Source organism: Podarcis erhardii, assembly GCF_964252035.2.
Source record: "Podarcis erhardii genome assembly, chromosome: 11".
NCBI classification, from domain to species: Eukaryota; Metazoa; Chordata; class Lepidosauria; order Squamata; family Lacertidae; genus Podarcis; species Podarcis erhardii.
This window is the reverse complement of record NC_138501.1, coordinates 38270019-38325162: the sequence shown is the minus strand read 5'-3', so window position 1 is coordinate 38325162 and position 55144 is coordinate 38270019. Positions and strand designations below refer to the sequence as shown.

Here is a 55144-nt window from a genome sequence, read left to right as displayed (position 1 = left end):
TTGTGCTGTTAGTCATCCAGTTTCATCTTAGTGTCGTATGTGTTGGTTTGGCACACTTACACTGCAAATAATGTTGTTATGTAACTCCATTTCCTGTATCATTTTCTCTTCTTTCATTTTTCAAGAACGCAGACAGTGCAGTGAAGAGAAAGGAAGCTTTAGGACCGAGTTCTTCTGCATCAAGCAATTACGGTGGCAGGAATGTTCAATCTATCAAGAATAACGTGCCACTTTTGTCACTATTAAGCTTGCTCATGTTTAGGTGTACGCCAGGTGGTGCACCATAAGATAGGTGGTGATTTAAAGTGTTTCAATTGATGCTCAGACCCTTAATGGTAGGAGTGGCTAATCTGTGACCTTGTAGACACTGTTGGACCATGACTCCCCTCTCCCCTGTCCATTTGTCATGCTGCCTGGGCCTGGGGAGCTATAGGTTCCTCCTAGATTTACACCTTCACCTTCCCTCCTCTCCTCCTACCCCAGTGAAGGATCCCGCTCCTGCAGGTGTGCTATGTCTGCACAAATGGGTGTCCAGATTATTTGGAGACCCTACACATCCACAGGTGCTCTCAAGCAGTTCCAGATTATTTGGAGACCCTACATATCCACAGGTGCTCTCAACCAGTTCCAGACATTTGCACTCAGTGTAGAGACCATGGGCATGGACATAGCCCCCTGACTCTTGCTCCCACTCATGATTGCCCTGGATGTGAGTAATGCATAAACAGGGTAATTGTTATGGCAGTGTAATTTGTGGGAATGGTGCAACGGTAACACAGCAGATTCAACAGTGCAAATATTTGGCATTCATTTCTATTGCAACCTGTTGGCTGGCTCTGATGTTACCTGTTGATCCACCAGTTCCCTGCAGCAGATGGGCAGATGATTTAATTTATGTTGGTTTTTTAAAAGTTACTGTCACCTTGGTGGAAGCTCAATAGTTTTAAAAGGAATTCTGAGCCTCACGCTGGTCTGAGCACCTGCTCAGAAGCAGACTGTGCTACGACACCAACTGGGAAATAGCGTCTGTGCAACAGCCTCGGTAAACATTGCTGCAACAGTGGGACCACAGACGTGTGACCCAGTCATTTTATGGAAGAATAATTCTATAAAATCACAGACATGTGCTTGTTGTTTTTTGTTTGTTTGTTTGTTTACTGAATTTGTCATCTGTTGCATTTTACCTTAGTTTATTTTCCTGTGCAGTTTGGTAATTTGGCTTGTAAAGCAGTACAGTCGTACCTTGGTTCTCGAAAGACTTGTGACTTGAACATTTTGGCTCCTGAACTAAAGTGAGTGTTCCGGTTTGTGAACTTTTTTTGGAAGCCGAATGTCCGACACAGCTTCTGTGGCTTCTGATTGAGTGCAGGAATCTCCTGCAGCCAATTGGAAGCCACACCTTGGTTCTTGAATGTTTTCGGAAGTTGGGTGGACTTCCAGAATGGATTCCATTTGATAACCAAGGTACGACTGTATGTTGTAATGGATAGAAGACTAAGACCAGGACCTGGAAGATCAGGGTTCAAATCCTCACTCAGTTGTGATACTCACTGGGTGGCCCTGGGCCAGTCAATGTTTCTCAGCCTAACCTACCTCACAGGGTTGTTGTGAGGATAAAAGGGGGAGACAAGGGCCATAGCTCAGTGGTAGGACATCTGCCTTGCATGCTGAAGGTCCGAAGTTTAATCCCGATATCTCCAGGTGGGGCTGGGGAGACTCCTGCATGAAACCCTAGAGAGCAGCGGCTAGTCAGGATAGACAATACTGAGCAAGATGGATCAATGACCCAGTATAAGGCAACTTCATATGCTCCAGGGAAAAGGTGGCATTCTTGTTGTTGTTGTTTAGTCGTGTCCGACTCTTCGTGACCCCATGGACCAGAGCACGCCAGGCACTTCTGTCTTCCACTGCCTCCCGCAGTTCAGTCATAGTTATGCTGGAAGCTTCGAGAACACTGTCCAACCATCTCATCCTCTGTCATCCGCTTCTCCTTGTGCCCTCCATCTTTCCCAACATCAGGGTCTTTTCCAGGGAGTCTTCTCTTCTCATGAGGTAGCCAAAGTATTGGAGCCTCAACTTCACAATCTGTCCTTCCAGTGAGCACTCAGGGCTGATTTCCTTCAGAATGGATAGGTTTGATCTTCTTGCAGTCCATGGGACTCTCAAGAGTCTCCTCCAGCACCGTAATTCAAAAGCATCAATTCTTCGGCGATCAGCCTTCTTTATGGTCCAGCTCTCACTTCCATACATCACTACTGGGAAAACCATAGCTTTTACTATACGGACCTTTGTTGGCAAGGTGATGTCTCTACTTTTTAAGATGCTTTTAAGATGGCATATAAATGTATTAAATAAATAAATCTGCAAATAAGTAAGTAAATTCTCCTCCCCCCTCCACCCTGAAAAGGCTGTTTCCTTCAACGCTTTACAAACGCTGAAGTAGGTTCACATAAATCAGTGTGCCAGCATTTTAAAAAAGAACAACTGGCAACCTTACTTACCAGAGTTCAGTGCATAGATCAGTTTTATCGTACGGTTGATGTAGGCCAGAGCAGATTGCCAAATACAGTGTATATGGCTGAATCAGTGGGCAATATAAATCTCACTTGTAACGTAATACAAATAGGCAGCGGAGTGGAGACTGATCGCCCTCCTGGGGGCAGAAACAATGCTGTTTCTGAAGCAGATGCTGTGGGAGAATTTCTCTTTGGAAATCCATGCCCAAAGGCTGCACCCTGCATGCCTCAGACTAAGATCCTCACTCTATCTAAACACATGTAAATGAAAGAGACCTGTTCTTTGGCAAGTTCCAAGTGTAGACACATTTGCTTGACTGCGGTGGGATTTGTGAAAGAAAGTCCGGCCACTTTGACATAATCCTTTAACGTGGAATTAAGAAAAATGTGCTGCCTCAAAGCTTTCGCAGCTCAGAGCTGTCACACAGTCCTAACACAGACCTAAGAATTTCCTCCCTCTGACCACATTACAAGGTAGGAATAATGAATAGATAATGGTATTGAATGTAGGCTATATTACATGAAATGGTTAAGATGCCCGGGGTTTGGGGTGACTTCTTGTTTACCTTGTGGCAATGGACATGTCAGGTTCTCAAATTTGTGGGCTTGTTACTGCTCAGCCAAAGCAGAGACCAACACAACTAGGGCTTAGCAGAATTGGGGTGGGGGGGTGATTACTTTTTTCAAGCATGTTTGGTGGGATTGAAAAGCACCCTCTCCTTTGAGGGCTCACACACAATAATCATTGTCACAATAATCATTGGATCTTAAATTAATATATATGTATATTAATTACATCACTCCCCAAGCAAAAGCATTTTCTTAAACTTGAAAAATCTGTTCACAAAGTTGTCTTTTTTATCATGTGACTGCCAGCTGGGTAGTATTGCATAGTATTGCATAGAAGATGCACATGTAGTAGCCTGGAGGAAGGGGGGAAATGCTGCCAAAGCAGGAACTGAGTGGGGAAACACTGATAGCATACAGAAACATCATTGCAATATAAGGGCTCCAAAAGAAGTATATCAACCCCCGCTCCCTGCACTTGGCTTAGATCAGAGAGACCCAGGTTCCAATCCCTTAATATAAGAAGAACCTGTTGGATCAGGCCAATCTATGGTCCAGCATCTGGTTCTCACAGTGGCCAAGCAGATAGGAAGCCTGAAAGCAGGAGCTACTCCTGCTGTTTCCAGCAAATGGTACTCAGAAAGACACTATCTCTGGCCAGGGAGGCAATAGATAGTCATTGCTGCACAGTGACCAAGCTTACTGGGTGATCTTGACCCAGCCACTATCTCTCAGCATAACATACCTTGTAGGGTATGTGCACCAAACTGTGCATCCTGATTTAGAATAAAGGTAAGATATATTAGTAGATTTCTTAAAATGAGTATTCAGGAGGTTTTTGTTGTGTGTGGACTTCTTTCTTTCTTTCTTTCTTTCTTTCTTTCTTTCTTTCTTTCTTTCTTTTTCTTTCTTTCTTTTTCTTTCTTTCTTAACACAACCTCCATGATGCGCATGGTATCTGATGCCAATTTTTACATTTGTGCCCAAGCAAAGTGAAACAAAAATCAGCAGAGGTCCAAAAGGGCATGCCAGAATGTTTATTTTAAATGTTCACTGCAAAGCCAAAAAACACATAAATTGTACCACTTTCTGAGCTCATAAGGAAAACATTGCAAACGTCAAATATCAACAGCAAGGGGGGGGGGACTTCATCTAGCTTCAGATTCAGCTTTGCTGAAGAAGTTAGAATATATTTGCTTCAAAATATGTTTTCATTGAATTTCTGCATAGCATTATAAAAACACACGCAGAAGTATTTAAGGTACAAGTTTCAAAAGTGAGGAAAGAGAGAAAACAAACAACATTTGTTCTTCGGTTACTTTTAATAGATATGCTGTGTTGATGAAAATTCTGTTTACCGGAAGGCAAACACAATATGTTTTAGCCAGTGCTGGATTTACGTATAAGCTAAACAAGCTATATCTTAGGGCCCCATTCTCTTGGGAGCCCCCAAAAAAATTAAAGGGGAAAAAACTGGATGTACATTTCCATAATATAAGATAAAAAACAAATAAAATAAAACCTACATACAGCAACAGTGTTTTGTGTTGCGTAGGCTCCTATGATGTAAGTAATGGGCCCCCAATCATTTTAAGTTAGAGCTTAATAATTATTTCACTGTTAATAAACCAGTGTGGTGTAGTGGTTAAGAGCGGTAGACTCGTAATCTGGTGAACCGGGTTCGCTTCCCCGCTCCTCCACATGCAGCTGCTGGGTGACCTTGGCTAGTCACACTTCTCTGAAGTCTCTCAGCCCCACTCACCTCACAGAGTGTTTGTTGTGGGGGAGGAAGGGAAAGGAGAATGTTAGCCGCTTTGAGACTCCTTAGGGTAGTGATAAAGCGGGATATCAAATCCAAACTCTTCTTCTTCTTAATTGTATTTCAGCTCAACAATTACTTTGATAAAATACATATTCTGTCATGTGCAAATAGCTTTTGATACCTATTAGGTCCATAAATTACCATATACCATATTCACCACAAAAAAAGCGACAGTTTGTTGTTGACAAAGGACAGCTGGACAAATAAAGGGCCCCATTATCTTCAGCATCTTAGGACCTCATCAAACCTAAACCCGGCCCTGGTTTTAGCCCATGTTAGAAGTGAAACATTAAAATGAGAGGGATAAATTTTCTGACCTTTAAGTGGTCTGCCAAGAACTTCCACAATCTTGAAGTGCTAGATGGCAGGTGGGAAACTGGGGAACCACTGTCCTACACCATGCTGGTTCATCTAAGAAAGGGAGCCCTCCAGCTCTTGCTGGATTACTACTCCCTGACCTTTGGGCCATGGTGGCTGGGGCTGCTAGGAGTTGCAGTCCAACAAGATCTGATGGACCACAGATTCCAGATCCCTCACTTAACAGGTTAATTTCTGCCTCCCCCCCCCCACCAATGGCAAAATGTGACATGGATTACACCTAAGGAGCCTTTCTGCACTCCTAAATATGGTAAATGGCAGCAGAGACATGGTCTCTAATGTGATAACTTATGCCCTAAAACTACTCATCCTAAAGTTCCCTTCCATTTTATTAATATCAGCGTTGGTGCATTTCACAGAGCATAAAAGCTCCTTCGTGCTATGTATGAGAAATGGGGGATAATAACAAAATGTCATCTTGCTTTTGAAGGGCCCATATATTTCTTTCAAACAGAATGAGAGACATAAGCTGCAACTGCAGATAATAAAAGTCTGACGCCCTTGGGTGTTTGCAGAAGAATTTATTATCAGAGGGAAATTGGTACCTTGTCAGCTGATGGTGATGGCAGCCAAGCTGTTGTGGAATGTGAGTTTGTTTGGAAGCAATCAAATTCCATCAGGATTTTCCCTCTTAACTAATTAAAGACTTTGTTTTGGTTCCTGTTAACTGTAAGAAGACTGATTTGATGACCCAGTTGCTCTTAAGGGTAGAAGAGAGATAGTTGGAGAACAGCCTTTATCAAAGATGTCGTGGCCTTGGAGAAACGTGCTAATAGGAAAGAACATTTGGCAAACCCTCACCATGATCAACTCCCACCTGGAAACCTACGTCCCCACTGTGGAAGAACATGTGGATCCAGAATTGGCCTCCACGGTCCCCTATAGACACACCGTTAAGACCGTGTTCATGGAAGACAATCTTACTCGACCATGAGTGATCACCAAAGAAGGTAATGAAACATGTGGCCCACTTTTACATGTCTATTAACTGAAGAGGGCTATAAACAGGTAACAGACCCCTGACAGTTAAGTCCAGTCGCGAACGACTCTGGGGTTGTGGCTCTCATCTCGCTTTACTGGCCGAGGGAGCCGGCGTTTGTCCGGTTTTTCTGGAGTCATGTGGCCAGAATGACTAAGCCGCTTCTGGTGAAACCAGAGCAGTGCACAGAAATGCCGTTTACCTTCCCGCCGAAGCGGTACCTATTTATCTACTTGCACTTTGATGTGCTTTCGAACTGATAGGTTGGCAGTCTGGGACTGAGCAACAGGAGCTCACCCCGTCGCGGGGATTCAAACTGCTGACCTTCTGATCGGCATGCCTTAGGCTCCGTGGTTTAGGTCACAGCACCAGCTGCGTCCCAGAAGAGGGCTATACCATATGTTAACCATGGGGTATGTGTGGAATAGATTCTACCACATATATCTAACCACAGAAATGGGTGACTGAGGTATCAGAGAGCAGGTAATCAACAACAGGTTTTGTTTTGTTTTTGTTTTAAAATCAAACTTTCCTCCCCACAGTCCCCTCCTCTCCAGAGTTTTCTCCCAAGCAATTGGTGACTGTGTCAGCACATCACCAATCTTTCCTCCTCCCTTTTTATGCCTCTTCTGGTTCTGAGAGGCAATGGGGGAATTGGAGCATGTCACAGCAGGAGGGGGAGACACCTGTGACTCTTCACTAGCCTGGCGCATCTCTGCCTCTAGGCCTTTCTCCTCCCACCCTTCTGCTTCTGCCTCTGATTCTGGACTACTCTCTGCCACAGACTCTCCCTGCACACTAAGCCCTGTTACTTCCTCAGCTTCTGATACCTTCTCCTCACAGTCTTCTCCTTCTGACCAGTCATTGTTGTCCCACCACCACTGCCTGGGTTCTGAACCTTCTTCCATTGGTGGTTCCCTAGCTGGTTCCTCCCACTATTCCTTTGTGTCCAACCAGTCCATGACACATGCACATGATTCCATCTTGAGCCAATGGGGGTTCTCATTTGTAAGGAAGGGTTGAGCATCTGACCACCAGACTCCATGCCAAGGGGGGACATCAGTGTTTTGGAGAGTGGCCTTTAGGAGTGATTCATATGGTATTCATATGCATTTGGTATCCATATAGAGAAGGGGAAAGCTGGGACAATTTCTGAGTCAGGAAAGGTACCACGTTGTCCTGTGAGCCTTGTTCAATTGAATTCCATTTATTCAACTGATGCGGCACTTAACAGTCCCAAAGCAATTTACAAGGACAACAGCATACAAAATATACCATCAAAATCCACTAAAAAGAAACAAATATACTAAAAGCATTCATCCACAAAAATCACCCAACAACAACATAGCTTCGAGTCTAAACAATGTGCAGGCCTGCCACAGAATGATGACTTTGCCCCACATCATTCTAATGTGCAGAATAACTTCAGTTCTTATGAAATTCCTGTTCTTTTAGCATCCTAAATACAGCCCAAACCCTCCAAACACTTTCTGTAAAAAAGAATTCCCACCTACTACATAAATGTGACGCATTTATGTAAATACCAAATACAAATGGCAAATAATGGGGCCATTGGGCCTAATTTAGCAATGTTTTGAAACCCTGCGGTGCTTTATCCTCAAGCAAAAATAATTTCTTATTATGTTCCTTGTACTGTTCCAATAACTGTCTCTGCTTGGAGAGTTGAAGCAGCAGGAATTAGACTTGCAGAATGTGAAGATTTACTGCCCCCAGGCGTCCATGCAGGGATTTATTAGATTAAAAGAGACAATTTCCTTTTTGGTTGCCCAAGGGGAAAACAAAATATCCCCATAAAAAACTGTTCCTTTGCCATCCTTTGCTTTTATTTGAGGCATCTAAATCTGTTTAACTTTGTTTTTAAATGAGTGGCACAGATGGCATAATTAAGAATCACGTTGCTACTCTGTTCTTTGACATTTAGAAAAGGCACCTTCTCCATTGTTTTGGCACTGGCAAATCTTCTGAATAGAGATCTTTATCCCAGCTGGTATAGACATATTACCAAGCCTTGTGGTCAGTGCGCACATAAAGCTGTTGTCTTGCTGCTTCATCCCACCCAAGAGGAAATTCCTTCTTTGCCAAATGATTAAACAACTTCATTGGAAGCAGCATTAACCATGGTTTAAATCATGTGGCCACCCAGATGGTGCTGGACTACTTGCCTATCATATTTGGCCATTGGCTATGCTTGCTGGGGCTGATGGGAGTTGGAGTTCAACAATGTTTGGAGCGCCAAGGGCCGAGGTTCTCCAAACCTGGTTTAAACAAACCAGGGTTTCCTTTTCACATAGTTGGAAATTCATTTCAAACCACGGCTTTCGTGGTTTCAAATCGTGGTTTCGTTCGTTTCAAATCAAGGCTTAATGTGGGGAGCTCTCCAGCTGATGGGTGCTGAATTTAAACCTGCTTTCTATAAGGAAATCATCTGCACAGCCAATCCAGCTGTTTCTCTGCCAGCCCCACACTTGATGTGGCATATGATGTCAAGTGTGGGGCAGGTGGGCCTGGTTTGGTGAAAAATGACCTTGGATGAAACAGAGAAGGAAAACATCGCCCTTGTTTCACCACATGCTTTTCTTCTCCACCCCCACTTTTGTGTTCCATTTCACCCACCCACCCCTTGCTTCACCACACCATTTCTTCTCCCCATTTCATGGCATCTTCCTTTCCTTGCCTCTATTAAACCACAAACACACAAGAGTCCTGTTCAGGTACCACACTGTGCATGCATCTGCCTTCTGATAGGCAGGCAGGCTCCCAGCTTTGCAAGAGAGCAGCTTCAGTCTCCAGCCATGGTGCAAAGGTGACAGAGAGCTCTGTCAGAAAGAGGAGTCTTGTTTGTGGGTTGGTGAAGAAGAGGAGCGAGATGAGCCCTCTCCCACCATCATAGTACCTCTTTTCCATTCAAAGGCACATTTCAGTCCTTCAAACATACTCAAAGAGGGTGCAAGGCAGAAGTGCAGAGCCTTGGTTGAGAGGCCTGGAGACTGCATTTGGTCCCTAAGAATGATATTCCCTATCCAAGCACAAACTACAATTCCCATGACTCCCAACAGAGGGACATCATTTTCTGGTTCACCTCAGGCAGCAAAATGCCTTGGGCCGGCCCTGCACTGAACCATCGTTCAGTGTTCAAGGGCATCCCAAGTACAGATGAATGTGATGTCTGGCCAGCTCAGATACTACTTTCTGTCGGGGGGGGGGGGGAGAGAGAACTTGCTTACTCTCTCACCCTTGTAATCCAGTCACCAAACACTAATAGGAATAGGGGATACAGACTGAAATGTCTCATGCAATCCTTCTAATAACACTTTTGAACCAACATTATGATACGCAGCAGAGGCCTTTTGAGGTATAAGTCACCGGAGCTCATTATAATCAATGAAAGTGGTATGTACCATGATAAGGTCACCAGAAGGCCTTTAATCATCGTCCAAATTCTTTTTCCTCGGGAACCAAACAATGACCCAAAGTCAATGAAGATGATCTAAGCAGGCAAGTAACTCCAGATTCCTTTCAATAAATCACCCTCCTGTAATTGCCAGTGAGAGTGACAAAATATTAATTGGCTTATCAGGGTGGGCAGACACAGAAGAGCCATCCAAAACATTTGCATGCAGGATTCTAGGCTGCTTTGCAAAGGGACATTGTTCAGAGCTTCTGGGCAAATGGGATAAGACAGCAGAAATTAAAGTGATTTCTTTAGTTAAGTCAGCTGAAAGAGGTGGCTTACAGGATGAGCATAAATTCCTATCCTGCCTTCAGGTCTGTCAGCTAAAATTAATGGCTCACTCGAAAATGACAAAGGCCTGTTGTGGGTTGCTTGCCATCAGACAGAAGAAAAGTCTTATAAGTTTACGGAGAATGTTTGTGTGTGCAGTGTATACTTCATAAATCTGTGGCTAGACTATTGAAAAGGACTGTGCAAAGGTTGATCATAGACACTCAGCAAAGACAAAGCAGGATTTGATTTTTTTAAAAAAGATAACAGAAAAGTTTTCATTTATGCAACCAAATTTTTGCCCTCTAAAACAGTCAGCATCTTTTAAACTCAAAAGAACTAGGTTCTCTTCAGTGCTGGTTGAAAACCCTTTAAAAGGTAAAGGGACCCCTGACCATTAGGTCCAGTCGTGACCGACTCTGGGGTTGCGGTGCTCATCTCGCTTTATTGGCTGAGAGAGCTGGTGTTTGTCTGCAGACAACTTTCGGGTCATGTGGCCAGCATTCTAAGCCGCTTCTGGCGAACCAGAGCAGCACACAAAAACACCGTTTACCTTCCCACCGGAGTGGTACCAATTTATCTCCTTGCACTTTGTTGTGCTTTCAAACTGCTAGGTTGGCAGGAGCAGGGACCGAGCAACGGGAGCTCACCCCATCACGGGGATTCGAACCACTGACCTTCTGATCAGCAAGTCCTAGGCTCTGTGGTTTAACCCACAGTGCCACCTGTGTCCCATTATATATATGCTAAATGCCTGGTGTGATGTCTACAGAAATCTGAATTGGTTTTCAGAGAGAAAATGCCCATCTATTTTTTTTGTAAAGGAAAATCCCCGCCCCCACCACCTCCATCAGCCTAAAACACTAATTAGCAGTAATATGTTAATAACAAGGCTGCAGTGCTCAGTAGATCAAGGCTATAGCTAGCACAATCACTTGGGAGCAGGGGTGACTTGGTGGAGCAACAAGAGATTTTGGGTGCTCCCTGAAAATGTTTGCTGCTATTTTTAACCAAGGCTGAAAGTTAAGTTGCAGTTGATCCCAACCTAATCTGCTGTGATCTTTGCCTAGGACAAGGGTGGGGAAGTTCAAGACTTCTGTGCCTGGCCATTGGGATTCTCCCCATACCACTCCTTTTCTCCCCAAACTATATCCCTCGCTGCCTTTGTGTCACATATTTCTTCGCTGTTTCGGGGATATATTCATTATATTTCTTTTGGCAATTTATATGCCGCTTAATCGCAGTCACCTCTAAGCAGTGTACAAGTAAGTCAACACAAAAGTTAAAAACCAGGTAGAACTATAAAATCAGAATAAAGTCATGCTGGAATAATAAAGTCATGCTGGCAGTGAGAGGGGGCCATGCTAGTAGCTTATTTTCAATGCATCCTGATTCAATGATGCCCCTATTTCTGTGTCTTAAAAACAAATCAACAAAACCCAAAAGAGAAGGGGTAGCTGCCGCCTAGCATGTAGAGTCCATTGCTTCCACTACATCCAGTATCCTTCTCCCAGGATCACAAATCAACAACACTGGTAAGGCAGTAAGGCTTCACCCTTAGGAGAGCAAACACCCAAAAAAGTCAATTCATTTGCGCTTTGAGACCCCAAGCCCTTCCCCTCTAAATAACTTCACACTGACACATAATTTTTGTTTAAGTTACTGGGCAAAATTTAGGCCACAACTTTATTAATTACAGCAAAGTGAGCGGTATTGGCTTAGGCATTGGCAACAGACTATAACTGACTCCTGCCTCTCTGGCTGGTAGTCTGAAAGCGTAAACACCAAACGAGGGAGCAACATCGATGGAGATCAACGGAAGCTTACCCTGGGGTTCCTGTGGTCCTGGCATGGTCCTCAAGCAGACTTTAGACGAGATCCACGACCCCCAGATTCTATAGGCCCCGGGAATCATGCCACTCGCCCTGATTGGCCAAAACAGCCTTGCGTGATCCCAGGGCCTTACGGTTAAGGCTTGGGCCACACCTAGCAACAACCCACCCTGCGGGCCCAAGCGCAACCAGGACCCTCATTAAGGAGGATCCCATTTCAGTAATCCTCCACTTTGCCCATTCCACTTTTGGATATGACACAGACATGAATGAGAACACACAGAGTCATTTATTTACAGACCAACTCAATTGAAGTGACTTAAAAGCCTGATTATTATTTTTTAATTAAAAATCCAGCCAGCATGCATGTTCACCTCTGGTTATAATATTTATAGACATTCATTGCAGTTATCTATTTTTGACACTTCTTGGTTTTTTTTAGTGTGGCAGCATTCCCTGCCTGTTGATATCAGGCAGCTGCTTTCACTGTACTCTTTTCTCCAAATATTACAGTGGTACCTCAGGTTAAGAACTTAATTTGTTCTGGAAGTCTGTTCTTAACCTGAAACTGTTCTTAACCTGAGGCACCACTTTAGCTAATGGGGCCTCCTATGCCGCCGCTGTGCGATTTCTGTTCTCATCCTGAAGCAAAGTTCTTAACCTGAGTTACTATTTCTGGGTTAGCGGAGTCTGTAACCTGAAGTGTCTGTAACCAGAGGTACCACTGTATTGTTTAGACAAGCCTACCCAGATGTTTAGAATGCTGGTGTGAGTTTTAATCTGTTCTTAGTCTATTCTTATGTTAGCTTTTTGAAACTCTTAAATTATTTGTTGTTAATTTTTCTTAATAATTGATTATTTTCTTGATAATTTTATCCTTTTATCTTTTTGTAAACTGCTTTGAGCTTTTCTTTTTCAAAAAACCAACCAACCAACCAATCAATCAATCAATCAAGCAGTGTATAAATTTTATGAAATATAGAAACATACTTCCCTTTCTTTTAAAAGGAAACCATTCAAGCCTGAGAAAGAGGGAGCACTCCAAATCATGGTAGGAGACCGACATCTTCTGGTCAATGAGGAAATTGCACAGCATTTTGAAATCTCTATACCTGCGTCATAATATACAGTACCAGACATAAACAGTAGAGGCTGAATTCAACTACCTGATTCTGACAGGTTTACAATTGTTAGCTGTGATCAATGGAAATAAATGCACGCAATTCTCTTCCTATGAATGCTCTTTAAAATATTGAACATTCAAAAGCTCCAAAGGTGTCACAGCTCACAAACAAACAGCAATTCCCCAAACCTATGGGTTGGGAGGATTAGCAGACATCAGCTGAACCAGTAATAAACCATCAACACGCAGATGGTTCAATGCTAATTGTATTCTTTCTAGCTAGTAAATAAAGTGCCCAGCCTTTCCTACTGCACAGCCTTTCCTACAAGGGAAATAGAATTAAGCATTTACATGATTGCTAGCAAAGTAGAACGGATGACTCCCATGGCTGTATGTTTCAGAAATGGCTGGGAACCAGCTCTCCATGTGCTTTTTTTTACCTTTTATACCCTCAGTATTGCACCAATTATTATTATTAATTTTATGCCAAAACCAGGCAATACAATTGGCTAGTAACATTATTACCCTTGTCCCAAATGACAACAGATTGTTTCAGGAGGTTTTCAGCACTGCATCCTGTTTTTGCTGACTTGTCTTAACCACAAAGCCACCTGGAACTTGTTGACATCACCTTTGTAATCGAAGGATGCTCTCTCACTCTTTGAACCTGTCCTGTTTTCTGTTCCACTAACCTGACAGTTACAGTTAAAATGTTCCTGAAAGCCTCTCTTATGTCAAGCTTCCTGAATTAGAATATACAGGGGTTTAATACTCTAGAATAGCTCCTATATTCATGTAGCAAAAAGGGACACCCTGCCTCTGCTGTTGTGCCACCCCATTGCCACCACAGCCTCCCTTACCTGGATTGCAGCAGCATTAGCAACAGTGGCTTTGTCTCAGGGCCGGCACAACACATGGTGCCACATGAGGAAGGCAGACCACCTCACCTCTTTTTACTCCAGCTGTTAATGGCAACAGCCCTGGCAGGCTCAGCACCATGTTTTGAGGAAAGGGTCGGGATAGGATAGAGCGAGGGAAGCAGTGGCAGTATTGCAAGAGGGAGCAAACATAGCAGTGGGAGAGGTGGCAGCACTGGGGTCTGTAGAAAGGGAAATGCAAAACTCTCCCACTCCCAATTTGCCATCTGATCCACATGGCTCAAGGTGATTTATTGTTGGGACAGCTCCCCACCCCACCCGATCCTGCATAGTTCTATTGAGAAGAAAAAAAATAAATTTCCTTTCTCCCAAACTTCCAGCTAATGTGTGTGTTACTTTAAACCACATGAGGGCACTGTTTGTCTAGTAACCTAGCCAGCTCTTGCTAGTAGCCATTGTCTGAAGCCCTAAAACCTGGCCCATTTTGTTGTTCTCTCCCAGCTTGTTGAGATAAGGTGTCTACTATTTTCTCTTTCATCTCTAGTCATCCTGTAAATGGCTCCTGCCAAGATAGTGAAAAAGACTCCCATGACAGGTGATGGACTATCCTTCACTGAAGGTTTTTAAGCAGAGGTTGGATGGCCATCTGTCAAGTATGATATAGTTGAGATTGCTGCATTGAAGGGGGTTGGACTAAATGACCCTCAAGGTGCCTTCCAACCAGTCTGATTCTATGCTCTTGCATGAATAAAGCCTCTGAACTCTAGAAATTGTAATTGATCATTTCAATCTCACTCACCCAAGCTGCAAGATCTCCTAACAGGTATTGCCCTTAATGTGAAGTAATTTTGGAAAGTCGTAACAGTTTGTACGATAGTGCTTTATAAAAGTACAACTGGGGTCTTAGATTGGTTTCATGTTGATGCCAATGGCATGCCGATGGAGGCAGATGTATGAACAGCCCCATGTGAAAAACCATGGTGAATTGTAATGGCCAGTTTTTATTTTGAAAAATTCAGACACTATTTCACAGTGTTTCCTGCCTTTCACTTGGCACACTTGTTGTAGCCATTTCATTAGGCTTGTCCAGTTTCTTTGTCTTTTATCACACTCAAGGGAAAACAGAGGTTTATGTAACTCCAGACCTGCCAATCTGGAAAAATGCCCAGTGGTATTCCTTTCCTAGTAGCTAAAGTTTCCAACAAAGAAAAAAGAAAGGGAACTCAAGGTTGTAAAAAGGTAGGATTTCACTTCAGAATCCAGTTCCTAAATCTGCAGGAGAATAAGGTTTATTTTGTAGTTTTATATTTCATCCTTTATTATAGATTATCTTTCACATTTTTGGATTAAATCTTATACAGTGAGACCTGCAGCAAGATTTAAGAACATGGGAGTCCTTCTGTTCACTTTGCCATCCATTAATGGCAAAGTGAACATATACAGGCAGAAAATTGGGGTATAGATTTTAAAATCCTTATATACATTTTGGTCAACATAACCAATAAGATGATTTTTTCTTCTGTTATAACTGTCCCTCAGGTAGTTAACCTAAGAGAGGATGGGGAGGTTGTAGCAACAATAATTTTGACCAAAGACATTTGTATCAATCGATGTTTAGGGATCTATCCATCTGTTTGGTTCACCTTTTCAGTTGTATAGTGTGTTTTTAGTTAAGTTTTAAATTGCTGTAGATTAACCCAAAAATCATTAAACTAATTTTCTTGTTTGTTTGTTTTAAAAAAACTTCATCCGATGAGGATATCAATTTTCTCCTGCTGACAACACAATCAGCTGCTTGCTTGTCCAGCATGACTTGTAAATGAAATATTATTCTTTTCCTGTTTGCTTCTTCTTTCACACTTCAGATTCCTCTCAAAGGTCAAAACAGCCATTTCTACTTCATTGTTCTCTGTTCAGCTTCTACAAAAGCTTCTCTCAAGATCCATGGAATCGGGAATATAAATCAAATGTTCTCCACTTACAGCTAGATTACAAAATTTATTCGAAATGTCACCAACATTTGCCAATTGTTTTAACTATCATTTCACTTTATTTGGAATCCGCATCAATTTGATAAAGAGAAGAAACTGGGGTGTTGCGTCTTTTGGAACCTATTCATGTATTAAACCCATAAAAGTTTGTTCTTGATGCCAATGGGCTCATGTAGCCTTTTGTTGGCAGGGTTGATTGGGGAGGAAGGAGAGAGATATATCAAAGTTTTCTTTGCTGATTTCCTACCAAGGCTTTGGGTGCACATCAACACTGGCATATGGATGAAGCTCTGTAAGTCATTCTCCTTCATGTACATGGTTCCTTTGCAAGAAACGGGTATGACAGGTACCTACACACCAAGGGGCTTATAATCTAAAGCCAGCAGAAGACATGGCCAGGTGCAGTAGACAGGGGAAGTATAAGTGTTTACAATTTAAATTACACATACTTTAACTTAGCTACAATGGGAGGAACTCAACACAGCTTTGCGCAGATCACTCCAACAGCACAAACATTGTTGCTTGCCTGATAGAACCAACTGCCCTCTCCTCCCCCCCCATCCATTATTCCTCTTACCCCCCCCCTACCCTGAACCAACTGGGTGGGTGCAAGGGGGCACATGCGGTGGAGAGAGGGGAAAGATGATGGGAGAGAGACCCAACGCATTAGCAGGAGTCCCTCTGTGGGATTCCGCTGGCAGGACCTGAATAAGATACAGTGGTACCTCTGGTTACGAACTTAATTGGTTCTGGAGGACCGTTCGTAACCGGAAACTGCTCATGAGGTGCGTTTTCGCTAATGGTGCCTCCCGCTGCTGCCATGCCGCCAGAGCTCGACTTCCACTCGCATCCAAGGGCAAAGTTTGCAACAAGGGGCATCTACTTCCAGGTTAGCGGAGCGTGTAACCCGAAGCATTCATAAGGGGGACGGTACATTACACAAGATGCCACTGTATAGGGTGCCTGGGAGCATCAGGGGAGACACTCTGCATGTTGCCACCTTTCCTTGTACATTTCCTGCACATACTCTGCACATGCACTCATTGCACTTCTAATCCCTTGCTGGATTGTGATTGAGTTTTGTGGAATTTCTGACAGTTTAAGAGTTAACGTTTATATACAGCCACTTAACTGACTCATTTTTACAAGAGTTTTACTTATTTTATTAAGAAATTATCAGAGCAACCTTGTACATGACTAGCCAAAAGTAAACCCATCAAGTTAAATGAGCCTACTCAGTAAGCCAGTATACAATTACAAAATTTAATCTTCTACACTAAAAGTGCCGTTCTTTGGCTTCCGGTTCCGGTTCTCCTTAATGGAGGCAGCTCCCATGATAGCAGGAGATCATTGGCGAAGGAAAAACAAGGATGACTGAGGGTAATTATCCTTGCAAATTCCTCACGGGGGGGGGGCGGCCTTCACTCGCAGTTCGTATAGGTACCTGGCTCTTGCTCCAGCATGGAATGCGGGAGGCAGGGAGGGGCTGAGTGCAAAAGCACTTTGCCTTCTGAAAATCCTCCAACGTCGCCAATAAGCAGCAGAGGTTCTCCTGTTATTTAGAGCTTTATTTGGAATGAAGTACAGGCGTGTGCTAGAAGAGATGAGATCATAAACTGTGGAACTGAACCAGCTGCAAGGTTGTTAAGGTTTGAACTTGAGAGAAGACTTCATTTGGTGCAAAAGCCTGTGTGGGGGAGGGGAACCTACTGTTTCTTAAAGTTTTCTTCTCTACATTTATGATTTGGCAACCCTCCTTTGAATGTTAGTTTAAATCATATATGTACAAGTGAGAAGGGATGAATCTGGATTATAGATATGGAATATAACAATAAACGGAACTGTGTGTAAAAATATCGCTCTGTTGTCAAAATATTTTTGTTTCCAGGATATCTGCATGAGATAATTTCTCTTTCACACACACATACCCACAGAGATGTACAGAAATCACAGGTCTTTAATAATCCTTGTATCATGAGTTTTAAGGCATCAAATAAATATCCTGGAACTCTCCAGAGACCATTACCCATTTTGCTCCTTAATGCTCATCAAAACCAGTGACTTTACATTTTGTAGTACAGGTAGACTTTAAAGACATTTATGAATCCTTTATAATATTGTCTGCTTCCACTTTGGTCCTTAATGAAATAAAAGTTCCATTCACATTATACCTACAGAATACAGAAAGAGAAAACGAGAAAACACTGTCCCCTGACTTAACCTCTGAAGGAGCTTGAAGAAATGAAGTTGCACACATATTGCAATTGTACAGGTTTAGATAATCAGCCTCTTATTTCCCTTCCTATAATGCTCAATATATACCCAGATTTCTGACAAGCCCAGAACAATTATACTACACTGGGCAACATGATGGAAGGTTCTGGATAGTTTAAATGTACAGAGATGACACAGCTACTGGGCTCAGGACCATGTTGGTGGTCCCACCTGCAGGTGTCCATCATTGGCAAAGGGTCTGCATCAAGAATACCTCTGCTCCTTATGCATAGCCTCCTTCAAGAAAGGCAGTCCATGCAAACTGGATGGTGGAGTCTGGCGGTGGAGTCAGAAGCATGCCTAATGCTGAAGGAGGCAGGCTCTACACAGTCCTAATTCTGGTACTCAGGTGAAGGTTGCTGTTGTCACTTAAGAAATCTCAACTATGGCTTGATTGTGTCAGTGTCCATGTGAGTTTGAACACCCTGAAGATTTGATGGAGGCTGATAACCTTACTTGTTCAGGTTTAGTGATAATTTTCTTACTATAAAATCCTTGGGAACATCAAAAGACAGACAAAATGTAACCAGTGTCAGCCCAATTTTCAGAGTGGGCATTTGTGCAGCAGGTTAAAAGATTAATTTCAGGATTCAGAAATATGTAGCTACACCTCCAAGAAATGGGAGATAATTGCCTTAAAAAAATATTTTAGAAATGTCTCGGGTCTTTTGTTTTTCTTAATACAGAGATTTGTGGTAATTTTACAATTCTTAGGTGAGGTCATAAATCAGTAACATAACCATAATTACCAGAACTTATTGCCTTGGCTGTCCAGCACTTATGTAAAGCATACCTCTATTGCCAGACAGACGAACTCAGGACCCTGGAATTACTACATGAAAATATTTGAAAACAATACTATTGGTTAAAATATCACAACTAAAAAAATCTAAAGGCAGGGGCTGTTATTTGATGTCTAGTTTCCAAGCCCTTCAATTATTATCTGAACATATAAAATGATTTCTCCAAGCGTTTTTTCTCTAAAAAGAAAAGGGCGATTCTTGAGATTCTAAGAGCAGCATTTGGGTCTACACAAAATTTTCTGAGCGGGTAAAATGTTGCCATCTTGACTCAATTTGTGCAAACCTGCTCTGGGTTAAGATAACATACTATCAGTAGAATTCTAAATACAAACAGTATACCTGCTATATCTTTTCTTCATGGCTGGTATGGATTAGGTCTGTTGCTGCACTGCTTTCCTAACACAACAATCAGTTGAAGCCTTGAGTAACTTCTACAGTGAGTGCTGAGCCTCATATACAAAAAAGCATCTCATATATACTTAAGACTCACAACTGAAAGTTAAGGTCAGGTTACTGTAGCCAAGCGGCCCAAACTGGTAAAACTGATTATAACTGCATACAGCAACATGGGTTCAGACGGTACTTGTATGACATCAGCATCATTTCATACATTCATTACTAAAAAGGCATTTTAAAGCACTATTTTTACATATACAGTATCTAGAAAGACCATAATCAGAAGCCAAGTAGTTATGATTCCATTGTCTGCATCTTCCTGAAGTTTTCCAGTGTGTCAGATTTCCAATAGGTTTCTTTCATCTAAACAGAACAGAACACATATAACTATATATAGAAGTACCAAACGATCTAAGATGGAGTTATGTTATTATTATATTATTCTGTATTTTGTGCTGTTATCTTGTATTTTTATCACTCTGAAATCTACAGGTGAAGGACAGCATACAAATTTAAATACTGGTTAATGCTCATCACTTTTTAAATCTGTAGTATCGCCAGCCAAGATTATGCAGTCATGGTATTCCTGCCCAGAATTTTGGTGTGATACACTAAGATGAGTGGTCTATCACCATCTACGCCCCTTGTTCCTGCAGTCTTAAGCAAGCGCCAGAGCCAGAAGCATTATAGAACTTTGGTTGGCCACAATGCATGGCTGGTGAACTGTGTCAGTTTGATAGGTCTGAAGCTGTGTAGGCCTCCAGTAAGGGGACAATTCACCAGCCCCACAGCAGCAGTGCTCTTGCACAGCCCCCATTCATTTCTTTGGTAGCTACCTGAGCCTCATGATGACTTCTCTTAAAACTTCCCGTTTCTAGGACATACTGTAAACAATCTTTTGCAATAATATAATATCAATCCTTTCCCTCCCCTTCTTTGAAAGCATTTTCTACTCATTTCAGTGAAGGTGGGCGAAGCTGTACATTTGGGAATTGGAAGGCTGCCCTGAAACAAGACAGCAGTACTTATTACTCAATTTCGTGATAGTCCCCCCCAAAGCTTTCAAGTGTACTTTGAACTTACCACCCTTCCACAAAGAACTTAAACCTTTCTTTGCCTGGTACTATTTTCCACACCATTGCTGTCTTCCGTTTTCCTGTACGGAAGAAATGACATTAACGTAAGCCTGTAAACATCGCGAATCATTGTTCTACCTATGTTTGGAGCGGCCCTTTTCTCTGGATAGACTTTTCTGTTGTCACCTTTCATGTGGGTAACCTTCACTACCAACCAGAGAAGAGCACACCGCCCAGGAAGAACACCATAACAAGGGGAAGACCAACCTGGTTCCACCCATCAGCCTGTGAATGTACAGCTCCCATGTTTGTTTTCCTCTTCCCCTCTCTATTTGTTCATTAGTTTTTTGAAACACATCTATTAGGGAGCATGAGCTTGCAGTCAATTCCTTTTTTAATATATTAAATTGATTTTTACAAATAATTTCCAAAAATTATATAACATACTTCCTTATCTTATACAATATTTTGGACTTCCATCAACCGCATCTGAAAATTTTTCAATCTTTATCACTTTATCTACATCTCTTAATTTCTCTATTACTTTTAATTATCCTTAACTAATAGCTCTCTTCATAATCTTCTCTGCAATATTTCACATAATCCTCCTTACAAAACTTCTTGCACTCCTACAAGCGTAATCTGTTTCTTACAACTGCTTTTCAAATAATTCAAATATTTACTCCAGTCCTCTGAGAATCTCTGGTCCTGCATCCTTCCTGTCATCTTATCTAATTCTGCAGAGCTTGCAGTCAATTTGATATATCAATTGCGCTGTATGAAGAAGTTCTTGTCAGGAAAAAAAGACTAGCTTAATAGCATGTAGGGAACCTCTGGCCTTCCAGATGTTGCCAAGCTACAACTTCCATCATCCTTTGCCATTGGCTATGCTTGCTAGGACTGATGGGAGTTATAGTACCATCTAGGAGGAAGCACACCCAATGTAGGTATCTTCCCCTGGTATCTCCAACTAAATATATCAGCTAGGAAGTGATGGGATGCTGTACTGGAGACTCTGGGAAGCCACTAGATGGACAAATAATCTGAGCAGATATAAGTCACCTTCCTATGTTCTGTCTCCACTGTTGCAGGCACTCTGCCTTTGAATGTTGGTTGCTGAGAATAACAGGTGGGAAGAATTATGCTGCACTTAAGTTCTGCTTTGTGGGCTTCCTATGGACATCTAGAGACAACTATGAGAGCAGACCTTTGGCATGATCCAGCCCTTCTTATGTACAGACTTTTGGGCTGGAAATTTGAGAGCGACTGTCATGGTGGGGTGGGGTGGACTAAATAATTTGGAATTCCTACATTTAATTACAAACTGGCATCAATTAAGAACAGAACTTTTCTCTTCTTGAAAATGCCACTATTAATGGGTGAAATCCAACACCTACCGAGCTCAATAGCCAAGGCTGCTTAAATTTTCACACTATTTAAGCATTCATATAAAAACGAATAATAAAATTGCTACTTACAGGGTCTCCGTCTGTTCAAATTCTTTTTCAACTTCTTCTGTGAGACAAAGAAAATCCAGTGATTATTTCACATATCCATCGTTGCATTAACAGGAGCATAAGAACAGGTGTGCTATGTTAAATCAGCAGGCCAGCGCATTAAGGTCTAAGTGGTTCTCACTGGCACAATGTAAGCATACTGGGAGTCACAGCCACAGCTGAGGCAGAGCAAAACTTACTGATCATTCAGCAATTACCGAATGCTAATTATTTTGTCCACTTTGGAAAATGCCCAAATATGCACAAGGTGAATCCTACAAATAGAGGAAGATAAAATTTGCTTACATAACGCCGTGACTTATCTAAAGTGGGAAAACACGTCCTCTAATAGGGGTCCCCACCTGAATAAAATATTGAGAGGGCAGGTAAGCCCTGCTCCACATAATTGATCACATAACATGACGGACACCACTTGAATGGCAATGCCCAGCAACTGGGAGGGGGGACGAGTGAAAGGACCTTGGCCCCTAGGAGTTGACTCCTATGTCCTCTAAGCACTAGAAAATACCATCCAATTTGATTTATGTCATTTCTTTCTCTAGGGCAAGCTTGGCTAACCTACGGCCCCTTTTCATTTCATCTTACATTGCAGATTACTGGTTAATCCAGCATTTCCCAATGTGGTGTCTTCCAGAGGTTTTATACTACAAGTCCCATTATCTCCAGTCAGCATGGCCTATCATCAGCGATGATGGAAGCTGTAGTCCAGTAGCATCTGTTTGGCACCACATTGGGGTATACTGGGTTTTACCGAAAAATTATAGTGAACCCTGGAAATCCAATTCATGTAGTGTAGGGGTGTGTGGCAATATATTTTGCAACTGTAGTAAAATTCATTTCGTTGGGACAGATTGGGGGAGGGCCTGTGGAAAGGAAAGGGCTGTGTACAGTAGAGAGCACATTACAAAAAGTAATAAAAGGAACACATTACCAAAAAGTGTGCTCCTCCTATATCTTACCAACTGGAAATTCTTTCTTTTTGGTGCACGCTTCATAGGCAAAAATAACAGCAACAAAAAGGACAACTTCAGCGGCTATTGCAAGAAATGGCTTGAGGGGTGTCATATAGGTGAGAACTTTGAGAGACACTTCGCCTTTTCTTGCACCTAGAGGAAACACGGCTTCACACGAGTAAACCCCAGTATCTTCCTCAGAGAGACCCATGATCTTCAGTTTTGTCATGTTGGCATATTCTTGGGTAATGATGTACTTTTCTGGCATCAGAGTAGTATTAATAGCCACCTGGTGCAAAAACAAGTTCACAAGCTTTAGCAGGGTGACACAAAATGGACTCATGTTAGCATTGGAAGTTCAGAATGTAGCAATTTAAATATGGGAATGGAATACTCCTAACAGGGAAACTATGCAATGGAAAAGCAGAAAGGGAAAAGGAAATGCTGCAATTCACAAGTACTTGATTGACAGCCTAGTTTGGGCCAGGGGTTTGAATACAAGCTTATGTTTTCCTTGGGCAAATGTTCTACCCAGGACACAGTCTACTACTTAGTCCACAAACTTAAACCTTGGGGACTAGATTCTAGTAAAGGTGGTAGGCAGTGCTTTTTTCTGGGGGTACGCAAGGGTTTGCAGTACCAACACCTTTCCCCCCCTAGAAGAAAAGCACTGGTGGTAGGAGTCTGTTAAGGTACCTCAATAAACCTACAATGCCCAAAGTTCTTTAGGGCAGTGTTCTCAGAAACTTCCTATCGCCAGGACGGAGCACTGAAATATAGGGCAGCCCACTAGTCACAAAATGGCAGCATAAACAGTTTCCCATTACCAGCATCACATGATTTCTATTCACCAATCAAAGGATCACAGCAATCTTAATAGATGGAATCCAATGACATTATCCTGAACCAATCAAAATCTTTTCGCTCTTCAGATCATGCAATATCATGTGAGTATGTATAATCATTTTTCAGTGTCTTTCTTTACTAAGACTTTGACTCATTTCTCTATTCATTAAATGTCTCCCAATATCCTCTTTCATCTGTCTACAAAACAATTCAAGATTAATCACAATTGCCATGCCTAGTAGACTCTCTTTTCATGCATACATTGGCCACCATAGATTTTATTCTTTTCAGTGCTCTGTACAGTAAAAGGTAAGCAGCCATAGGCATTTTCACGTAAGCTAGGTCATAGGCTCAAAAGAAAATGGAATCCTCAAAGTGATACAGCTTTATGAAAGTATTTACTGCATCATGAGTATCCCTGTGTCCAACGCTTATCTCATTTCTAGACTGCATTTGAAGAGAGCTTTCTATAAAAGTACTGAATGACATGTGTTTGTCCTTTATCAAGAAGAACTTCACCTGTTCGCTTCCATTCTTTGTATACCAAACCCAGGAAGATGGGTTATATTGGTGGGTTTCACTGCCAACCAAACACGCCAGGACCACAAAATCACCTACGTAACTGATTATGCGCTCAGATTTTCCATGCGGTTCAGGCACTAAGGAAAAAACAAAACACACTTGTGATACTGCAGACAGCTGTTTGTTTGTTTGTTTGTTTGTTTAAAAAGACCACTTGTGAAAGGATGAATCCAATACATATGAATAACTCCATACCCTCCAACATTCCTCTGATGAAAATAGGGGTGTCCTAAGGGAAAGCGGGACATTCTGGGATCAAATCAGAAACTGGGATGTCTTCTGTAAATCCAGAACTGTCCCTGGAAAATAGGGTCACTTGGAGGGTCTGCTACTTCCTTACCTTTGCTATTGTTACAGAAGGGGCCTCTGCCAATCCTAGACCACGCTATTTTTCCCCAGATGGATGTATGAACCAGAGCAAGGAAAAGATAACTGGCCTCAAAAGAGCCAAATACAAGCAATCCATTCAACGTCCATCCTTCCTGCATTTCCTTTCTTCGTGTAAATAGGGGTTCAGCCAACTGAGAAGCAGAGCGCTGTTAAAACATATTGCTTTAATCTCTCCGATAAATTAGAGCTCAGCATATAAAGCACGAAACCAAATGTATCTGATTAGCATCACTGCTTCTCAGTCTGATTAATGTTCGTCAGCAGAGCGTGATCTCTTTTGTCATGCTGCTCTGTTTTAATGAAAGTTTTCCTTCTTAGATAGCTTGCACTGTTTCGCTGCTCAGAATAAGCAACGACGACTGGATCTGCGGAGGCGTCAGGCAAAAGGGGGTGGGGTGGGGAGGAGAGTGAACATGACATGGACACAGCCATCCCATTGTGTTTGGAAATGGTGCCTTACTGGGGCAGCACAAAGCTTTCAACAGCCATATGCATTACTTCAACTATGAGGCTCACAATTAACTTTTCTTCTATCTCTGCCCCCTCTGCTCCCATTCCAGGCTTTAAAACAGCATCTACATTCCTGATATGTTCAATGTTGTTGTTTTTTTAAAAAAGTTTGCCTCCATTGATTTTAAAATAAGAAATGAAATACACAGAGCATGTATCCTCCACATTGTAAACTCACTAAAATCAAAGCACCGTCTTGACTACAGAATACATACATTCCAAGAGTTTAAAGCCAAAATCTGGGACGCCATCTTCCCAGATGCCATCTTCCCATTTTTTATCATAACAGCCACAATTCCCCCCCCCAAAGTGCTATTTTCAAGTACAGTGCCACCAAATGCATGTTTTTTGACCCCATGCGAGATCACCCCCCCCCAGCACTTGTGTGCTGCAAAACTGGACAAGATCCCAGCAACCAAAATGGCTGCCAGTCTCTCGCAATAAAAAACAAGATGTCCCAGTTTATCTGGAACACTTGTAGCCTATGCAGAATATGGTACCATTTATATCTGCTGCCCAGATTCAACACACATTTGAGAACAAGTACAGTTATTCTGCAAAAAAGGGCAATACATTTTTAAAGTAAAATTAAATAAGCTCAACATCTACAACCGTGTACATGTCTGGCTGGCTGCCACATGACTATAAAATGATTTTTTTTTTTTAAAGGAAGCTTTTTTGCCATTCTCTGGACAATCATTTGGAAGGGAAAGCAGGTTGTAGAGTCTTCAACTTTGGCCCTGAGCTCCAGGACTAGCTGCACCATTGTATTTTGCAAGTTAGCTGAAGCTAAATGGGAGACCAATGGAGACTATATAAAAAGCCAGTTTCAATTCACTTGATAATAAAAGACTCACCAGCAGAATCCTATACATATCTACTCAGAAGACACATCAAATACAATGGAACCTACCTCCCAAAGAGGCATGCCTAAAATTGCAGCCTAAGGCTGCAGTTGACTACAGTAGACCTCTGAGGCAGTGGCGTAGCGTGGGTTATCAGCACCTGGGGCAAGGCAAGTAATTTGCGCCCCCTAACCCATGGATTTGCGCCCCCTAACCCGTGGATTTCCCTAACCCCCAGATGTTGCGCCCGGTGCGGCCGGCCCCCCCTGCACCCCCCACGCTACGCCACTGCTCTGAGGAAGCATGCATAGGATAGGGAAATACATTTCATACTCATGATACAAACAAAGCTTCCACAATAAGAACGATGAACAAAGATTGGGCTTTCTACTTTCTCCCCTGATCACTTTTCTCACTGCAGAGCCTCTGAAGTGTAGGTGGGTTCCCATGAAGCAACACACAGCTATAACAGCAAGAACCTTTGTTGAACTAACAGAACTGGACAACAGGGGCAAAGCAACTGCTTATATACATTTCTGGAGGCCTGGGCCACTCCCACTCCTACCGTGATTGGCTGTCTAAACTCCCAAGCTGCGAATCGTAACTCAGAGTTTAAGGGTCGATGGCCCAAATCCTGAAATGTTCTGTGATTGGATATCATGTAACAAATCAGAACACAGGGGCTCAGAATCCTTAGTCCAGACTCAAGCTCAGACACACAGAGACTAATGAATACATAACAGTCTCCATGACTCACAGGTAGTCAAAATGGTGCCCTCCAGAGTTTTTGGACTACAACTCCTTCAACCACAGCTAGCGTGGCCAGGAATTATGAAAATTGTAGCACACCATGATAGGTATCCCAGTTCCATATGAAGTGGCCATATCTGCCAGCACCATGTAAACTGGTTTCTTCTGGGAATGACCAGAGACTTGCTACATTCGTCACAATACGTTTTGAATGCATTATAAACATCCATACCAACTGGTGCCAGAGAGCAAAAAGGAGTTTATATGGATTGTTACATAGGCTTTTTTTCTCTTTTGTTGTAACAATTTAACTTCTGACTTATTTATCGCTTTTGAACCTGTGTCTAGATCCAAACCAGCAAATGAAGGATGCATTATTGTATATTATCTAGTTCAGAAATTGCCTTGGTGCTACAGCAGCATTGAATTTTTTTTTTTCAAAAAACAGTATTACTCAAACCCAATGAACGGGTGTCCTTTTGTCACAAGTTAAATGCAAAACTTGACTCTGCAATAATGAAATTCTAATCCTGTGAAACAGCTGCCTTTTAAGATGGTTTGGCTGCTGCTTTTCCACAAGTATCCACACAACTAGCAAATTGAAGGTTAATTTATCAAGAGTCCAAGTGAAAGTTCTTCAAAACATACTTGCTCTCAACTCTGAAATAGTTACGGCATATACAAAGGCAGCACATCATTAATATTTAAATGGCAACCCTTACTGTGTCCCATCCATTCTATATTTAGCCCCATCTTAATAATTCAGCAACTTGCATCTTCAGTAAAATATCATCTTACATCAAGGTACCTTTCCCATTTCAGTAAAAAGGGAAAGCATCAGTAAAAACTGTTGCAAATCTTGGGCAGGTTTGAAGGAGAGGGCAGGGGAAACAAAGTGAAAAATAAAAACAAAACAAAAACTCAGGACATTAGATAGAACTTCCAGTGGCATAGCATGGGGGTGCAGGGGGGGCTGGCCACACCGGGCGCAACATCTGGGGGGGGGCGCTCGCACTTGCAGCTCTCTGCCCCTACTAAAATACACTGGTTAGGGGGCGCAAATTACTTGCCTTGCCCCGGGTTTTGACAACCCACGCTACGCCACTGAGAACTTCAACTCCAGGAACAAATATATAAATTTAAAAACAAAGCTATGTCCAACCCCCCCCCCAAAAAAACCAACCCCCACAAACCACATAATAATGTTGAAAATATTACATTCAGTACTGCACTCGTTTATGCATCTTAAAGATAAAATGATAATGTTTAAAAATGTTGCTTGCTCCAAGTGGTATGCTTTCTTATAGAACTTGCTATTATTGTTATTGTTTGATTGCATATTTTAATGACGTGTGTTCATATTTTAGTGTTTTTGAGTCATTGGTTTTTATACTTGTAAACTGCTGCAAATGTATAAGTATGTCAGTGGTGTCAAGAGCCAATGTCACATAATGGGTAATGCAGATGGGGCCAGTCACTGTCTCTCAGCCTAATCTATTTCACAGGTTTGCAAGGACAGAAAGTGTGGAAGGGCTTTATGCATCCTGAGCCCCTTGGCAGAAAGATGGGGTACCTATTACAGAAAGAATAAATGCCCACTGCAATGCACAATGAATGAAGCCCATTTCTGTTTTCCTTTACAATAGTTCTGCATGCGGATAGTTTCTGGTGCAACTTTTTTTGCATGTAAGACTCATGCTCTTCCCATTTCAACTAGTTTACATCACTACAAGCTGCTTTCACGTTGGGAGAGAGGGCCTAAGTATTGCATACATTTAATTCCCCCATGAAATCAAACCAATATTTTTGGTTTGGGGGCAAAAAATGTGGCTAACCCTGAATATAAGTACAGTGGTACCTCAGGTTACAAACACCTCAGGTTACAAACTCCACTAACCTGGAAGTAGTATCTCGGGTTACAAACTTTCCCTCAGGATGAGAACGGAAATAGAGTGCTAGCAGAAGGTCCCATTAGTGAAAGCGCGCCTCAGGTTAAGAATGGACCTCCGGAACATATTAAGTTCAACATACCATACCCTCAGATTGTTGAGGATTCTTCTCATGTTCTGCCTCCACCATCTGTTCCCTTCCATTATGGTCCTAGTGCTCTTCAATGCTCACCCCACAATGTACCAAAGCCCACTTCCACAGGCATTCGCATTGGCTTTATAAGTCCAATTACAAGATAGAGTTGGACAGGAAGGCAATGGAACCTTTCCATGAGATCTCTCTACTGCTAACTCTATTATCAACAAAGCATCATAAACAGGGATGGATGAAACCCAACAAGTATTTTGGAGGGAAGAAAATGCTGAACTCCCTCCCCCAGTTTGGCTTCATGGGATCTTATTGCTATTAGCACAAATGTTCATTGAAACTGATAGCTGGGCAATAAAACCCTGTGGTTAGGTTATGTCACTATGAATAAACAGGATGACAAAAGAAGCAACTATTTCGTGATCTTACCTTGCAAATGAAATGTAGAATTAACTTCTTCAGGTTTGGTTTTATAAACACAAGTATAGCTTCCAAGTTGGTCTCTTGTTGTGACATTTACCCTTAACATAAGAAGCATTATATAATTGATGTTATATGACTATTTTAAAAATAAAATAAAAAGGAATGATAAGAAGCTGGAATTAACTTCACAAAGCAAAAACTAAAAGTAGAATTAGAGAGTGAAGGCAAAATAGCTAAAACAAGGATATTCCAGATTCATGGAAGACTGCAAACTGTAGCACATGCAACAGATCAATTGATGGGCAGTGCACCTTGTGTGAACAAACCACCACAGATAAAATACTACAGATGGAACTTCCAGTGAATATTTACCCATTAGGTGAAACTTAGTTACCCATTACGTGGCCACCAACAAAAATGACATGTGTTGAGATCTCCACCTCTCAAATTTAAAATCAGGGATGGGTTCTGAAGATGTTAAAGGTAAAGGTAAAAGGACCCCTGACCATTAGGTCCAGTTGTGACCAACTCTGGGGGTGCGGCGCTCATCTCGCTTTACTGGCCGAGGGAGCTGGCGTTTGTCCGCAGACAGCTTCCGGGTCATGTGGCCAGCATGACTAAGCCGCTTCTGGCGAACCAGAGCAGCGCACGGAAACGCCGTTTACCTTCCCACTGGAGCGGTACCTATTTATCTATTTGCACTTTGACGTGCTTTCGAACTGCTAGGTTGGCAGAAGCAGGGACCGAGAAACAGGAGCTCACCCCATCGTGGGGATTCGAACCGCTGACCTTCTGATCAGCAAGTCCTAGGCTCTGTGGTTTAACCCACAGCGCCACCCGCGTCCCTTCTGAAGATGTTACTAGACCACAAATCTCTTCATCCCCAACGACTGGCCATGCCAAATCAGTGACAGGAGTTGAACTCCAACATCACCTGGTAGATGACATGCTTCCCACCTGGGGCACGTCTGTCTTTATGACACCATGTAAATGCCACTACACATTGTGAATGTAAAGGAAAAACTTGACACAAGGATGCCCTTTGCAGGAGCCATCCTGTGGCTCTCCTCTTCACTGCAAATGCAATGTTTTATATCAGAATCATTTTTTCATACCCTGCAGAAGATCATCAACTGGGGGGGGGGGAGCAATGCCAATACACCTGTCTGCATCAAACCTTCTTTCCTTACAAACACTGTAATACACTAGGTAAATCAGAAAGGCCACTCACTCATGTCGACTGCACCAGCTGTTCTTGCTTTCATTCTTGAAGATTCTGTCATTTTTTATTGTTTCATTCTCCTTCTTCCAAACAACCTCAATTTCTTCCACATCCACAGAAGGCTTAAGAACCAAACTACACAACAGTTCAAGCTCAGCTGGACTCTGTAAAATGATGGTTTTAAGCACTGAATCTTTGGGGGAATCTATGGGAAATAAAAAGAAAGTTATGTGCTTAATAGAAAGTACTTTAATATGAAATTACGTAACTATTTTTTTAAAAAACAACAGACTATTGGTTGCACATACACTAGATTAAATCCAGATTAATTTTGCAATGAGGACATTAGAAAAGCCCTACCATTCTGCAATTCTACCACACTTAAAACTGTCATTTCCATCAATTTCAGGGACTTTCTTAGAAGTAAATACTCCCAGTGCATTGATAAGTCAGGCATTTGCATCAGCAAGTGTCACAGGTGAGTGCTAGTCAGTAATTACAGTCCAAATTTGAAGTTAACTCTTTATTGGCAAAAACGCGAGCTTAACAGACTTGATTAATGAACAAAGTAGCTTATTCCTGGTGGTCTTGCTCCATGAAAATCAGTTGCCATGACTGAAAGTCCCCACCCTCTTCACTGCCATCTAAGTCCCCTCCTCCCCAGGATTTTTTCCCAAGCCATCTGAGACTGTGCCTTTGTGTAGCCAACCTCTCCTCTGTCCTGTTCATGCCTTTTCTGGTTCTGGGAGACAAGAGAGGAGGGGAGCTTGTCACAGCAGGAGGGAGAGACAACCATGCCTCTTTGCCAGCCTGACTTATCTCTGCCTCTTGGTCTCCCTTCTTCCACTCTCCTGCTTCAGCTTCTGCCTCCGATTCTGGACTTCTCTGTGCTACAGACTCTCCCAACTCACTAAGCCCTGTTAAGTCTTCAGCTTCCAACACTTCCTCTTCCCAGTCTTCTCCCTCTAACCACTCATTGTTGTCCCACCACTACTCCTTGGGCTCTAAGCCTTCTTCCCTTGGTTCCCCTGCTGGTTCCTTCCACCATTCCTCAGCATCCAACCAGTCCATAACAACTAGACAGAGAAGCCTTTTGGTGTGAAGTCCACAAAGCAGTATGCCTATAATATCAGTTTCTGGGAATCACAGGTGGGCAAAACACCTCGGCAATCATGACCAGCTTGCAGGCTTCCCACAGGTGTCTGGTTGGCCACTGTGAGAACAGGATTCTGGACTAGATGGGCTTTTGGCCTGATCCAGCAGGCTCTTATTGTTCTTAATGAATCACAGTTTCACTAATAATAACTCAGTATTTATTTTATGTGAAGCATTTTATCACTGACTGTTCAGCCTAAAAAAAGGTTACTCAAGCAGCTTAAATATCATTGGTAAGAGGGTCCATGCCCAGCATGACCAAAAAGGAGTGCTAAAATAACTCTGTCTCTCTTTCGACAGAAAGGGAGACACTTGACAAACTGGTTTAAGAATGTATCCCTATGGAGCAACTTAGAAAAGGGTAGCAGCAAAACCATAGGGCTTGGTCTGATATAAAAATGAAATACTCTGTGGATAACCTCAGACACACATGGTTCACTGTAGTTTCCTGCACAGCTGCCTATAAGCCGTACTTTGTATTCTGGACTTAAATAATCAGACATGCTTGTTTTCTATCCGCATACTTTTTGACGTAAAATTATTTAATGGCAAAAATGCAAATAATAATATTTATTAGCTGTGTAGCCCACACATGCTGCCAAAGGAGCCCATGAAGTCCATAAAGCATCATCATGAAGACTGTCCATCTCAGCCCAGCCTTAAATGCAAGCAGTTTTCTCCCATCCCCACCCCCCTCAATTTGTTCTCTAGCTTTTAGCTACTCTAGAAAATTTTGATCCGATGTTTTGAAATTTATCTCCATGGCCATGATAGCTGGAATCTTACTTGTGGTTCCCTGCCCCCACTCCCACACAAAAGAAACCAAATTAGCATGACTTCTCTACTACCAATCAATGTTCAAGATTAAGAGGAAAAAACATACCCTTCATGGTTAAATTATACTTCTTGAAAGGCAGGATCGGCGCTTGTGTAACGGAACGTGGAGCTGCCAAAAAGAAAAGTTGAGACTAGGTTTATTTTCATATCGAACAGAACAAGATACAAGAGAAGATTAATTTGCTCTTTTAACATTCTTTAATTGAATAAAAAAAATATAAGGACCACAGAAGCAGAAGTACATTTCATAAAGAACATTGGGCTGCCACCAAAAACAGCCTTGTGCTCAGAGCTTCTCCTTATCCCCCTAGTTCATTTTCTGATACCCTTATGCTCTATATATTTTCCTCCACACATTGGCTATTGACCATGACTGTGCTGGCTGCAGATATAATCCAAAACACCTGGAGGATGCCAGGTTGGGGAAAGCTGAGTTATGCAGAGTTGGAGTAAGACCAAGAAGACTCAGTGGAAGGTAGATCTTTTATGCCACTCTGTGATGCTTAGAGGAAGGGTAGGACAAAAATGCGCTTTGTAATGAACATAGGAAGCTGCCTTATTCTGAGCAGACCACTGGTCCTAATTGGTCCACTCCACCTGCAGCTCTCCAGGGTCTCAGTTAGAGGCCTTTGCAATCAGCAACTCCTCTAAACTGGAGTTGCTGGGTCTTGGAATTGACTCTTAAGAAGTCTTCATCTGAAATGAACAGTGCCTTAAGGGTTTGACTTCCCTTCTACAAACCATGGGCCACACTAAACTACAGACTATGAGCCAAACTCAGTGTAAAGTCACATATATTACATTAAGGTGAAATGCATCACCACATTTAACAGGCAATTTTAAAAAACCCCCAAAATGCACACCTAAGTAGTTGTCATGAGGAAGAGGAAAAGCAGTATTGAGACTATGGCAAGACAAAGGGGGAGATCTTAATGCAGACATGCACACAGACATAAACACACAATGCTTGGGGGGGAATCCCTCTCTCCAGCACTTATTCCCAGTGTAGCCCAAGGATTGTTCCTCCCAATGCAAATAGCATTGGGGGGGGGGACTCTTGGATATCAGGAAAGGGTTAAGTGCCCCCTGCCTGCCTGCCATTGTCTTGACCCTTGCAGAAGAATGGGCACATTAAGTGCAGGAACACTTTTAAAGTAATGTTTTCCTTGGCCCTGTATAGCTGTGATCGTGGTCTGAGATATTTAGGAAGAATACATTCCAGAGACCAAGCCTAGGTTGCTGAAAATCAGAACCACCCTAATATTCTTTCAAAATGTTTTGGAGCATGAAAAAGTCTTCCGACACTGCAGGGGTCTGGCTCCTTTTCATTTTTATATAATATGTGAATTGCTGGGGAGGGTGTGTGTGTGTGTGTGTGTGTGCGTGTGTGTGTGTGAGAAAAGCTCCTCCCTTCCTGTGGATGAGAGAAAATGTTTTGGAGCAAGGGCTGCGTTTTATTTTAAGGAATTGTTTCAAAGGCAGCTGTTTGTTGGGACTCCTTGGCTGATGGTTCTGGAGGGGAAGGTTGCTGAATGGAGCTTCAGAGCATCAAAAGAAGAGACCTGCTGGGTCAGAGCAAGGAACCACTTCAGCCCAGCATCCTGTTTCCGCCATTGGCCAATCAGATGCTTCCCAGAAGCCCACAAAACAGAGCAAGAAGGCAGCAGCCCACCAAACACCCACTACAGGAAACCTGTACAGGAAGTTGAGAAATAAACAGCGGAACTTCCCTAAATGTAACCGTGGGCTAGGTGACACAATGAGCACAAATCAAATCGTCTAGCATTTTCCGGGGCTGGGGCCCTTTGGCCTGAAAAACAACTGAAACAGCTTGATATCTGACATGCAACCGAATGGCAGCGGCTAGTGTCCATTGGGACTGGGAGGGTGGAAGACAGGGAGCCCAACGTCAGGTAGAACCAGCAACAGGTGGAGCAAACTAGTTCTAGTTGTGCTCCTATCCTCCTAACTCAGCTGCGTTCAACAAACGGCAATGCTGATATTAAAATGAGAGACAGTTCCACCCTCTGAAATACTTGTAAGTAAGGCAGGCAGGCAGGCAGGCATGGGCTCAGGTAGGAATAGCCTCCAGTTCAACCAGACCACTTTTGTTTTGTTTTCTAAATATACTGTTTCCTGTAGGCCATACTGCCAAGACGTAGGCTGCACACACTGTATACTCAATAATTTTTTTCTTCTTCTTCTGGGGGTTCTCAACAGTACAGGCATACAGTTGCTTCAGGCTGAGCGCTTTCAGGTTGCGCTCCGCGGCGACCCGGAAGTAACGGAACGGGTTACTTCCGGGTTTTGCCTCTCGCTCATGCGCAGTCAAAATGACGTCATGTGCATGCGCGGAAGCAGCGAATCGTGACCCACGCACGCGCAGACGTGGGTTGCGTTTGCTTCAGGATGCGAACGGGGCTCTGGAACGGATCCCGTTCATATCCAGAAGTACACTGTACACATTGTTGTTGTTGTTTAGTTGTTTAGTCGTGTCCAACTCTTCGTGACCCCATGGACCAGAGCACACCAGGCACTCCTGTTTTCCACTGCCTCCCGCAGTTTGGGCAAACTCATGCTGGTAGCTTCAAGAACACTGTCCAACCATCTTGTCCTCTGTCGTCCCCTTCTCCTTGTGCCCTCCATCTTTCCCAACATCAGGCTCTTTTCCAGGGAGTCTTCTCTTCTCATGAGGTGGCCAAAGTATTGGAGTCTCAGCTTCACGATCTGTCCTTCCAGTGAGCACTCAGGGCTGATTTCCTTCAGAATGGAGAGGTTTGATCTTCTTGCAGTCCATGGGACTCTCAAGAGCACCAGCACCATAATTCAAAAGCATCAATTCTTAGGTGATCAGCCTTCTTTATGGTCCAGCTCTCACTTCCATACATCACTACTGGGAAAACCATAGCTTTAACTATACAGACCTTTGTTGGCAAGGTGATGTCTTTGCTTTTTAAGATGCTGTCTAGGTACTGTACACAGTACTGACACCTTTTTTCCTAGAAGAAAAGCACTGCGTGTATTTACAGCACATTACTTCCCCCAAAGAATCCTGGGAACTGTAGTTTACCCCTTGCAGAGCCATTATTCTCAGCACCCTTAAACTATGCTTCCTGAATTATTATTTTTTGGGGGGGGGGGGACATCATGTACTTTAACTGCATGGTGCATATCGCAGATCTGCACCATATTTCCAAGCACAACCAACACATGTATAAAGCACATGAGTCCCCTCAAAGAATTGTGGGAACTGTAGTTTGTTAAGGACACTGGGATTGGCAGACCTGTGTGGGTAAATTGCAATCTCCATGACTTTTGGGGGGAAGTCATGTGCTTTATATGTGTGGTGCAGATATGCCCATAGGTGTCTGAGGCTGCTGAAACTGCCCCCTCCCCCAATGCCACCTGGGTTCTCTAGTAGGGGGTAAGAGGTGCAAAAGCTGGGGTCTGATTAATGTCCATGCCAGCAAGAATCCAGGTAATAAATCTAGTTTTTCTGCATTTATTAAGAGAAGAGGAGGAGAGGGTGGGAATGTGCCTAGCCCCAGCTTAAAGGATGCGTGAATTGCAGCCTTGAGAATTTTGCTACGTGCCTCTTTTTAAGTTACAAGGGGCTGCAACACTTGTTGTTTCTGTTTTGCCTACACAATCTTATCAGTGGAGCTCCCAAGTACACTTGCCCAGGCTGAAGAATGCAACTCAATCAATACATGTCAAGGTACAGGCTTCTCCTGGAATGAGTGACAAGAAGACTCCTACAGGGCAAAAGTAAAACACAAGGTGTTCCTCAGCTTTATCTTCCTCCTCTCAATAACTGGAATATTTTAGAGTGCGAACTCCCTCAGCACAAGATTAATCTTGTGCTGTCATCACTATTGGTAGAAACAGCAGACATGAGAAAATAGCCGTACTGGAAAATAATAATAGGTTGTTACCTGAAGTGGAAGCTCCCTGAGAGAAAATTCCATTGCTGGAAGTTGTTTCCTGGTTGGGATTTTGTGCTGTCGAAGTATCAGCTACATACAATAAAAAAGAAGGGGAAAAGAATATTTATTCTTTTTATGGTACCCTTTCGAGATTCTTGTTTTAATTTTATTTATTTTTTAAAATGTTTCTGGATCCTGAGAATGGAGCAGACCCTTCATCCAGACACAGTGAGCAAACGTCCGAATCCTTTGACAACAAGTTATGAGTAGGGCACCTGCCTTTCATTCTGTGTACAGTGGTGCCTCGCAAGACGAAATTAATTCGTTCCGCAAGTTTTTTTGTCTTGCGAGTTTTTCGTCTTGCGAAGCACGGTTTCCCATAGGAATGCATTGAAAATCAATCAATGCGTTCCTATGAAACCGCCTTCAGACCAGGTCCGGGGACAGTCTGTCCCCCGACCTCTTCTGAAGGCTGGGGGGGGACAAGGGCTTTTCTTCCCACCCCCAGCATTTTAAAAAAACCCCGGGACAGCAGAGGACTTCTCCGCTGTCCCGGGGTTTTTAAAAATGCTGGCGGGCGGCAGCGAAGGCTTCGCTGCCGCCCGCCAGCATAGGCTTCGCTGCCACCCGCCAGCATTTTAAGATCGCCCCGGGGCGATTTTAAAGCCCCCGGGAAGGCAGGTGGGGGGGAGCAAATAGTTTCGCCCCCCGCCAGCCTTCAGAAGAGGTCCAGGACCTCTTCTGAAGGCCGGCGGGGGGCGAAAGTCTTTGCTCCCCCTGCCTGCCTTCAAAAGCCGTCCGGGATAGCGGGAAGCGCTTCCCTGCTATCCCGGACCGCTTTTAAAATGCTGGCGGTGGGGAGCAAAGCCTTTCGGCCCCCGCCGGCCTGCCTGGACCTCTTCTGAAGGCCGGAGGGGGGGGAAGGCTTTGCTCCCCACCGCCAGCATTTAAAAGAGGTCCCCGGAGATTTCCCTATGGGCTTTCTTCTTGCGAAGCAAGCCCATAGGGAAATTCGTCTTGCGAAGCGCCTCGAAAAACGGAAAACCCTTTCGTCTTGCGGGTTTTCCGTCTTGCGAGGCATTCGTCTTGCGGGGCACCACTGTACAGGGAAAAGCAAACCAGACTGGAAATGAAAGCTTACAGAGACAGGAGAGCATCCTCCATCTCACCTGTGGGCAGCAGGCTAGCTTAGGGACACAGGGTAGGCCTTCCCACACCCTTGCCCTCCATCATCTCCTCCATGGAACAAAGCCTCATGGAAAATGCAACTTAAGTCATTCCAAAAGAAGATATTGGAGTACTCCAAATAATTTGCCCATGAACGTGGAAAGAAAATAGCAGTTACAGCTGGAAGGCAACACCTGAAGAGCTGCATTGATCATTGCAATACATTTTATTTTTTATTTATTCTTATTCTTATTCTTATTCTTATTATTATTATTATGTCATATAAGATGATTATATAATCTAAGAAGGGGAATGGCTGTGACTGTCATGAAATAACAGTCTTCTGAATTTCCACTACACTACTGGCCACACTCTGTTTAATGGTAGGGCAGGGGCTCTGGTAATGAATATTGGATATATATATTTTTTATGAGTGTGGCACTGTGGTCTAAACTGCCGAGCCTTGGGCTTGCTGATCAGAAGGTCAGCAGTTCGAATCCCCGCGATGGGGTGAGCTCTCGTTGTTCAGTCCCAGCTCCTGCCAACCTAGCAGTTTGAAAGCATGTCAAAGTGCAAGTAGATAAATAGCTCCGGCGGGAAGGTCAACAGTGTTTCCCTGCGCTGCTCTGGTTTCGGTGTTCCATTGCACCAGAAATGGCTTAGTCATGCTGGCCACATGACCCGGAAAACTGTCTGTGGACAAACGCCGGCTCCCTTGGCTCATCTGTGAAGCGAGATGAGCGCCGCAACCACAGAGTCGTCTGCGACTGGACTTAACTGTCAAGGGTCCTTTATTTACCTTTTTAAATACCTGTTTAGGGATGCATTTCCTGGCCCACTTTGGTTGATAAACTTTTTTGTTTAATAAAACTTTTCTCATTCGTTGATCAGATCCTGCCTGGGACTCTAAATCATTAGATTTTCCCCTCACACAAGTCCCCCACTAGATAATCTGTGGTAAATTGTAGAAATTCGTGTAATTTGTATACCATGAGGTGGGTGCGCTATATTTAATTGGGGACATTTAGTGGGAGTGGATCAACCCCATTATTAATTTGTAGTATTAAGTGGTGGGTCCGCTATATTTTAATGGCTTTTTTTTTTTGTCCTGGTGCTTTTCCTGGGAAAACCTGTGTTTTACCATTGAATTAGTGCAAACAGCAATTGGGTTTTCCAGAGAAAAGTGCCACCCTCTGACACAGAACTTTTAAAGTGCAAACCTGTGCCTGAAAGTGTGGTATAAAGGTAATCTGGATGAGCCCAAGTCCTTCAAGGAAGTGTAGAGGAAATAAACTCACTGCAGTTTTACAAAATTCTAACCAAGAACCTGGTGGTCCATATATATTATTGTAATTTTGCCAGGTAAATCTGAAAGAAGCTTAGGCTGAATGTACAATGCACAAAATTAAGGAAGTGGCTTCAAAAGCAGAAATAAGTCATATCAAGTCCTGATTGATTCAGAACACATCCTGGGTTCTGGACAGGTCAGTCTCCTGCTATTCCCTCTAGCAGCTGGCTTTTTCTGACAACTTCATTCCAGGGAATTTGAAAGCCGCTTTGCAAGAGCTAAAGCACTTTAAGTGAATGATTAATGGTTATGACTAGTGATTATGACTGAAAATGATAAAGAAGGACTTCCTCCCTGTTAAATCAAGTCAAAAGATTTTACTTTCTTGGGCTCCATGATCACTGCAGATGGTGACAGCAGTCACGAAATTAAAAGACGCCTGCTCCTTGGGAGAAAGGCGATGGCAAACCTAGACAGCATCTTAAAAAGCAGAGACATCACCTTGCCAACAAAGGTCCATATAGTTAAAGCTATGGTTTTCCCAGTAGTGATGTATGGAAGTGAGAGCTGGACCATAAAGAAGACTGATTGCTGAAGAATTGATGCTTTTGAATTATGGTGCTGGAGGAGACTCTTGAGAGTCCCATGGACTGCAAGAAGATCAAACCGATCCATTCTTAAGGAAATCAGCCCTGAGTGCTCACTCGAAGGACAGATCCTGAAGCTGAGGCTCCAATACTTTGGCCACCTCATGAGAAGAGAAGACTCCTTGGAAAAGACCCTGGTGTTGGGAAAGATGGAGGGCACAAGGAGAAGGGGACGACAGAGGACGAGATGGTTGGACAGTGTTCTCAAAGCTACAAACATGAGTTTGCCCAAACTGCGAGAGGCAGCGAAAGACAGGAGTGCCTGGTGTGCTCTGGTCCATGGAGTCACGAAGAGTTGGACACGACTAAACAACTAAACAACAACAACAACAACAACAACATAGCATAAAAACAAGCAAACAGAAAACCCAGAACTGAAAGACTATTTCTGGGCAGTTCTACATTTCCTGAGGACTGTACAAAAAGGAGACAACTGTCACAAGTGCCTTGCTTTAGAGAGATGAGAGTATGGGTAACTTCTTAGGCTTCTTTCTTTCTATGCAGCACATGCCCTGCTACCACTAACAGCACTTTCTCCATGGAGAAATGAGTATCAACCCTTAAGTCAAAAATTGGTATCTCTGAATAGACAGCATCAAGTTCACAAGCTACTTCCTGGGACTACTACGCATGGGTGCCATCATTTTACACCCTTCATGAGCACCCACCCTTGACTCGGTTTTCTGTTTCTACAGGCAAGTAGAAGACTCAATAGTTAAAGGACACCCTAATATGTTGTGGTTGTTTATTAAATTTATTGGTCTCTGGATCATGGTGCCCTCCAGATGTTGGAAATTCCATAATTCCTGACCACAGGCAGTGTGTGGCTGGGTCTGATGAGCATTGCAGCCCAACAGCTTCTCAAGAGCACCAGATTCACTACCCCAACATAGAGTATACAGGTCAGCCTAGGATTGGAAAGATGCAAATTCAAATCCCAGTTAATACCATAGATACCCTCTTGGATGCCTTGATATTCATGCACACCTTTCCACCCCAGAGCTGTTTCAATACATTTTGCTGTCTGTAGAGAAGATGACCAACTAATCGCCGTACTTCAACACTGCCAGCAAAACAGTGTATTCCTACAACATCCAAGGGTAACAGGCTAGCTCAGGGGTCAGCAAACTTTTTCAGCAGGGAGCAGGTCCACTGTTCCTCAGACCTTGTGGGGGGCTGGACTGTATTTTGAAAAAAAGAAGAATGAATTCCTATGCCCCACAAATAACCCAGAGATGCATTTTAAATAAAAGGGCACATTCTACTCATGTAAAAACACACTGATTCCTGGACTGCTGGCGGGCCAGATTCAGAAGGCAATTGGGCTGGATTTGGCCCCCAGGCCTTAGTTTGCCTACACATGGGCTAGTTGATGGGGAAGAAGGTAAGACAAGGTACACAGGGCTTAGTCCTCCAAAACATAACAGGTGTTCCACACTCCCTTCCCTGTTCTACCTCTCTTCATACTCCTCTTCCATCTCATTTCAGGTCATTTTCTGACATGCTGTTAAAATATATTTCGTACAAGACAGGTCTGGGGAAAATGTATGAGTATAATGTAAAGGGTAAATGTGTGTTGTTTCTGTTTCCTCATTGGTTGCTAAATGACTAACAAACCATTGTAGAGTGGTACCTCTGGTTAAGAACTTAATTCGTTCTGGAGGTCCGTTCTTAACCTGAAACTGTTCTTAACCTGAGGTACCACTTTAGCTAATGGGGCCTCCCACTGCCGCTGCGCTGCCACCGTGCAATTTCTGTTCTCATCCTGAAGCAAAGTTCTTAACCCGAGGTACTACTTCCAGGTTAGCAGAGTCTGTAACCTGAAGCGTCTGTAACCCAAGGTACCACTGTACTGGTTTTTGCAAGGGGGAATCCGTGTGCTAACAGGGTTTAGACATCAACCTTGCAAAGTCACACAGTAGATGAAACAATTCACCTCTTGTCATTTGGATGGAGGCTCTTCTCCATCTAATGTCTCCTGCCTGTGTTGTTGTCCTAAGCAACCCGCAAAGAACAGTTTGTGCCTGCGCCAGACCAATGAGATCATTTCAGTTATGTCCCCCAAGTGGAAGGAAGACAGTGTCTTATCCGAGATCATCATAGCCAATAATGCCTTTGTCAATAATGGACTGAGAAATTAATCAGCCTGCTGCTCTTTGCTGCAATGATTCATGCCTGCTTGCTTCTAAGGAAACAGGCTGCCTCTGCTAGCTGTAGATCAATTGGGGACTGGATTCTTTTTTCAGAGGAAGCTCCCTTATAATGAGTCTATTCTTTTTTTAAAAAAAAGTAATTTGCTTTTGTGACAAGAACAAAATAACGTATAACATCCAGAACATGAGGGTAACACATAGTTCAGAGCATTGGGTACATCTGTTTTACTGTAAAGCATTTGTTGTTCTTATGACCAGAATTCTCCTTTTGGGTTGACGGTGTCATCTTGTACAGTTATTCCACAGGAAGCCATGCGTTGCTGGTGGTTGCCAGTTCTGTTCCTTCCACACTATGTATTTTATTTAAAAAATGCCATGTCACTTGAAACTTCCCTTTTGCCTTTTGCAAATCACCACTGTCTTTCACCTTGTGTCTCACTTTTTCCCCATCAATGCAATTGTCCAAGCTGGTGCCATTCGGATAGCAAGTTGTCTCAAATCTTTCCACCTTCTAGGTACTGTCAAGCCTGCTACTAATATAAAACTATTGCTCTATCTGGTTCAGTATTGTCTCTACACAGACTGGCAGCATCTCTCCAGGGATTCAGGCAGTGCTTTTTTTCTTAAAAATGTTTAGGGGTACTCTCATTTTCCTACTCATATTGAAATACTGCCCCTCAATGAGGCCAAACTTAGATTCACAAAATATTTAGGGGTATGCGTACCCCTGTGTCCCCCCCCCCCAGAAAAAAATGCACTGGTTTCAGGCAAGGATATTCCCAGGTATACCACCGATATGTACTACATATCTCTGTATATGTATGCTGTAGATCAGGGGTAGGCAACCTAAGGCCCAGATGTGGCCCAATTGCCTTCTAAATCTGGCCCGCAGACGGTCCGGGAATCAGCATGTTTTTACATGAGTGGAATGTGTCCTTTTATTTAAAATGCATCTTTGGGCTATTTGTGGGGCATAGGAATTCATTCATTTTTCCCTTCAAAATATACTCCGGCCCCCCACATGGTCTGAGGGACAGTGGACCGGTCCACGACTGGAAAAGTTTGCTGACCCCTGCTGTAGATCGAATCTATCTTAACTAGTCCTCATGTCCCCTTTTCTTCATAACCACATCCCCTTTCTTGATGATTGTACATTATGAAGGGAAATGGTTGAGGGGTGTATGTGTGCCACAGTTGCACACATCTGCACACAGCAACCCACTGTGTTCCATTAAAAGTATACCTAAAATACTGAAGTTCTATAAGCGATGGAACTACTTCAGTTGAAAATATACAAGGCCTCAAGTCTGACTTTATTCTCAGCAACAGTACTGTACTGTAGTAATATTTGCAGGAACAGAGTGCCTTGCAGAACAGTGTCTGAAGTTGCAATTCTAGACCCTTGCCTGGGAGTAAGCCATATGTAGGATTGCACTGCGCAAGACAGTTAGGATTGGTGCAACATAAAGCAGAGATGAAGAGTGAAGAACCTGAGCATAGGAGCCAACTCCTAGGGGCCGTGGGGGCCTCCCCAAAGTTGATGAGCATTGCCATACAATGGTGTGCATGCACCACATTATGTGATCAATTACGCAGGCATGCCCTCCAACGTTTCTCGGATGAAAATAGGGACGTCCCATTCCATAATGATCATTTTACTATTTATACCCCATGCATCTTACTGGGTTGCCCCAGGCACTCTAAACTTCCCTATACAGGATTGCCTTCAGATGCCTTGGGGGTTGGCTAACTAACATACCCTCCAGCATTTCTCCAATGTAAATAGGGACATCCTAAGGAAAAGTGGGTCATTCCAGGATCAAATCAGAAACCAGGACATCTTCTCTAAATCAGGGATGTCCCTAGAAAATAGGAACACTTGGAGAGTGGGGCTTACCTGGGCCTCCAAATATTTTATTCAAGTTGGCATCCCTGAACCTGAGTTGTATATTCTCTCTTTTTAGTCCTACTTTCCATATCACTGCTGCTTTGCAGTCATCCCCACAACAGCCATGTGAGAGAAATCCATTAATCATCCCAGAGCTATATTCAGCATTTTAAATGCCTGAGCCTAAAATTTTACTGCTGCTGCTCTCCCCCATTCTTGATTCTGACCTCCTCCTTTGAGGATATGCTTCAAGTTCAAATAGTTCCAGGTTTAATTCCACAGTATTATCTCTAGGTAGGCCCAGGAGAGATCCATGCCTACAACCCTGGTGGCATGGGTTGCCATCCAGTTTGCACAATACTGGGCCAGATGGAGGTCAATGGTCTGACTGAGTACTGTATACAGCATCTTCCTATATTGCCCATCTTCTGATTGATCTCATCAAGCAGAGAAGTTACTCCAAGAAGAAACCAAGCACATAAATTTCAGGCAATCTTTCTGTAGGGTGGCATCACTTTGTCCAAAACAGCTCTGTTCTAGAACTCCACCAGACAGTCTAGCTGAAGTTCACACTGTGGAAGAGGTACTTGCCTGCTCCACCACTGCAGGATATTGGACAGAAATGAAGTATTCACTGAGTCAATTTTATATCGGTGAAGCTATGATATACAGTTGATAAGCAGACTGACAAAATCCAGAAAAGGCCAAATGAGGCCCACCATTTCCATGAGGGATGGTGCTCCATCTAAGCAAGTTCTGGTCAATCTTTGACCTTCCAGATGTTACTGAACTACAACTTCCATCATCCCTGGACACTGGTTATGCTTGCTGGGTCTGGTGGGAGTTGCAGTTCATTCAAAACTACCAGGCCAAAGGTTCACCACAGGTGATTGCCTGGTGTATTGCTGTTGATCACTGAGAGGGAGAGGTGGTGTGGATGTCAGCATGGTGCAAATCCACTGGCAGAGCCAATCCAACATTTCTGCCAGTGCATGTACACTGTGCCAATTGCCTTCCACCTCAGGCTTTCTCCTGGGGAGACACTTGTCAGACAATACAAGGAATATAATTAATATCTTAGAAAAATTACAAGTGAATATTAACACTAAAGCAGTTTTGATATTTGTGGACGCGGAGAAAGCCTTTGACAATGTCTCTTGGAGCTTTATGAAGAAAAACTTACAGGGAATGGGGGTAGGCCAAGGTTTTGAAAATGGTATAGGTGCAATTTATTCAGAAAAAAAGCTAAATTAATTGTGAATAATGTAGTTACAGAAGAATTTAAGATTGAGAAAGGAACACGACAGGGCTGCCCAATTTCCCCATTGCTTTTTATTTCGGTCCTGGAGGTTTTGCTTAATATGATTAGAAAGGACCAATTGGTCAAAGGCATACAAGTCGGAGCTAAACAGTATAAATTGAAAGCTTTTGCCGATGATTTAGTCTTGACATTGCAGGAGCCAGAATCCAGTACTAAAAGAGTATTGCAATTAATTCAAGAATTTGGTCAGGTTGCGGGATTTAAGTTGAATAAGCTGAAAACTAAGGTGTTAGAGAAGAACTTAACAGTGATTGAGAAAGAGAGGTTTTAGAAGGAGACAGGATTAACATTGGTTAAGAAAGTGAAATACCTGGGGGTTAATATGACTGCTAAGAATGTGAATTTATTTAAAGATAACTATGAAATATGTTGGATGGAAGTGAAAAAGGATCTAGAAATATGGTCAAATTTGAAGTTATCTTTGCTAGGCCGAATTGCTGTGATAAAGATGAATGTATTGCCAAGAATGTTGTATTTGTTTCAAACATTGCAAATTTTGGACAAGGTGGACTGTTTCAAGAAGTGGCAGAGAGATATTTCTAGATTTGTCTGGCAGGGCAAGAAGCCTCGAATAAAATTTAAGATTTTAACTGATGCTAAAGAAAGAGGGGGATTTGCCCTGCCAGACCTTAAACTTTATTATGAATCAGCCACATTTTGCTGGCTGAAAGAATGGCTGCTTCTGGAAAACACAGATATTTTGGACTTGGAAGGTTTCAACAATGTATTTGGGTGGCATGAATACCTGTGGTATGACAAGGTCAAAGCACATAAAGCGTTTAAAAACCATATTGTCAGGAAAGCACTATTTAATGTTTGGATAAGATATAAGGACTTGCTTGAAAAAAAAACTCCAAGGTGGTTGTCACCAATGGAAGCTAAGGCTCTGAAAAAACTCAATATGGAGGCAAATTGGCCGAAATATTGGGAAATTTTGGAACAAGAAGGAGATAGATTAAAACTGCAGAGTTTTCACAAACTAAAAAATAAGGTACGAGATTGGCTTCATTATTATCAAATAAGGGAGGTTTATAATCTGGATAAGAAAATTGGTTTTCAGGTGGAAAAATCAAAATTGGAAACAGAATTGTTAGATCCTAAAACTAAGAATTTGTCAAGAATGTATAACTTGCTGTTGAAATGGAACACACAGGATGAAATGGTTAAATCTGTTATGATCAAATGGGTACAAGATGGACATAATATTATGATGGGAAAAGTTATGGACCATAGGTATGAAGTTTACGACATGTAATGCCTTAAGAGAGAATATAATGAAAATGATTTACAGGTGGTACTTGACACCAGTCAAGCTTGCAAAAATTCATCATTTGTCCAATAATAAATGTTGGAAATGTAAAGAGGTTGAAGGTACATTCTTTCACATTTGGTGGACATGCCCAAAGATTAAGACCTTCTGGGAGATGATATATAATGAAATGAAAAAGGTATTTAAATATACCTTCCAGAAGAAACCAGAGGCCTTTCTCTTGGGCATGGTCGGCCAATTGGTGCGAAAGGAAGATAGAACTTTTTTTATGTACGCCACAACAGCAGCAAGAATACTCATCGCAAAGTATTGGAAAATACAAGATTTACCCACCCGGGAAGAATGGCAGATGAAGCTGATGGACTATATGGAACTGGCTGAGATGACTGGCAGAATCCAAGACCAAGGAGAAGAGTTGGTGGAAGAAGAGTGGAAGAAATTTAAAGTTTATCTTCAGAAATATTGTAAAATTAAGGAATGTTAGAAAGATGTTGGGGGAAAAAATTATGTGGTTTTAGCAGAAAGGATATAAAGGATTAAGTAAAAATGAATTGGTGAAAGAGAGAAGGTAAAATTATAATATGTTAAGATAAATTATTATGATAAAAACAAAGTTGGAAGGATTTGCTGGAATATTTAATTGAATTAGATTACAAAAATGGGAGGCGTAAGGAAGTCAAGGAAATAAGTGAATGTAAGTAAGTGAGTTAAAGGTTTGACTTTTTTATATTTATTTTTCTTTTTTCTGTTTTTTGATGATATGTATTGTCTTTTCTTTTTCTTCCTTGATTGTTTTCTTTTCTTTTTCTTTTTGTAAACTTTAAAATCTTAATAAAATTTATTTTTTTAAAAAAATTGCCTTCCACCTCACCCCCTCTACTTTCCAAGAAGCAACTGTAACTCACTTGCCAGGAAGCCTAGTGGCTTCACCCCACCTGGTGACCTACTTCTGCATCTGCAAAACATCAAACCTGGAATTTCCACACAGCCATCATGACTCATAACCATCGAGAGACCACTCATTCATTAGTTTCCTTTTTAAAGCTACTCTGCATACTAACTGAGAAATCTTTCTCCACACATGGACAATTTAGGTAGCCAAAACTGCAACATCCATGTACAAAAGGATCATCAGGCTTGGTTTGAAGGAGGCACAGGAGTGAGGAGAACTCTAAGGAGAGGAATCCAAACAGTCCACTAAGGATTGAGGATACAAAATGCTGACTGCTTTTGAAGGAGCAGAAAACAAGAGAAGATGAAATGGAAGTATCCTCAAGGATGTTGCTGGCTGGTTGGCTGGCTGGAACCCTGAACAGGCACATTCCACACTACACCATTTTGTTGCAGGACCCTGTCTAAGTTAGCAGCCATCCCCATTGTGTGGCAGTGAATTCCATACATTAAATTATACTCCATGCTGTGAAGCAATTTGTCTCTCCTAAATTGGAAGCCCAGTGGTTTTACTTGATGACTCCAAGTTCACTATGCTTAACAATTCTTTTCTCATAGTGAAGGGCCATTCCTGCTCCCCATTTAAAATTGTCCCTTTGTTTCTCTGTTTAAGATAAAATGTAGATCGTGGATGAGCTTCTAAACAGCTTTGATACTACAAAGTACAAAGGTCCGTATTTTTTGCACCATAACACTCACTTTTTTCCTTCTAGAAAGTAAGGAGAAATGTCTGTGCGTGTTATGGAGGGAATGCCTATGGGTGGCGGGGGGGGGGGAGATCTGCTGCAGTTGTGAGCAGAGGATCCATGGTTCCCCTTCCTTCCCTCCTCCGTGGCTCGCTTTGAAACAGCAAAGTGGGAGAAGACCCGCTGAATGGAGAGGAGAGAGGGACAGAGAGCCTGCTTCTTTAAAGGAGCAAAGCGGGAGAGGAGAGGAGCCGCTTACACAATTGTAAGCAGCTCCTGTCTGGTTGGTTCCTTTAAAGCAAGCAGGCTCTCTGTCCCTCTCTCCTCCCCACTCAGCTCGCTACATAGCAGCAAAGTTTTTCAGCTTGCTAAGCTGAGGATGAGCAGGGAGGAGGGAGAAAAGCAGAGTCTGCTTGCTTTAAAGGAGCAAAGTGGGAGAGGAGAGGAGCCTTCTCCCCTTATACCCCTCTTCTGCATTATTAGCAGCATCCTTCTCCACACACCCCACGCGTGCTCCTTGTCCCTTGAGTGCTTTTCCTTCCCTCCCCACTTAAAACGTGGTTACAAAGCACGGATCCACGTGGATCCGCCGGATTTTTGCATTGGGCTACTCCAAACTCACTGTCAGATCACATGTCTGTGGCTACAGCATGAACCACAAAAATCATACATCCCCTGTTTCATTTAGAATATTTTTTTTCTTGTTTTCCTCCTCTAAAAACTATGTGCGTGTTATGGTCGGGTGCGTGTTATAGAGCGAAAAATACGTTACTTGCTTAATTTTGGGCTAGACATAACAGCAACCACTCAGTGCTATTGGAGGGGAAATGCAACTCTGTGGGGATCAAGAATTCTGAAGCTGAAACCAGGTCCATTCAGGGTGGGCAACACAGCTTCAAAGTAACAAATGTGAGATAAAACTACTCTGTCTTTCTAACCCTTCTGATCCCAGCAGTACTGTGATACAACCTGTTGGCCTCTTCAGCAGTAAATAGATCAGAGGCACGTGTGATCCCACCCCATCTCAGAAATCCTGATGATGATTGGTTGGATCCAGACTGAGTGGCACTTAGTTGCCACTGAAATCAACTTAAGGCTGCATTCAAACATTCCCCCTCCCTCAAAGAATTATGAGCACTGTAGTTTTTTTAAGGGTTGTTAACTTATCTCTGTTAGGGGTGATCTACACAACCCAGAATTCTTTGAGCAAAAGAAAGTGCTTCGAATGTGCTTTAATGTGAATGGATTGTACACAGCCAGAGTCTCAATAATTGTAACAGGACTTTGGTGTGACGTGTGTGAGTCTGGACTCTGGAGGATCCAGCCCTACGCCTAGCAATTCAAAATCTGGTTGTTTTTCTAGTTGGAAACTGCCGTCTGTTGTACAGAAGATTATACTACAATTTTTAAGAAAAGGAAAAGGATATTTTCAATAATGACTTTATAAACCCCATGAATTCTAATGGAATTCAGTCTATGAAAGAGGTCTGCTGGTTTATTTCATATCCTCACTGTGTGATTTGGTAAAACTCTCACAAACTTTCAAACAGGAAGCACAGACACCATTTCCTCTGCATTTACTGTGGCGCAAACTGCGGGGAGGGGAGAATCGTCAGATATCATGCCAAACAGGGTTTTAATGCAGTGTGAACAAAACAGGACTTCAAAGTGCTAAAATAGTTTGAAATGTGTAGTGAGGTTGGGGACCTGGAGCTGGAGACTAGAGTCCTACCTGCACATTTAAAACAGAGTTGTTAAGGAGAGCCTATTCCACTCACAGATCTTCAATTCTCAGAGTTCCCTGGGAAGAGGGGCCAACTTTTAAACCACACTGAGAACTCCAGCTCTGCAAGGAGAACAAGGGTCTCCTAACAACTCACAGCACCCCTAACCTCCTAGGATTCTTTGGGGAAAAGCCATGGCTGTTTATAGTAGTGCGATACCGCTTTAATTGTATGGTGCAGATGGGTCCCTAGGGCAATGCCAGCAGGATCTAGGTACCCTCTTCTCTTGTGAGTCTTGCACAAATCTGAGAGTTTGTTGGGTCTTGGGTGAGAGCCAGCACTGATGACAGTGAGAGACAGGATGCTGAGAGCTGTTTGCGGGGGGGGGGGGGCAGTTTGAGATGGAAGTTCCATCTCTGTGTATTCACATTCCTGGCTTTATTGTGCATTTTTGTAACTGTTGTTTCAGTTTACTGCAGACTGCTTAGGGACAGTTTAATATCTGAAGTAGTATAGGAATGGTCTAAATAAATAAATATTTGAGGCAACAAGTGGGGGGGGGGGAGTGCTGTTGCGCTCATGTCCTGCTGGGGGGGGCACTTCCTACAGGCATCTATCTGGTTGGCCACTGGGAGAACAGGATGGGCCTGATCCAGCAAGGCTCTTCTTATGTCCTTGTGCCTTTACACCTGTGTGTGCGCGCATGGTGGTGGTTATAGTGGAGCAAAGAGCAAGGACATGCAAGTAGCACATCATTCACAGAGCAGCAAACAGACAAAACAAAGCACAGTGATCATTCACACCTGAAACAATGGGCCATCATCCTGGCATTATTAAGTTAATTCCACGGGTAATGTTGCTCCAACAACACGGATCTCCAGTCCTAGGGACTATTGTCTGCCTCCACTTTACCACCTGCTGGAATCTTAACTTCTCTCACCCCTGCTTATTTCCCCCCTCCTCCTTTTATTAAACTAGGAAGGCAATGGCTTTTACAAAAGAGGACATGAAGGATTCTACAACCAGGGGAATGCAGAGTTTGGAAACGCCTTAGACACGTGTCTTTTTAATCTTAATAGTCATAAGGTAGGAATTAACCTTTCAGGGGGCGGGGGAGCCTGGTTAGTATGCCGCAAAGTGAAGATTCGGGCAGAACATCACTTCACCAAAGCAACCCCCTCCTGCCAAATAAACTCGGGCTGGGGTAAATAAATAAAATGTTTAAAATTAAAATGCCTTGAACCATCTAACCCCACCCCCTCGGTTTGGAGAAAATAATAGTCGTCGTTTTATTTATTTTTTTGCCTTGATGCAAACCTTCTCAAGGTGACTGCTCACCTTGGGATGAGAAACGCAGCAACGACCATCCTTTTTTCCTGGACGTTTGCCTAGGTTGCCAGCCGCCCGGAGAAAACACCGCGGAAATTCATAGCGATTATTAATATCCTTACCTGCGGGAGTGCTGCTGCTGCTGCTCCCGACGTCCAAGACACCCCAAACAACCAGCAGGAGAAGGAGGCGAAGGGAGTGCAACGCCACGAAGGCGCTCATATTTGCTTGCAGCCGGCAGAAGCTTCTGCAATAGCACTGCAGTGAGGTCTGGCCGCTTGCTCCGTTGCGCCCCGCCCGGCCGCTCCAGCTAGCAGCGCCTTGTTCTTTGAGAAGGGTGTTGCCCTGGAGCTGTACTAATAACGGGAGACTGACGTCAAGAGGAGCAACCAACCAGCGAATCGTCGGGCAGGTGCGAAAGGGAAAGTGTGGCCATCGCGCAGCTGTTTAGAACCGCCGAATCTTTCTGTGAATGAATGAATGAATGACTAGGGAGTGGTTAGACTCCCTATGTTCCAATCCTATGCATCCTTACTCAAAAGTAAGCACAACAGCACAACAACAATTCCAGGTGCATTTAATAAATAAATAAATAAATCTAGGTTCACTAAGACAGATCTGGCTGCCACTAGGATGCCTGTCTTTTATTATTATTATTAAGTTACAGATAGGTAGCCGTGTTGGTCTGCCATGGTCAAAACAAAATAAAAAAATTCCTTCCAGTAGCACCTTAAAGACCAACTGAGTTAGTTCTAGGTATTAGCTTTCGTGTGCATGCACACTCACTTCACCAAAGCAGCCCCCTCCTGCCAAATAAGATACCTCCTGTGTATCTGAAGAAGTGTGCATGCACACGAAAGCTAATACCTAGAACTAACTCAGTTGGTCTTTAAGGTGCTACTGGAAGGAATTTTTTTATTATTATTAAGCTGCTCTTTTAGCATTTGGCTTTCTCAAAAGTCTTAATTTGTATGTGATGATAAAAGACTGGATTGGCAATGTTGCCACTGTATTGCGTTTTGGTTTTTTTTTTGCAGCCATTTTGAAAGGACCTTGGTTTAAAAAAAAATATCAGTTTTTTTTAATAAACCAAACCAAAATCGCTTAAATCTGTTCAAAAAGGCTACCAGCAACTTCTTTCTGTTTTCTCTTTACAGTCATAAAGCTGGAAGGAACCTCTATGTCTAGTCTGACTTTTGTTTGTTTCTAGATTCAGGTATAATAATAATAATAATAATAATAATAATTTATTTATACCCTGCCCATCTGGCTGGGTTTCCCCAGCCACTCTGAGCTGCTTCCAACAAAAAATCTGCATGCACACAAAAGCTTATACCCAGAACAAACTTAGTTGGTCTATAAGGTGCTACTGGACATTTTTATTATTGTTGTTGTTGCTGTTGTTTGTTACTTTCTGAGTTTCATTTAGGCAGGAGAGGAAAAGTGACTAAAAAATAGAAGAAGTAATAATAACCTGCATCTGCACTGCAGGGCACAATCAGTGTAGAATTACTGATTAATGGCCAACTACTTAAATAAATCCAGTGAAGGTTTTGTTATAGGACTGGGGGTTGGTTAAGCATCCCTTATCCATGACTTAAGAGTTGGCTGTATTGCCATAGACACAACTAACCAGTGATGCATTTAGAGGGAGATGGCAGGCATTGCCACCTTCTCACCTGGCTGGAGGCCACATCATCTGACGTGTAGGAGAACAATAGACCAGGGACTATTTTTTGGCTAGTCCCATTGAAAGCTGGGAAGACACAATGGCTTGACTTCTCGCTCTTTGCTGAACTCGCCAAGAACTCCAATAGGAGAGGCAAGATCTGATGCTCTGATGCTCAGCTTGAATATATGTGTAAATAAAACCATATTTAATAAAGACACCATAGCCATAGTGACTTTCATTCCAAGGAAATGAAAACAAAGGTATAAGTTGGTACCCCTGAAGTCTCTCACCACTCAGAGAAGTACCTGTATCAGTATTTTTGCATGTAGGGTTGAGGCACCACAGAACTAACCTCATAAGGTTACAAAGAAGAGCCCCTCTGGATTAAACAAAGAGAAATCTTTTTCCCAGAATGCTCAGCCATATAAGCAGGGACTGAAACAGGACAGCAACACAAACACACACACCCCTCCACTGGCACTGTTTGTTTCCCATCAACAGGTATTTAGTGGCTCAGCAGTCTCTGAAGATAGTCATCCTGGCCATTGATTGACCAAGTCCCTTTGTCTTTGAATTAGCCTAATCCCCTGCTGATGCCTATTACATCTCCTGAAAGTGGAATTCCAGGCATTTATGTGGCTTGTGTGAAGATGTACTTCCTTTTGTCCTAAACCGCCAATCTAGTGTAGTGGAAGAGGAAGATATATATTTTTCTAAACCTCCATCACAGAACCTCTTACAGCACAATCCTATGCAGTGGTACCTCGGGTTACAGATGCTTCAGGTTACAGACACTTCAAGTTACAGACTCCGCTAACCCAGAAATAGTACCTCAGGTTAAGAAGTTTGCTTCAGGATGAGAACAGAAATCATGCGGCGGCAGCGGGAGGCCCCATTAGCTGAAGTGGTGCTTCAGGTTAAGAACAGTTTCAGGTTAAGAACGGACCTCCAGGAGGAATTAAGTTCTTCACCCGAGGTACCACTGTATATGTTTACTCAGAGGTAAGGCCCACTGAATTCAATTCCCATGAAAATGGGCAATTGTACCCTGTGCCATTTCTACTCCAAAATCTGGTGTCCCAAAATGCTTTCACCTTTCCCTGCTTTGTGATTGAGTCTCTTATCTTGATCCACACTTTGATAATTTTGCTTGCTCTTTCATGCATCTTTTGCAGCTCTAAAATATTCTTTTTTTTGGGGGGGGGGGGATGCACAACTTATTCCCAAAGTCACTCCATTATATATTTCTATAAAGGCATTGCAGTATTATTCCCTGCCATAATTTCAGCCTTATTATTTTTATTATTTTTTCCTACCACTAAAGTTTTCATTGAGCTGTCCACCATGGTCTAAAATTTTTAAACACTTGATTTGATTTACTGTAGTTAATTAGTTAGTTATGAATGACATTTTGTATGCTGCTCCATAAAATGAGGCAGTGGTCTTCAGCTGGTGCATCGGGACTGCTATTGGCCCGCAGCCTAATCTAAAGTGAGTCATAATAGCAGCACTCCACCATATGATTTTTTTAAAAAGAAAAGAAATGGGCTCTCAAATGTGTGTTCCAGTTAAACATGGGTCTCAGGTCTGAAAAGTTTGAAGAGTACTGATGTAAAGTACTCTGTGCAGCTAATTCCAGGGACTCAGCAGGGCTAATCTTTAATGCTTGCTGTAAATGTCAGAGCTCAGCCGTAAGCATTCTAATATTAATAAAATAAGAATACCTCAGAGCATGCGCAGAGTGATTTTAACCTTCCTAATGAGATACTCTTGTCTCACCCAGTTCATCTAGATCAGGCACCCCCAAACTAGGCCCTCCAGCCGTTTTGGGACTACAATTCCCATCATCCCTGACCACTGGTACTGTTAGCTAGGGATGATGGGAGTTGTAGTCCCAAAACACCTGGAGGGCCGAGTTTGGGGGTGCCTGATCTAGGTCAATGGTTTCCTAACTTTTCATTCCATTGCCCTCTTGCTTGCATAAACTCATAGAGGGGGGATGCAGCAGGTTTCAGCAAGAGTAAGAAGAAGCAGCAGAGCTAGCCCTTTGATGGGAAGGAGGCAGTTGAGGATTTCACTGGGTGATTTACAGGGTTTCTGTCTCCCAGTTGTTTCAAAGCAACAGCAACAAAATAGCTTTTCTCACTAAAATTAGGCTGCTGAACAGGCTTAGCAGGAGTGGACTTTACATGAAAGCTTTTTGAACTCAGGGTATAGAACTGATAGCCTCTTCCCAGGCTCAGGGACATTCTGTTTAATTTCCAGCTCTGGTTATAGAGTTGGAAGGGAACTTAAGGGTCATCTAGCCCAACCTCTGCAATGCAGAAGTCGTAGTAAAATAATAATAATAATAATAATAATAATAATAATAATAATAATAATAATTTTATTTATACCCCGCCCTCCTGACTGGGCTTCCCCAGCCACTCTGGGCGGCTTCCAACAAAATATTAAAATACAGTAATCAGCAACTAATCACAGGTTAATAGACCTTGGAGTTTCTAGTGCTAAATGTGCATTCTCTTCAGCTGTCTTGTCTTTCTTTAGCTGTGAAGCCAATCGCACCAAATGATCCTGAGGTCTGCTCAGCCTTGCTCAACCTGGACCCGGCTGGAAGTGGGCAGCTTGGCCTGAGTCTGGAACTCAGCAAGGAATGAGCACAACCAGCCTCTCTCTGC

General features: G+C 42.8%; 1 protein-coding gene across 2 annotated transcripts; it reads right to left on the bottom strand.

Annotated features, from left to right (window-relative positions):
• Window positions 1–17767: 17767 nt before the first annotated feature.
• Window positions 17768–51115, bottom strand: EMB (embigin). Of its 2 annotated transcripts, none has more exons than XM_081881629.1 (10): window positions 50917–51115; window positions 36380–36460; window positions 32491–32553; window positions 30462–30657; window positions 29237–29328; window positions 24213–24352; window positions 22854–23136; window positions 21856–21892; window positions 20385–20457; window positions 17768–19664 (listed from the first exon to the last, which is right to left on the bottom strand). In XM_081881629.1, the coding sequence occupies exons 1-9, from the start codon at window positions 51014–51016 to the stop codon at window positions 20403–20405; spliced, it is 1047 nt and encodes a 348-aa protein (XP_081737755.1). In that variant the 5' UTR covers window positions 51017–51115; the 3' UTR covers window positions 17768–19664; window positions 20385–20402. The 2 variants fall into 2 exon arrangements, with proteins under 2 accessions (XP_081737755.1, XP_081737756.1); XM_081881630.1 differs by having other exon boundaries at window positions 21856–21889.
• Window positions 51116–55144: the final 4029 nt, after the last annotated feature.

What these genes read in the sequence shown, in the direction of transcription:
- EMB (XM_081881629.1), bottom strand. Translation starts at nt 51,016, where the DNA reads ATGAGCGCCTTCGTGGCGTTGCACTCCCTTCGCCTCCTTCTCCTGCTG. An exon ending in TCAGGGAGCTTCCACTTCAG is followed by an intron (nt 32,554 to 36,379) that starts GTAACAACCTAT and finishes TCTTTTTGGCAG; the next exon opens with CTCCACGTTCCGTTACACAA. An exon ending in TTCTACATTTCATTTGCAAG is followed by an intron (nt 24,353 to 29,236) that starts GTAAGATCACGA and finishes TTTTTTCCTTAG; the next exon opens with TGCCTGAACCGCATGGAAAA.